Genomic DNA, 64,867 nt, shown 5'->3' with positions numbered 1-64,867 from the left:
AGCCGACGTTGAATCATTTAAAGACCCAAATAGCGGTACAAAAGTTTGTTGCTGAGTCCGCAGCGGCGAATGGGCGTCCAGGTCCACGCACGGTCACTCGGCTTGTATTCCGTGGGGCGTTGCCGTGTGGCTACGGGTGTCGCTGTACGGTTGGCCCCTAATGCACAGACAAGCGAGCCTGTGTACTTCTTCCGCGGGCTGCAGGTAGGCAGCGACGTCGAGGTGGTCTTCATCGCTGACGTTCGGTAGCATGGTAATAAGCGTGGTCGTTATGATGACTGCATAATGATGACTGCGGAGGCCACGTGTCGCAGGAGGATACATTCCACGAATAATTGCGTGACTCCTGCTGCTGCTCCGTTCGGCAGGGCTTTTCTTTTGGAATAGTGGGTGAGGCAGTCTGTTGCCAAGATGGCCACATATTAGAGGTTCACGCGGAGAAACTGCCAAGATGGTCAATGCGGATCTCGTAGAAAGGCACTGACGGTGGTTCAGTAGGGTTCGTTCTGCACTCAGGAGCAGGACAATCCGTTCGTGAACTAGGCTGGGGGTGAAAAATCCTTGCCCTACAAGTACTCGATGAGGCGTTGAAGGTTGGGGTGTGATCGTCGTTGTTCCGTGAAAGTGCTGGCGTTGACCAGTCGAGTGATGGCGTCGTTATCATTGTTGTAGGGTGCAGGCGCATCGGTAGGAGCTTGTGAAAGGAAATCGCTGCCACAGTGCTTGCATTCGAACTTGTAAACGACGCTGACGTCGAACACTTGGAGACGCAGGCTTCAACGAGCGAGCATAATGCGTAGCACCTGATAATGATGAATGTTCGTGCTTAGAGCTACGGGTCGATTTTATAGGTCACCCAGACGATAGGGAGGCATTCTTCTTCGGTCGCTGAATAGTTAGATTTTGACAAAGAACGGCTAGCCTACACGGGGCAGAACACTTGTCTAGAACACCCCGGTTGCATCCTCTGAGCCCCTCTGCATTGCGGGCGCGACATCTAGCGATATCGCTTGGTTCAAGACAGGTCGAGTATGAGCATAGGCGGCCAAACTTATAGCGTTGCCCGTCTTTCCGCAGCTTACTGGCTATCGCGGGTTTAATACCTGCTTCCGTCGTCAGAAGCGCTCTGTGCGTAGCTCGGAGTCCCCATGCTGCCTCGTACGATGACGTTCGTATTTCGGTACTCACAAAAGAAAGCAAAGCGCTGCAGGTAAGCTTGAGGCACGTGCTCGCGGTGAGTATGGAACGATGATATGATGGAATAATGTGGGCTGGAGCTTCCCCACACGAGAAAGACAACAAGAAGAGCCAACTATCATGTGCATAGTCACTTACCTTTCATTTCGCAGCCGGTAGCACAGAAAGCCCTGACTGCGAAAGAAGGTGCTGAAGCCAGGGCTGCCAGCAAGCTGCGAAAAGACGGGCAATCCTATCAGTTTGGCCGCACATGCTCACTCACGGGTGGTCTCGAGTCAGGTGTTGTCGCTACATGTTGCGCGCGTAGTCCAGAGCGGCCCGGAACAGCAGTGCGTGCGTTCTAGACAATCGTTTTGCCCTCTGTGCCCGATTACTTTGTCAAGTGTGAGTGTCACACTTCCGAACGAGGACGACGCCTAGGCCCATGCTGCTTGCGCCTGTATGAATTTCTGTACCTGCGTCTTCGTTAAATTGCGGAAGAGCCGCAGGGACCGTAAACGACGCTGAAGTTCCTTGACGGCTTCAGCTCGCAGCGCTTACCATTCGAATGGCAAGTGTGCCTTTGTCATCCGGATGAGAGGTTCGAAGATAAGTGAAAATTTTTGACAAACCGTCTGTAATCCGCACGCCGTCCCACAAATAGCATCCTTCTTTCTTATCATCAGGCTGCGGGCGTTGGGCAATAGCGGCTGTCTTCAGCGTGCAGGGCGTTCACCAACTTACTGATGATGTGGCCGAGAAACAGCTCCTGGTTGGCGAAGCAGCCCTTGTCAGGCTTCAGAGTAAGCCCGGATGATCTGATCGCGTTATTTACTGCTTTCAGCCTCGGCAGCTATTCATCGAAGAAAGTCTCGAAGCCTACAACGTTGTCCAGCCACACGAGGCAGGTTTGCCACTCGAGGCCTGCCAATGCCGTATCTACTATTCGTTGAAAAGTTGCAAGTGCCGAACACAGCCCGAACTGCATGAGCTTGAACACGTATGTGACGGCAGTGTGATGAAGGCTTTCTTTTCTTGGCTTCTTTCATGGACTTCAATCTTTCAGTACCCGTTGTTCATATTCAGCGACGAGCAGTAATTGACCTGACAAAACCGGTACAGCGTATCGCCGATTACGGTCAAGTGGTATATGGCGTCCTACGCCGTGTTATTCAGTCAGCAGTAATCGACGCAGAACCCAACTTGTAATAAAAACAGCGCAAGGACACAGGACGAGAACGGAGAGTAGACACACACGGCGCTGAACTTGCAACTAAGTTTATTGGAAAAACACGCTGCTTTTCAAGGCAGGGCATCAAGAAAGCGCGCGCATGCGCTTTGTCAAAGATACACTTATCGGGTATTAAAATGTCTCCTAAAGGCACGTGTGATTATCGGTGCTAACCACTGTTTAGCAACTTCATTTCCTTAGAGGACAATGCTACTGAAGGCTGGCTGACACATCTGTTTCCTTTCCTCAAGATATGAAATGCCTCTGCTACTTCCCTCAACAAGAAGAGCCAACTATCATGTCGTGTGCGGAAAAGATCCTGAAGAAATTGAAAACCTCCGAACGTGACTCTGAGCAGCGCGCCAGTGTGGACGATAGAACAAAGAATATAGCTGTAACGCCGTACGTACATTCCCTTTCGCACAGATTCAAGAAAGTGGGGGCCAAGTATGGTGTCAACGTTGTGTTCTCGGCACCTAATAAGGTAGGCAAAGTAGGGGCAGCTGTTCAAAGGAAGAGGGATGGAATGGGAAAGAAAACAGGGTGTAAAATTAATCATGCAAACAGGTTCGTCTCGTGTAAGGTTGCTGTGGTCTACCAGATTCCTCTGTCCTGTGGCCGTACTTATATTGGCCAGACAGGTCGCTGCATTAATGTACGGCTTTTGGAGCACCAAAATTCTTTGGGTAAGAGTTCAACAAACTTGGCCAAGCATTGTCTCGAGTGTAAGTGCACCCCGTTTTTTGTTGACACCGAAATCTTGTTCATACATAACGATCGTAGCACGAGGGAAGTAGCAGAGGCATTTCATATCTTGAGGAAAGGAAACAGATGTGTCAGCCAGCCTTCAGTAGCATTGTCCTCTAAGGAAATGAAGTTGCTAAACAGTGGTTAGCACCGATAATCACACGTGCCTTTAGGAGACATTTTATTACCCGATAAGTGTATCTTTGACAAAGCGCATGCGCGCGCTTTCTTGACGCCCTGCCTTGAAAAGCAGCGTGTTATTCCAATAAACTTAGTTGCAAGTTCAGCGCCGTGTGTGTCTACTCTCCGTTCTCGTCCTGTGTCCTTGCGCTGTTTTTATTACAAGATGCTTAACCAACTCGCCCAAACTGCCATTTTACTGCAGAACCCAAATGTGTCATCTTTTTGTTTCTCACCAGAACAGCCGGTGCCTCCCGATGGCTCTTAGACGGCTCTTAGATCGGAAGCATTTCTTCTCATTGGTCCAGGATGGTTTCATGATCTCGCGGCGACACAGGGTAGGCGCTTTCACCGAGAGGCCAGGCGTATTCGTCAGTTGTGATGCAAGGCTTTGCTATCGACGTTGGTCGGACTCTTGGCGACGAAGAAAACCATTGTCTGTAGCTTTGAAGATTGCAGATCGGGTTTTGTCCATTCTTTGCAGTGCTGGGCTCATGTCGAAGTTGGGCGGGTTGTCTTGCTCAGGGCAGTCTGCAGCAGATCGGTCGGAGAGAGCAGACTCATCTTGAATGTCGGTGAGTTCGTTAAGAAGGCACTCGTCATGCCTGTACTGACGTGTCTATATTCGGCATTGAAATTTGTCGCCAGCACCTGGCCAGTTGCCCATTACGGAAGCAGGCTACACGTCTGGCGATACAGGTGTCTGTAAGAGAAACTTGATGCTTCCATTAATGACGCGTTGGACGCTCTCAGTATTCCCGGCACCAACTGGGAAAATGATGCTTGACCGGGGTGCGACGCTCATTTCGACGAAGACTCTCAGGACAAGGTGACGTACCCTGGTTGGCTTCGTCCATGGAATGATGAGCTTGGATCTACGGTCGACTATTGCCCGATGCTTGGTGAGCAAATCCAAACCAAGCATAACATCGCGGGAACACTGCTTCAGGACTATGACGGTCGCAGGATAGGTACAGGGTCGGTAAAAAGTTCCAAGGCCGCAGGCTCTGCTTCTGAGCCTCGGATCCTGCTACATATGATGGCACTAAAGCTATCAATCTTTTTACACGGGAGAATGATACTTCTATTATCATCTATAGACATTTTAGGCTTCGAGGTGTCTTAACTGCCCGACTATAAGGCCTGAAGGGAGACCCTGTGGCCTAGAAACTTTTTACCGACCCTGCACGTCCGTTAAGCTTTACTCGTGCGGCGGACCGTCCCGATGGCAGGTGGCTTTCAGCGGTTCGGATTTGCGAGCCGTTCAAAATGACGGTCACTTTCTATTACTGAGCCGCAAACTACTCTACTCTATCCCCTGGTGGCAGAGTAGCTAGCTGCTATGTCCACTAAAACAGTTACCGCATGCTCTTGGATAGCCGTTCAACTGGTTCGTGCGCTAGCATTGCACATTGGCCTTTGAGTTTGGTATCGGCCTTTTCTGGTGTTGCGATCGTCGCTTGGGCTCATGTCCTCGTTCTTCTGGGCGGTGCCGTCATTTTGAATGGGGTCGGTATGTGAAAGTGTTTTTCCCGCGCGGCGTCAACGCAGTGGATGCGGCAGGGGCATGCGTCCTTGTCGATCCAGGATCTCCGCCAGTTCGTTGGCAAGCAGCCCCACCTACGAAAGTTGCTTTCTTTGGTTTCATTCCGGGGGGCTAATGTACCTTCTCCGTACTGCCAATGCGTAGCTGCGGCATGGCGATGCGAAGGGTGGGGATGACGACGGCAGTGACTTCGATAAACGGCTGGACGAGTACTTGGCATGGCGCAAATAGTCTTTTATTTCTTTGGGTCGATGTCTGGGACGCTGTGGCGTGCGTCGAAAGAGAAGCCAGGATGGCCCATGCAGTGGTATGGGCAGTGCCACAGAATGTGGTCGGCTTCCCTGCAATTTCCCTGCAGAGAATGGGAGGTTGTCAGAGGTTCTGCAGGCGTCGTATTTCCAATAGCTGGCAGGCATACCTCGGCAATATCACGAGTGCTCACTCAGAAAATTTTGGTCAAACTATAAGCTCACTCAAACTCAGATAGGCCCGAGCTCGCTCCAACTCATTTAGGCTCACAGCTTCAGTTCAGTTTATTACCTTAAAATTCCCCGTAGTGGGTATTACGTAAGGGGCAGGCTTTATAGAAAGAAAAACATCTCGTGACACGTAATAATTTAAGAAAGTGGTCCTTTAAAAGTTGTAAAAACGAAGATGGGCAATTGGACTTAAGGGCGGGTTCACAATGACGAGTCGCGGAGGTCGGGCGACAGGTATAAATATATTTGTTACGCTCTCTCCCAGCTTTCCTAGTGCTTTGGAAACCGTAACTAATTCACCGAAATAGGTAGCGCGACGATTGCCACTCTCCAGTGTGAATCGCCTTTACTTCGACTCACTGCTAACTGGGGTCAGGCAGTCGTTACGATTGTCTTCAACTCACGACTCATCTAGACTCTCTCTCATTTCGACTCAATACACACATGGCCGCACTGAAGCATTCAAGTGGCACGCTGCCGAGCCGACAGAGGCGACGACAAAGGACCCCCGCCCCTCGCGCCGTGACATCCTGAAACTCGGACAAAACTTCCGACACATCCCCACACGGATCATAGCTAGCAAAGGTCCTTCCCGATCTAGTAGTAATTAGGAAAGGGGAAAGAACAAAACGCTGCCTTCGCCGCTTCCGCGGAGTCTCTTCTTCGGTCGCCCGCAGACGGCACCAAGCTACCTCGCCCTCACGCGTCTTGGCCACGGCAGTAAATCATTCATCCGCTCCACTGACAGGAAACAAGGAGGAAAAGAAACACTAAACGCACACCGCCGTCGCGCAAATACAGGCCATGATCTGATCTTGAGCCCGCCCTCAGTCACGACTCAGATTATGATCGTAATTTGAGCCAGAACTGACTCATTATTGAGGCCATGATCTGAATGTGAGTCCCCACACAGTCACTACTTAGATCAAGATCTGGATGTGAGAATGAGTGAGCCCGAGTGAGTCCGCCTGCGTATGCTTGCAGGTGGTCTGTAAACGGGTCGGGAGGTGTAAACTGACGGCGTTGTGGCCCCACAGGCTCACACTAGGCTAGGACCCCAGTTACGTAAGGTGGCTGCGTAGCTCCTGGCCTGTGGTTCTTGTGGTTCACTGGAAAAAGACGATGTGGTGGTTTTATCGGGTCAGAAAAGCGATGCGTGGCTGACGTGTCCTTGCGGGCTGCTGCTGGGCTGTGCTTCTCCTGGTGGTTCGGATTGTGCTCCATTGGTGAGGCCGTTCTACGTTGGGGGGTTCTGGCCAAGGCTTAGGTTAAGACGCAGTTCACATGAACCTGAGGGGGCGTTTCGCTGAGAGATGTCTTTGACCTCCCCAGGTGGAGGGTTGGCAGCTTGGTTTGACAGCTTGCCAGCCCACAGCCTGCCGCTTGAGTGCGTCCAAAAAATGGCATTGAGGCAATTCCTGTGGCTCTCGTCTCAATAGGTGAGGGTGCAATAAAAATGAAAACACCCAAAGTTATTCAACAGGAGCTAAGATCATTGACAGCCAACTATCTGCAGATCTCTGAAGTGAGCCCACTGGGCCGTAGAGGCATTGTCTGCAAATCCTCAGATATCGCTTGTGTAGCAGACTTGCTGCAGTGCAAAATTTTCAGTTCACTACCGATAAAAACATTCATTCCCGAGAAACTTGCATGCGTTAAAGGTATTGTACGCGGTGTGGACCCAGCATCTTCCCCGCAAGAAATTCTAGAAGAATTTCAGGATGCAGGAGTTGGAGTCCTTTCGGTGTATCGGTGCAGTAGAGAAGAAAACGGCTCGCGTGTTGCTACTGAGTCGGTAATAAAAACTTTTGCTGGCTCTTCCTGCCCTAATGAACTAAAAATCTGGCCAATTGTATACCGTGTGGACACTCTTAAACCGCGCCCACTTCAATGCACCAACTGTTGGCGGTTCGGGCATAGCGGCCAAGCATGCAAGTCAGAGACCCGCTGCCGTTTGTGTGGCGAAGGTCATGCGGCTGATAACTGGACCTCAGAGCAGCCTCATTGCTGCCTCTGCAGCAATAACCACCCAGCAGATGGTGCCGACTGCGCAAAACGCAGTGAGGAGTGTAGCTTGTTACACATTATCAAAGAGAAGCGATGCTCAAGACCCGATGCTTACGCTGTTCTTAATAGAAAAAAGGATTCATACGCTAGTCGTGTACGCGCTTCTGTTGGGGATATTGAGTCCAACTTGACTGCCTCCATTGTCACCACTGTAGAAAAAGCCCTTAACAATGTTGTTGAGCGAATGCTAAACACATTTTCTCAAGCGTTGGCTCAGTTTATTGCAGTTGAATCTGTGTCACCATCTCCATCCGTTCTGGCAGCGAAGCCTGCGTCTGTTTCAGCTTGTGCAGCTACTGCTAGCAGCTCAGCACCACCTCCTGATGCTTCCCAGGTGCAACCTAACATCTTCCTTCCTAGCAATGCATGTTGCACCGATATCTGCACAACAGATGTCGAAATGTCGTGTCCTACGCAGAAGCGTCGTGCTTCCTCGTCACCATCTAAATCTAGTTCTCATCAGATGAAAGCTAGAAAAGGATCACCAAAACTTCTTCCCAATGTTGATATCCTCAAAGAGGATATCAACATTGCCTTTTCAATCGGTCAGTAATCATGGCAGGTATCAAAGGGCGCCTCTAGGGAGCAAAGGGGGCTTCCCAGCGGGCGTAAGCTTCGCTCCGTTAAAACGCTAGCCGGCCCAGCGACGTGCGCATGGGCAGTGGCGTCTGCGCATGTCCGCTTCTCTCCGCTGGCCGTAAAAACGCTCAGGTAAAACTGTCTTATAGCGCGCAGGCGTGTATGGCTTTTGTTTCGGCTGGATTTGGCTTGCACTGGCGAACATATTCTGTTTAACAGATTGCTCTTTTGTACATCTAAAACGCAACACTTAACAAATAATTAACTAAAAACACAGAATCTACCTTTACTAAACAGTTTACGCGCATTAATAGCAGGCTTAGTTGATACTCTTTTCAGTATCACTCAATTGTGACCGATAGGTGTACCAGCAGAGCAAGCGACTACTCCGCTCGAGAAGACGGGCGATCCGCCGGGCTAAAACTCTTTTCTCTTACGCCTCTCCGCTGGTGTATCCGCTCGCCCGCTCCGCGCCGCTGGCCGTAAAAACGCTCAGCTAAAACTGTCCTATGTCTACTCTCTCCCACTATTCTGTGGCCACTACTATGTTGGTAAAACTAGTCGTTGTCTTAACGACAGGCTGTGGAAACACAGCAATAATGTAAAAAAATGCTGCTCGCAACATCGGGATTAATTGCCGTGATAGTGCTTGTGGTAACAAAGATACGGTCACAAGAGGCTTCAGAGATTGAGGCTTCAGAGATTGCAAAGCTAGGGTCGGCATCCGTTAGCACTCCATCGATAGCCATATCACAAAACGAACACGAGTTTCTTGTACCATCGTAGATTTTATTGTCTTGTTTTCTCGTGTTTTATCAGATGTGGCTGCTTTTACTTAAACAGAGGCGCTGTGAATACAACTATCAGTTCTCAGTCAGCGCTGCGCCCCGTCCCTTCTTCCCTCGTGTTTGGGCTAGTGCGCTGCTTTGTTCTAGAGTTGCTAGCTGCATGACATCGGATTACATCATGCCGCAGCGCGCATTAACCTGCGTGGCAGGTTACATCCCGTAGTATTAACTAACTGTCTCTGCTTTTTTTAATCTTTAATCTTATGTTATGAGGTATCTGTAATGGCTTAGGAAATTAAAGCACTAATGTGGTACGACCCGGGACAATTGCGGGTAGCGTAAGAACGGCTGCCACAATCATTTCATTGAAAGTTTGAGAATTTAAACGGCATTGAGCAAATGAAAAAAAAACTCAGACTTGACACTCTGAAAAGGGAGTTCTCAATAATGATCGGCCATACATTATAAAAAGTGCTTCACACGAACATGCGTAATAAAAGGAGAGTAACTATAGAACGTGGCTCCTGTCTTTCACCTAGGTATTCCTTAGAAGCCTTCACCCGGGCTCTGATTTTCCAGCATGCGCCGACAAGCCCCTGTAATAGCATAGCAAACTAAAGAACCATTAGCACCATTGAAAAGTACGAAGCGTGCATGAAACGGCACCAAGCAAAGGCTCATTCTGCGCAGGTACGACGTGTAGAACTGGAAATTTAGGAAGAAAATAGGAAAGTGGACATATTGGTTACAAGTTTCCTTTGATTGATTGCCGCAAATTGTTTCCTCAGTGCCCGTACGCAGAAATGATGTTACCACTGTCATGTTTAACAATTCACAAAGAGCTAAAGTTGTGGCAACCACTAGTATAATAGTTTCCATGCTTCAAAACCCAACATGATTGCAATGAGCAACCTGTTCCTTAGCGTGGCCCAGAGAGAGTCGTTCAAAAGAGACTGCTTTTTGAGGGAAATGAGATTCTTGGTTAATATCCTCCACAGATGTGTGCGAGATCATATATGTGAGAGGGTGCACACTTACACTGGCCCCGTCAATTCTCTTCGTACACGCACTTGGCTGTTTAGGCAACTTCGCTCTGACACCGAGCCCACACTCTTTTGAGGTCCTGGAAGGCTTCCTTTTCAGGCGCCGGTTCACAACATAGGTGTAGCCACCGTCGTCCGAGTCGGAGAAGCAAGATGACGCCGGGAGCTTCGAGAGTACATCCACGCTGGTGCCTCAATGTCTTTATGGGTCCACTCTGCTACCCACGGTACGCAGCAGCGACGACGGGCCATCCCCCATCGCATGGGATGACGAGGTCATCAGAAATGCGACAGAAACACAAATGTTACACAGAAATGCAGCGGCCAAAAAAGCGTTGCTTTTGATGTCCTCAACGTATAATGGCGCATACCCAAAACAGGGATTGGCTATGACCAGGGGTTGACTACTATTTTTTTTTATTGGATGTAGCAGAAATGAGATGAGGTCAGAAAAAAAGGATTACCTCAGGTTTAGTGACTGAGGTCGTTGGCGATGGTAAAGCAGCTTATTCTTAAATTTGTTGCAGGTAATGAAAAAAAGAAAAACAACAGATATTGAAATATCAAAAAAAGAAAAGGTCGAATTAAATAAAAGGGGAAGAAGAGATAAATTATGATAGAAGACTTTTTGATTGAGAAGAAAATTTTGAATGGCGCAGCAAACACTTCCGTTTCTGCTTCGACGCACAGGAGCACAGAGGGATAGAATAATCTCAGAAGACAGGCACGAACTGAGTTTCTGTAATGGAACTTCTAGCAGTCGCCTCCTTAACGAAATGAAGCCGCGGCAAGAGCGAAGAAAGTGATCTGTTATTTCTGGCCCAGAACAATATGGGCGCAAAGCGGAGATCGGGAGACCAGGCCTATAGAGGTAAACATTTAAGTGCGGTACACGGCAACGTAGTCGCGTGAAATAAACTTCATCTTTGCGAGAGATCGCCACACTTTACTTCTCCAAGGAGGCAGAAGGTGCTGAGAATCATCGAAGGAAGTGAGCGCTGGTGCGACAAATTTTCCCATTAAATTTTACGTACAATTCATGGCTGCTGTCATGTACGTAGAGATTGGTAAAAAAGCAAAAATTAGACCACTTAGAGATGCCTTCGCTAAGCATTAGCAACTTCATTGAAATAGAGGCCCTTTGGCAAAGTTTCTTGAAGTGCTATAACGCCGGGTAAAATTCGATTACAACGGAAGATTCAGTCACAGAAAGAGGGCTGACTTGAACGGCAATTCCACTGTAGCACTCTGGGAGACCCTATTCTGCCCAGAGAGCTGCAGCAGCAACTGCTTTTTCCAGATTGGTGCTCTTAACGTTTGTACCTTATTCTTTTTTTTGTTTTAGGCTGAGGGATAGAAGATCCAGCAACATCAAGAGGAGACCAGCTACGTTTTGCGCCCGTGCATCGATCTCCACCATGTGGACACACTTACAAAGTGCAACTATTGTGACTTCTGAGGCACAAGTTGGTGATGGATGCTCTTTTTGTGTTTCCACTAAAGAAATAGCCGACCTGACCACACTCTGAGCCGGAGCTGGATCAGGATCCACAGATGACGCAGGAGAGGCGCTGGATTTGCCATTAAAGAAGACATCTGGGACACCATTACCTGACAGATGCACGAAGTGACAGATTTCAGCAAACGACCGACGACATTCGCCGTATCCTTTCTACCGCTGCTGCTGTAGCTTAAATGTGCACCAAAGAGGAATCAGAACCCGTCTTTTTACCGCGCAAACTCGATCTACCCTTATCGAACATTCTTAGAAACATCTAATTATGGTCCTGTGTGGCCGATTTCCATAATCTAAATCAGATTGAACGTCCCGACTCCCGCCTTTTTGTGAACTCACCGCATACGGTAGGACTACTCAACTAACGCGTGGAGTGCAATTCAGGCAGTCGCATGGCGGTTTCGCTTTCGCTTTTATTTTGTTTTCTAGGTTTCCGTGCATAAACAGATATAGTCAGAGGCTACACAGCCACAAACTAGGTCCACAGAAATAAAAAATTCGCGTGGACTACTTTCTCCGATCGCTACGCATCACTCTGCCGATAGCAAAGCGGCACGCCGCCACGGGACTGGCGAAACGTTGGTTGACTACCCCCACCGTCGGTGGTGAGTTTAAAAAAAGGCGGGAGACGGGCCGGTAAATCTCATTTGAATTGTGTAAAGCGGCTGCGCAGGACAATAATTCGAAGTTCCTAAGAACGCCCGGAACGTGTAGACCGAGTTCGCGCGGTAAAAAGACGAGTTGAGATTCCTCTTTAGTGCACCTTTAAGACAGGCTAGAATCCACCACAGTAGTCGGCCGCGCTGCCACACTAGAATAACCATATGCTTTTTCCTTAAAAATTGGAACTGCCTCGCGCCTAGAGCAAAGACGCTTGCTAAGAATGTCAGACAGATTGCATTTCCTGAGCCCTCGCAGTACAGTTGAAATAAGCAGTAGAGTGGCCACCATTGCACAAACAACATGTATAATCTTTTTCAGAGCACTCTTCGCACACCTTCAACTACGATGGATATGTGCTTCCGGCAAAAGTGACAATAACCGTCGGTAACTTCACTCCGACAGCTACCCGAGTGTAGCGATGGACGGAGATTGCCCCTGTAAGGGAAAGTTTTTCAAGCACGCCTCCGAAGGACTAAGTCGGGAATCGACACCCCTCACTACACCCTTAGAGCGTGCCAAGTGCGGGGAAATATGAGCGCTCACCGAGTGATTTCCAAAGGAGGAACACCTCAGCAAATCCATAATACAGGCTTGGTCAGACGATCTGCACACAAAGCCTCCTCAGCCGAACTGTCGGACGTCAGAAATCATTTTGAAGACAGGTGAGTGGCCTGCAACGCAGTCTGGGCAGCATCCGGGTTGTTCAACCTGGTGACGACCCTATCCGAAGGGACGAACCGCAGCCGTGGCCTCGTGGCAGAGCACCCGCCTCGGCTTCGGGAGGTGGTGGGTTCGACTCCCGCCGCCGGCCGGGTACCCACCGGTTTTCTCAAAATGGGTACAAGCTATGCCCCGGCCTGGTGCTCGGCTTCTCAGGGCTGCATTGCTTGGGAAAGAAGCCTGCGCCTTCAAATCCCGTCACTGTGGGCAGAGAGTCACGTGGACAACGCGAAAGAGATGGAGGAAGCTTGTTTGGAAAAAAGGAAAAGCACAAAGTGGCACCACACTCCCCCCCCCCCCCACCCCAATTCATGTTGGTTTTGTTGAGTACGCAGGGTGACCAGGTGACCAGATCTTTGGGAGTCGCGGATTGTGTGGATTTGGCACGAAGCCAACGGAACGACACATACTGTAAAGCTGCCATTTTTATGCGAAGCATACTACTTTAGCTACCACTTCAGCCCTTCACCGTGGTTATGCGCCTCCAAATCACGTGATACATGACGTCACACCGCGTGACACGATGACGTCACGACAGTAGAGAAACGGTGGCCCACCTCGCGCCGTCGCTGTGGTTGTGCGCCTCCAAATCACGTGATACATGACGTTACACCACGTGACACGATGACGTCACGACAGTGGAGAAACGGGGGCCCACCTCGCGCCGTCGCTGTGGTTGTGCGCCTCCAAATCACGTGATACATGACGTCACACCACGTGGCACGATAACATCACGACAGTGGAGAAACGGGGGCCCACCTCGCGCCGTCGCTGTGGTTGTGCGCCTCCAAATCACGTGATACATGACGTCACACCACGTGGCACGATGACGTCACGACAGTGGAGAAACGGGGGCCCACCTCGCGCCGTCGCTGTGGTTGTGCGCCTCCAAATTACGCGACACGATGATGCTTCGCATTCTCCAGGCTTAACCAAGTTAAGCCTCAGCCATTTTTTATTGACTGACACACACACACACACACACACACACACACACACACACACACGCGCGCGCGCGCGCGCGCGCGCGCGCACGCACACGTGTGTGTGTGTTGGTTGGTTGTCCCAATGCTACTAAGGCTATGAGAGACGCCGTAGTGGAGGGCTCCGGAAATTTCGACCACCTGGGGTTCTTTAACGTGCACTGACATCGCACAGTACACGGGCCTCTAGAATTTATCGTCCAAAGAAATTCAACCGCCGCGGTCGGGATCGAAAGATGCGGGTTCGATCCCGGCCGCGGCCAGTTCCGTGGAGGCTTGCCGCTCCGTCATCGGCGGAGTAAAACGTAGTAATAACCGGAGTGACTTTTCAAAATGCGCACGTTGTTGGCCGAACTACGTTCAGCCATTTGTGTTTTTGTATGCCGATGGAATGGAAATCGATAATCTGACAGAGCTGGAAACAGAGATCCTGCGGCGGACCGTAGATTTAGGCGCGATCTCGTATGAGAGCACGCCTTTGCGCGATACGGCCGAAGGTAGCTGCAGTGGCCATCCGTCCGGCCGTACCACGGACGAAGACTCCGCCGCCGATGGCTCCGAGGACGGCTGGCAACGAGTGGGAAACGTGGACTGGTGAGTGATATGAACCCTATTATGCTGGTGGCACGCATCGCTGACATCCGTTTTCTGCGAAGGTGCCAGTCCGACGGCTGCATTGCCATGCCGACAGCCATCGAGAACGTCTACTGCCTGGAATACCCGGCCGCCGTTAAAAAGCAGCCGGGTCAGAACTGCATCACAGTGCACCCCGAGTTCGGGTATTTTTGCCTGAACGAGGGTGTGCTGCAGCTTGCGTATCTAAACATGCGGCATTACCGGCAGCCAGGCATGGGCGACACCGCCAACGAGTAAGTACAACTGCAAGCTTCAAAGATTGCGTAATAACGCTACCGGTGCTAGCTCTTGCAACTACGTTTATTGTCCACAGTGCGATCTAAAGCGCATAAGCATGCGGTGCTGTTCTATTTAAAAAAAAACGACAGAGAATGCCTAAAACTTCATATACAGTGCGAAAACATGGTGTGCTATGGCCATAACCACCTGATTTGTGCCACGTAGAAGAGCGAGCAGTGCCGCCGGACAGAGCGCTCGCGCTTGGCCAGACTAGGCGCCAGGCTCGAGCTCCTGACCGGACAAGAAGGCGACGATTTTGCTAGGCTCTGAGCTGAAATGGCGGATTAGTGCCTTTGTACCAAAAGACGGGTTAGCAGATAATCACTTGTGAGAGCGCAGCTCTTAGGCGCCCGTTCCTGCGTTGCGCGTCGTTGTCGTCGGCCTCGTCGCCGTAAACGGTTGTCGAAAAAGATCCCGGAAGGTGTCAGGCAGCTAACACGCCACCTGCCAGCGGTGGCAGGAGCTGGGCTCAAATTTCGCATTGCCGACTATCGTAATCGTCTGTATATTTTTCCTTGATTCCTGCGCTGCGCGTTTCTTAGCGACTATTCGTCGCCATGAAACAAGGTAAAATGACGAAAAACAGAAAACGTGAGTGCCGCTGGCCCGGAACTAGTCCGCAAAAGGCGAAGAAAAAGATAAAGAGTGGCATCACGAATAGTCACACTGACTAAGCTCAACCACAAGGTAGTCTCTCATATTTTCAGTTTCTAAAGCTCTGAACCCCATGCGATGTTACTGCTTTTAACTGTTTCGAGACTTGTTTCTGCTAGTCGGCAACAACTACTTTGTGGTTGCCCAGCGTTGGCTTTTTTACTGTTGTGAGGCTACAATAATTCATCATTGTAATCCCTGTAGGCAATAACTGATACATCAATTTGCTTCAGTTACTTGGAATGTGGGTCACCCCTGCTACCTTGTTGCTAGAAACACTCACGTCGTTTACTCCATTGCTTATTGCATGTATGTTCTCTGGACAAAGAAACTGCCTGTGGAGAGGAGGGGCCAGAGCTGTCAGCTAAACTGATAAGCTTTGTCATTCGCTCTGCATTTGTATTATATGATGCGCCACGTGACTGAAGCAAGACTGAAGTGGTTGTTGAGATCATTGTGCAGCTGGGGTATCCATTCAGCTGGGTAATCTAGCACGAGTAATGCGTATTTCCCACCACAGTCAAGTCTAAATGGCAAACCAAGTCACGAAATAGAGCAGGTATACTATAGAACTGAAAAGTAATCCATACAGCATGTCGTTTAACGATGTGGGGAACAAACAACAGATGCAACACCAGGACTGGGCATCAGTTGTTGACAAGACATTCGGTTCATTACTGAGCCATTGCTCAGTAGCCTAAGCATGCACACCTTCTCTAAAAGACTGCAGCTGTCCACTGCGCAGACAAATGGGATCAGGATAGTTTGCACTGACAAAGCCCATTACTGTGCAGGAGACAGACTCATTCTCCTTTCAGGAATTAGGTTACAAGCTATATTGTTACGGTGCATAGTTGCTAGAAGAAGACGACGTTGTTTTGGGACGTTCGGCAGTGAACGACGACGAGGACGTGGCATTTTGTGCTGGAGTGATTTAGCTCGGTGTGCCTTCTGACTGTGACCTGTACCGTCTGCCGCTGGGCTAACCCCCCCGTAATAATACAGCATAAGAAGCAAGGAACCTTTCCTCACCTTACATGCTGTCATTTTCAGAAAAAGGAACCTTCTTTATAGTTTCAGGAATTTCAGGGACGGCTGAAAATAAGGCAGACCCTATTGACTGCTAGTCTAATACATGTCCGGGTTCAGGTACGTCGGGATTCTGGCTGGTTTAAATTAATATTTATTGCAGTTGGCAGCAACTGCTGAGCCAATTCGAGATTTCAAAGGAGATTGTCCTATCAGAAGTGGGCTTCTGGCACCTATTTATATAAATTTCTTCAGTTGCAGTGATAACATAAATACTAGTAAGTGTGACGAAAAGTTTGCTTTTGGAGCATTTAACAGAGTTGTAAAACTTGGTTCCCATATATGGAATTGTACATAGTGTATATTGCCGCCCAACACCTATCCTTTCTTACTATCGCTTCCCCCTTTCGTTCCCTCTCCCTGTCCTTTTATTCTCGCTAGCCGCAGCTCAGCTTTAGATGGCAGATGCCGCGGCTAGCAACATCTTTAGCTTCAGTAGAACAGAAAACTGGGCGAGTTGGTGAAGGTTCAACATTATGTACAGCAACTGCTTAGTTTTTCGCGCTGTACATAATCTTTAGCTTCCATTGTTATTTTTTTTATTATCAATAAAGAGCCACTAGCAACAACAAGAGAGGTCAGCTTGAGACATCTAGAAAAGAGTGAACATTGGGCCGCAACCTTGGTGTGCATTGTGACGTTCCGTGCGTGAAATACCAGGGCCCATATCTTCGTCGGAATCTTCTTTGTGCTCAACCGTCCTACTCCCTTGTCTCCCCTTAAAACGGTCCGCGTTCGGCGGCGCCGCCTAGACGGAGCCCCCAGCGGCGGCAAGCCACTGAAGGGGTACAATGGTACAAAGGCGCCGGCGGGAGGGAAAGCCAGCCCAATTAGGCATGCCTGGCCGTACAAGGACAAGAGAAGAAAGCTGCCGGCGGGAGACAAACGACATTCCAACGAGGGATGTCGGGGATGCCGCAGGGCGCCGCCGTGGAAAGGAGGAAGAAAGAAACATTCCAGTCGGGAAGACAGGAGATCGGGCGTGGCCGGCGGAGCAGATATAGCTGGCGAGTGCGGACGAAAGGACGGACAGGACGAGATCGTTCACGGAAAAGGGTCCTTCAGCGCCGAAGCCGGACGGCGCGCAGCTTCTGCCAGCCACCGACGGATCGCAACTCGGGAGACCATCCATCGCCCCCATGACGGCGTCGCCACGTAAGCTCGGACACCCCAGCCTCTGATGTACCATGTATAATTATTGATTACATCATTTTGTTTAAACTGAGCCATTCGGTGTCTTCTTGCCTCTCCGTCCCGTGTGGACCTGCGCATTATGTGGGGTCGTCACACTGGTGTCAGAAGTGGGGTCTCAAAAGCAAATGTCCTCTGAATGCTGCGACATTCATGACTTCAAAATTGTAATGAAAGGGGAATCACGGGACTGATTGTGGGACTTTGACCCCCATTTGAGAGGCTTGAGGCACCGGAGGGCTGGAGCGGAAAAAATGTCTGTAACTGACGGAGCTCCCAATCCACAGCCGTCGCTCGGGGCAAGCATGCTGGCATTAGGCAGCGTCATTCCGACGTTTGCGGGGGATAAGACAGGGGTTCCAATCTACGATTTCTTTTCCATGCTAGAAGAGATTGGGAAAATGGGGGGATGGTCCGATGCTCAAATGCTGGGAATGGCGAGGTGTAAGATGGCAGGAGCTGCTCACGATTTTGCTTGGCGAGACGAAAAAGTAAAATCCACAAAATCATTTGCGGAATTTAAGAAGCTCGCGTTCGAGCATTTCGACACTGAACCACGTCATGTGCGGGTACAGAGGTTCCGTGACGCCGGACAGATGGTAGGGGAGGACGTGAGAACGTTTGCGTCGCGGCTTCAGCGCCTAGCGCGCGATACGGTGAGTAGGGAGGAGGAAGGAGACCAGCTAAAGAAGAAATACGCGGAGGAACTACTTAAAGAGGAAATGACCGCTTTGTTTGTGGCTGGTCTGCAAGACCCCGTGCGCCGGTTCGTGCTCTCGCGCAAGCCGAGCAATTTCGACCAAGCCGTGGCGGCCGCATTGGATGAGGAACGAAATGAGGCGCTAACGGCGGCCGCAGCGAGAGTACGCGTCATAGAGAGAGCGGTGTCCAACCCTGAGGTTGCTCTCCTGACAGAGCGGTTAGATCGCTTAGAGCAGCTGCTATCTCAGCAGGTGGAACGCCAGGTTGAAGCGGGCGCTCAACGGCGCCCATTCGCTAGAAACCGGAGACCGCCACAAAGCTACAGGCGCGGTATGCGAGATTTCGAAGAAATCGCGTGCTTCGCGTGCCAGGGTCGCGGACACATCGCAAGGTTCTGCCCAAACGTGCGCCGTGGGGAGCCACAAAGAGAAGCAGGCGAGACACGCGTTAAGCAAGCCTACAGCGAGGCTCCAGATACAGGGACAAAAAACTAGGTTGTCCTCCCCATCCTGATGAGTGTGGGGAGGGAGCAGTGGGTAATGAGGTGGTGGTGGTTTGTGTGGCCGACGAGGCATGCCCTGTTGTGCGTTGCAAGTTAAACGGTTGTTGCATGGAATTGTTGATAGACACGGGGTCAAAGGTGACCTTGCTTAAGGAAAGCAGCTTTAACACGCTTCGAAGGAAAGGGGATCGCGAGGTGTTGGAAGCGTCTGGTGGTATGGCAACCAAATTTGTAGGCATAACGGGGGATCCTCTTGGCATAAGTGGGCTCTACCGGTTACACTTCACTCTCGGCGAAATTGCATTGGAGCACCCCTGCTACGTATGCCCGGACACGGTGTCTCTGCCAAACGGAGTGTCAGGTATATTAGGGCATAATTTTTTGAGAAAAGGGAAGGTAGTAGTCTCATTCTCTGAGGAAGAAGTTAATGCGGGGGGCTCAAAAGTTCCGTTTTTGAACAGGAGCAGGGCTGAGATTCGCAGTACCGATATTGACACCCGTCAAACATTGGGATCATTAGAGAAGGTATATTCGCGGGTTGCCGTAAAGCTGGTCGATGAGGCGGTCGTCCTTCCGTGGTCGGAGCACATTTTGTACGCTTATGTGCCTGCAGATGTAGAGAGCGGCGCCGTGGGAGTGCTTGAACCGGTCGACTCTCTTAGTAATGGCCTGAAGGCGGCCGCGTGCCTCGTGACTGTTAATGACGCCCACAGAGTGCCCCTACGGGTGGTTAACTGTAGCCAGCAGCCACTGAGCCTTCCCAGGAACAAAACATTGGCTTTCTTCACCTCTGCGATAGAGAACCATGAGCCTACCGATACGGTACTCGCAACTGTAGAGCATGCTAGTCCTTCGACTCCTCCAAATGCGTTGTTCGATCTTTCCCACGTAAAATCCAGGGAGAAGGAGGCTCTGGCAGGTTCGCTGAACGACTACTCAGAGGTATTCGCCGCGTCCAACCTGGATTTTGGCTGCTGTGGCGTTATAAAGCACAGGATAGAAACCGGCACTTCATCGCCCGTTTACCAACGTGCGTACAGGATTCCTTACTCCCAACGTGAGGAGATGGAGCGGCAGGTGCAGGACCTTATTGATCGCGGCATTGTCGAACACTGAAAGTCACCATGGGGAGCACCGGCACTATTGGTGGAAAAGCCAGATGGCTCGTATCGATTGGTGGTGGACTACCGCAAACTAAATGCCGTAACAAGCATCGATCCATACCCCATTCCCAATATACAGGAGACGCTTTCTCAGCTGGGCTCTGCCAGGTACTTCACGGTAGTGGACGTGGCGGTGGGATTCTGGCAGATAGCAATGGATCCGGCAGATGCTGAGAAAACGGCATTCAACACGCCCTCAAGGCACTATGAATGGAAAAGAATGCCGATGGGTCTGGTCAACAGCCCTGCTGTCTGGCAGATAACCGCTGATGTTATCCTGGCGGGTCTTCTGGGGAAGCTGTGCTTCGTGTATATGGATGACATAATCATATACAGTGACAGTTTTGAGAAACACTTGCGCGATATTGAGCAGGTTTTGGTGCGACTAAGAGGAGCTGGTCTCAAGCTGAAGCCTTCTAAGTGCCAATTCCTCAAAAACGAGGTGAAATACCTCGGGCACGTTGTTTCAGCTGACGGCGTGCGACCGGACCCTGAGAAACTAAGGTGTGTCTCGGATTTTCCATCCCCGACTAGTGTCCGCCAGGTCCGGCAGTTTCTCGGCCTGATCGGTTACTACCGAAGGCACATAGAGGAGTTCGCCAAGCTCGCTAAGCCGCTCACTGCCTTAACAGCCAAAAATGTCGCCTTTCGCTGGTGCAAAAACGAGGAGGATGCTTTTGGGGCCCTGAAGAGGAAGCTAATGAGTGCTTGAAGGAATCATATTCTTAGCGGTAAGAAACAGACACAACACCAAGATACACACACACAGGACACCCGCTAGACTTCAACTATCTTTACTGGACACTTGTACGACATAAATATGTATCACTGAGCACACGCAGGTGCCTCGTCATCCGCATCAGGTCTAACTACGCCCTCCCCTCTCCTGCAAGGCATACGGTTGCGCAGATAAACAATCTCTTTTTCTGCCAACGCCAGGGAGGGAGTGCTTACACACATGTCGCCCGCCTCTTGAATACGAAAGGCTTCGATAATTTCCCTTTCTTTTTTGTCGGCTCCCACATGCATTACAGACGTAGCGTCATATATAGGGATACAGCCTTTACAACTTCTGCAATGCTTCACCAATTCAGCTCCACCGGCCTGCGATGAAACATCCCTTCTGTGCTCTCTAATCCTGTCGTTGACACACCTTCCGGTCTGGCCAATATATACCTTGCCACAGGCAAGTGGAATGGTGTACACCACTCCCGTTCGGCAGGTTACAAACTTCATTTGGTGCTTTTTGCTGCAACACGGCTTCTTCGTTTCAGTGACTGCAGAACATAATCGTACCAGCTTTTCAGGGGCTGTCAACAGAACACCAACACCACACTTCTGGGCAAATTTTTGAGGCGGTGGGATAGACTGTGGACGTACGGTATTGCGGTATCACAGTCTATCCCACCGCCTCAAAAAAGTTGCCCAGAAGTGTGGTGTTGGTGTTCTGTTGACAGCCCCTGAAAAGCTGGTACGATTATGTTCTGCATTCACTGAAACGAAGAAGCCGTGTTGCAGCAAAAAGCACCAAATGAAGTTTGTAACCTGCCGAACGGGAGTGGTGTACACCATTCCACTTGCCTGTGGCAAGGTATATATTGGCCAGACCGGAAGGTGTGTCAACGACAGGATTAGAGAGCACAGAAGGGATGTTTCATCGCAGGCCGGTGGAGCTGAATTGGTGAAGCATTGCAGAAGTTGTAAAGGCTGTATCCCTATATATGACGCTACGTCTGTGATGCATGTGGGAGCCGACAAAAAAGAAAGGGAAATTATCGAAGCCTTTCGTATTCAAGAGGCGGGCGACATGTGTGTAAGCACTCCCTCCCTGGCGTTGGCAGAAAAAGAGATTGTTTATCTGCGCAACCGTATGCCTTGCAGGAGAGGGGAGGGCGTAGTTAGACCTGATGCGGATGACGAGGCACCTGCGTGTGCTCAGTGATACATATTTATGTCGTACAAGTGTCCAGTAAAGATAGTTGAAGTCTAGCGGGTGTCCTGTGTGTGTGTATCTTGGTGTTGTGTCTGTTTCTTACCGCTAAGAATATGATTCCTTCAAGCCGTTACCAACTAGCCCAACTTAATGTTTTAACTAATGAGTGCACCGCTGTTGCGCCACCCGGATTTTAATTTGCCCTTCGTTTTGGCCACAGATGCGTCAAAGTTCGCAGTTGGTGCTGTGTTATCTCAGGTTATCGAGGGCAAAGAACATCCCGTGGCTTTTGCTAGCCGACAGCTGAGCCCCACAGAGCAGAAGTACGGAGCTACAGAAAGGGAGTGCCTCGCCGTTGTCTGGGCAGTAAAGCACTTCAGATGCTACCTTTACGGCCGCCAATTCAAGCTAGTCACAGACTGCCATCCTCTGAAATGGGTGATGAGTGTCAGGAACCCTAGCTCGCGACTCGCTAGATGGAATCTACAGCTGCAGGAATACTGCTTTGAGGTAGAGCACAAGTCAGGAAAGACACATCTGAATGCTGATGCGCTCAGCCGTACAGCTGCCGTGTCAGCTATAGATGAGTTTTTCCCCGTAGTCGACCCCGCCGAATTACGCACAGAGCAGTGCAAAGATCCTGACCTGAAGCGAATAATCGAAAGCTTAGAGGGCGCACCATCTCACCCCGAACAGCTAGGTTATTTCATTGGCAGAGACGGCACCCTGTGTCGGCGCACGAGGCCAACCAGGAAAGGGAGACCAGAGAAAACCGCTTGGGAGAGAGTCGTCATACCTCGGTCGTGGACAGAAAGGGTTCTTCGCGCGTTCCACGATGCGCCGTGCGCCGGTCATTTTGGCGTAGCGAAGACACGCAGGCGCGTCGAGCGTTTGTACTTTTGGAGTGGCATGCGACAGGATGTTAGAGACTACTGTGCGAAGTGTCATTCCTGTCTCGAAAGAAAAACACCCAAGGGACGCAGGCCAGCACCAATTCAGCCGTTCCCTGAGGTTTCGGCTCCTTTCGAGCGGACAGGTATGGATATAATGGGCCCATTGCCCACGACCACTTCTGGAAACAGGTACATTTTAGTACTTGTCGATCACCTTTCAAAATACGCGGAAGCGGTAGCACTCCCAGATCAGAAAGCAGACACGGTTGCAAGAGCATTTGTCGAACAGATCGTGCTTCGACATGGATCTCCGAGGCAACTCTTGACAGATCGGGGAACAAACTTCGTGTCGCAGCTAATGAGGAGAGTTTGCGAGCTGCATAAGATCACTAAGAAGCAGACAACACCGTACCATCCGGCTTGCAACGGCGCGGTGGAGCGACTGAACCAAACCGTGGCCGGGTTCCTGTCGCATTTTGTTTCGCGCGACCAGCGGGACTGGGACTTGTGGCTCCCGTATGCAATGTTTGCCTACAATTCCGCAGCACACGAGAGCACGGGCGAATCGCCATTCTTTCTTCTCTACGGCCGAGACCCGGACCAGCCTAGTGAAGTGCCAGAGGGCCCCCGTCGTGTCCCATACGCTTCACTGGACGACTATAAGGTTGAGCTAGAATCGCGCTTGCAAGTGGCGAGGGACATCGCAATCCTTTGCGATGTCCCTTAAAGAAAGCGGCGAAGCGCAGGAAGGAGGTGCACGATCGCGGTGCTAGAGACGCGCCGTTTGATGTGGGGGACAGCGTGTACATCGAAAACTGCCAAAGACAGATTGGGTTGGCTCGTAAGTTCCAGACGAGGTGGAGAGGACCGTGCGAGGTTGTCGAGAAGCTTTCTCCGGTAAACTTCAGGGTCCGAGACGTGAACCGCCGCTTGATAAGGATACACGCAAATCGCCTCAAGTCGGCACCGGTTCAGTATTCACGAAATGAGGAGGGGGAAAGCGCAGATTTTGATGGGGACCGAAGTGAAGCGGAGCGCGCAGATTGTTCGCAAGAAACGCCCTCTCCTGCATTTGTTCGGCAAGCGCCAGAGGTTACGGCAGGAATGCCACCGGATTTACTTCATGCATTGCTGGATGAAGGAGCGCGCGAGGTTGCCGCGCAGATAACGCCAAGAGAGGCTCCTGCCACGAGCCCCCGCGAGTCTCAAAGCAGACAAGGGGTCACAGAATTACTTGGTACGACTCATGAACGCCGATATCCGCTTCGAAATCGGAAAGCTAAGTCGGACTAATGGCGTAAACAGAGCGGAGTTGGGGACTGGTTAAGACTGTGTAATGCTGCAGCTCATAACATTGCTATGTGCTTATGTGTTAAAATATCGGATTTGCTAGTTAAGCCTTTCTGTCATTAAGTAACACTTTTACACAGGATGCAGAACATGCCCGACTTCCTTTCGTTATCTTTTTTTTTTGTCTGTGCCGTGATTGTGCTGGAAGTGGGAGCTCCTTTGTAACTGTGGTAAATTTATTTCGTCCAGTTTGGACTAGCGAGGAGAGGCTTGGGTGCTGAGTTTCATGTTTGTCTGTGAAAGAAGATCAGTGCTGCCCCTGGAGACGCCAGTTATGACAGCTGCGGCATATGGTGCAGTGCAGTGGTGTTGTGTGCAGCGAAAAGTGTTTTGTCGGACGGAATGTGCGAGGCGATTCAGAAAAAGAAGGGGAGCTGCCTGGACTCAGATGTTCGGAGAACATTCTTCTGGAGGGTGAGCGAGTGTGACGTTCCGTGCGTGAAATACCAGGGCCCATATCTTCGTTGGAATCTTCTTTGTGCTCAACCGTCCTACTCCCTTGTCTCCCCTTAAAACGGTCCGCGTTCGGCGGCGCCGCCTAGACGGAGCCCCCAGCGGCGGCAAGCCACTGAAGGGGTACAATGGTACAAAGGCGCCGGCGGGAGGGAAAGCCAGCCCAATTAGGCATGCCTGGCCGTACAAGGACAAGAGAAGAAAGCTGCCGGCGGGAGACAAACGACATTCCAACGAGGGATGTCGGGGATGCCGCAGGGCGCCGCCGTGGAAAGGAGGAAGAAAGAAACATTCCAGTCGGGAAGACAGGAGATCGGGCGTGGCCGGCGGAGCAGATATAGCTGGCGAGTGCGGACGAAAGGACGGACAGGACGAGATCGTTCACGGAAAAGGGTCCTTCAGCGCCGAAGCCGGACGGCGCGCAGCTTCTGCCAGCCACCGACGGATCGCAACTCGGGAGACCATCCATCGCCCCCATGACGGCGTCGCCACGTCGGACACCCCAGCCTCTGATGTATCATGTATAATTATTGATTACATCATTTTGTTTAAACTGAGCCATTCGGTGTCTTCTTGCCTCTCCGTCCCGTGTGGACCTGCGCATTATGTGGGGTCGTCACACTCAAGTCACCATTGTTTAGTGTAGTCACAGGAATGATTGTTTTTGGTTCCACTGAGTAAATATGCAGAACAGGCACTCTTCTGGCTGAATTAAAAAAAAAATTAGGAGGCGGCTAGGGGTCAGAACATTCTGTCCCCTCCCGACTTGGATGCGCATTTGATCAACTTCAACCTGTGTACTGCTTGCTACATCTAGTCATTGTCATTGTTTCAGACGCTACCGGTTTGCTGCCTACAGGCAGTGTGTGCTCTGGCTTTGGGGGCGGCTTGGGCGCCACAACAGAAGGCCACTGCCTGCCTGCATGGTGAAGGCGATAAGAGCGAAATATACTGCTGAAAACCATGTAGGCTTTCAGCTTGCAACTTCTTAAAAATAAAGTACTGAACCATTTCGCACCTCATTTTTGCTTCCAATGCATCACAGCATTTACAGATGCAGACCATTTTTGGGAATGTGCGTAGCTTATTCAGTGTCTGTGCAGTAGTATAGACAAAGTCTCTGCCTGACGGGCAAGGACAAGCTCTTCCTTGTCATACCTCAGCACCATGAGAGGTTGCTCAACCACACTCACACTCACGGCCACTTGCACTCACTCACACCCATGTCCACTCGCATTCACAAGCACTCAGTCACGTCCTCTCACACACTCGCACTCATGTCCACTCACATTCGCAACCCGTCACCCAAACTCATGACCACTCACTCAACCGCACAAGCTTAGCTTGTGTGGTTGAAGAGCTAGGACAAGTATGGATCTGGCCCAATAAAAAAATTATGGCCCGAGCAGAGCTGTACAGTGCACACGGCCGGCCATAGAAAAAAAAACGAAGCGTCCACGGCAGTACTCTAGATCCCACCTTATGCTAGTTATCGCCGAGAAGTTGGCAGTCGTGGTTTCAGCAGCAAGCATTGGAACTCTTGTGTATATGAGCTCGAGCCGTGTAGGAGGCATGTCAACAGACATCTGCCTTTCTAGCTGTCGTATTGCGAAATTCGATCAAAAGATCGGACACAACTCGTATCGGTTCACTGCACCCGCGAACCTGCGCCTATGCCAACGGTGAACTAGTGAGGTGAACAACAACGAAATATTTCCATTCTCGCGCCAGTGTAATCCTCTGCGTCATTTGTAAATAGACACCGGTATGATGCCTTATGCTACCTCGAGCGCCTTCGGCATTGAATATGTACTTCCCTCAGCTATCAACAAAAAAAAATAAGCACATGCAACAAACTCCACTGTCACGCGGCATTTGCCTCCACTCATGACCACCCACGCTCACAGACGCGAGTGAGGTGATACGAGTGCACTCATGAGTGAGTGTGCCGACCCACGGTCCTTGTGAATCGTCCAAAGGTAGGCATCCTACGCACCCGAACATGGGATTTCAGCTTGCCACTGGGAGGATAAAGAACTGGATCACCTCATACCACATTTTTGCTTGCAGTGCATCACAGCTTTTGCACATTGTAATTCATCCAGACCATTTTTTTTTGGAATATACTCTGCTTATTCAGTCTCTGTGTAGCAAAGACTTATTTGTAATTTAACTGCTCTATAAGAGTTGTTTAAAAGGCTTACAGAACTGTGGTGGTGGACCAAAACTTTCAGAATTCAACTAACCTGCTGATACATGAACCAACAAGGTGTGAACCTTCCACATCTTCACAAAATTTTGTTCTGCAGCTCATCAAACAGCCATACACAACTGAATCGCAGGAAATGTATTTGCTTAGCAGCGTTTCAAAATCAGTAAGTTAGGTGGCTCCATTGCTCTTTTGCAGCATAACGTATAGCTCTGTATTTCAGCCATGCGGTAAAGTACGAAAAGATGCACAAATCCACTCAGAATAGCAGTTGTAAAATAGTTTATTGACTTGCTTAGAGGTATCTGTAGAATTCTTCCGGCGCTTGGTAGGCGGTCGGGATCCTGCTCAAATCTGAATGCCTGTTAGTCCGCGGGTGCAAGCACAACTCTTATCACACTTGCCTCAATTGCTCCTCTGCCAGTCAAGGGGAATGTAACTGCAGGCGCATTGAATCAAAGTTTATTCCTGCTGACAGTGTCTTGCAAGTGACTGCACAAATTGCAGAGGAGCAGGGCCAGACTGTGATAAGAGCATCCCTATCCGCCAGCTGGGATACGCGCTCTCTAGCACGCAGGTTCTGCCGAGAGAAAAATCTGTGTGATCTGGCCAAGCCAGTCTCTGTTCTGCAAAGATGTTGGTTGCCAAGGTGACCATTCAACAAAGGATACGTGTATTGGCATGTCCATACAATCTGCGGCCGGGTTGACAGGAAGCTGGGAATCTGTAGCCGGTTGGACCTGCAAGAAACTTGTAAAAGTATGTGCTGACAAGACGTTCATGTCGACCTCCGTTACAGTAGAAGGGGAAACACACATCTTGCTGCTCGTCAGACAGTTCAGACTTTCAAACACACTGGATGTTGTCACCCTCACCTTGGCGAAAGCCGATCGTTGGTGCCGGGAAAGCACTTAGGCTGGCTTCTGATGCATCTTAGAAGGATCGCTGACTCTTGTCGCTGCTCATAACTTCATTCACAAACTTTCAGGTGTGCTCTGGAAAGGAAATCTGCGCATGATATTGTTAGAAAATACGCCCCGAATGTCATTTATGCGAAAGTTACACATATTACTCACTGAAAGTTGGAAGTGTTTGCATGGGACACAGTGTGAGTGATGTCATTGCCAGCCATTGGTCCGGATTATAGTTGCAAAGTAGGATTCCGAGCCTTGCCACGAAGATGCTTAGTCGGCCTCTGGTGCAGCAGAAGGGGAAACACACATCTTGCTGCTCGTCAGACAGTTCAGACTTTCAAACACGCTGGATGTTGTCGCCCTCACCTGTTTGGTCTAGCCTCACTGGGGACCCTGGCTGAAGCGGGACCTCCTTGCTTCCACAAGCTCCTGAAGAGAAGGCCTTGTGAAGGCCGAGGTCATTGGTGCTGGGAAAGTACTTGTGTTGGCCTCTGATGCATCAGAGAGAGATTGCCAGAGCTCGCTGCTGCTGATAACTTCTTTTACAAGCTTTCCGACATACTCTGGAAATGAAATCTTCATATTACTTCATTCCAAAAGGCTCCCCTCAAGTCATTCCTTTGGGATGAAGCATAATACTTACTGTAAGTGGTAGCTGTTTTGATGGGACACACTGTGTGATGGCCCTTTCGCGCCTTGGTAGTCTTCATTATCCAGCGTGAATTGCCTTCCTTTGTCTTCGCCTGGGACCGGTCTGCATTTTCGTTGAAGTGGAGGATGGCAAGTTGCGTCCTGTAAGTTGAGGATATCGCATAGGATGGCAATGCTGCCTAATGATCTGGAGTACGTGGATGTGGTTACGTGCTGGCTCTTGGAATAAACCAACTGCCTCTAGATACAGGACAGAACTACAATATAATATTACCTTGCAAGCATCCCTGCTGCAGAAAATGCCATAGACTTTGGCGCGAAGTCAATCAAGACGCTGTGGAATGCCTCCAGAGCAAACGTTTGGCCATGGGGGGGACATCTGCGTGATATCCTTGAGGAGACGCTTGTCCTCAGTGATCTGCTTGAATTGCTCGTATGCCTGGGACTCTTGAGGAAAAGGTATGCTTTAAAACAAGTTCTTTAGACAAGGGCAAAAACAACTCACTGGGGTCCATCCAAACTCTTGTCTCCTCTGGCATGTCGCTGTGGAGACACCTTGGGTACAGTCCGCCATGTCCAGAGTGCTGGTTGATGACGTGATTTTGCATACTCCGCCAGATGTCGACGACCAGCTCTGCATTACCCCCTCCAGCGTGGGCTGCCCAGTACATGTGGTTGGTAGTTGACTGAATCCAGATGTCCAGCTCCTGGCATCCAGCCCGCTTGCTTGCCACAGCTAGCTTTTTCTTGACACCTCAATTTTAAAAAGGTATACCAGGGAAGCCTGCAGCACATTCTGTGCAAGCAGGCATCTTTTCACTCAGGCTCTCAACTTTCTTACCTTTTGAGATGTGCCAAATGTCAAAGTAGTGCTTGATCTTGGGTTCACGGGTCTGCATGTGCTTTCGTATGGCAGGGTGACGGTCAGTTGTGAGAGACCGGATTTTGATACCTGTGTTATGCATTGTCGGGGGGATAACGATAAATTATATACCATATAAACCTTTGTGGCACGCCATACATTTCTCCTTGAAGAATTCCAGCTGCTTGATTAGGCCTTCCTTCTCCATGTTCACGCTGGCCATTGCCTGCTCCGACTGCATGAAGACGGGTTTCAAACATTACATTCCTGTATTTTCACTCAGCTTACCAACGACTTACATAAATATAAATCACTGAATTACTGCAACAGCTTTCCACAGACGTGTCTACTGACCTCCCCCAGCTCGACCTTGACGGAGTGAAGAATTCTGTTGATCTGCTGAACATGCGTGGCGTATGTCAGGAACCTGGCAGAAAACCCAGGGGAGTCAAATCGTCCATCACCGGTGACATCAACCTCTTGCTTGTTCAACTGGTCCATGAGTTCAGCTTCTTCTTGTAGCCAGATCTGTTGAAATGTTATTCAATTTCTTGACTAGCCCTGTGTAAAATAACAACTTAGTTTGATTGTGCACTACTGCAGCGGTAGTTACTACAAAACAACAAAAAAGTGATGTCAGTAGAAGTGTGTTCGTTTAATCTGAACTTCATTTCTGCCTTCTGGATAGCGAGAATTGAACTTTTTTGAAAAAATCTGGTCAAGCTGGGGTAAATATATAAGTATGGTTTGTTGGTCACCTTTTCTATCGCAGGAAACAGGAGGGCATCCTGATAGTTGTAGAAGGTCCGGCCACTTGGGACCTGCACATTCATGTGGCGCAGCATCCTCAGTGTGGAAGCTACATTTGCTCCTGAAAAGAGAAGCTGGCTGGAGAGCAGAAGGTTTCCTGCTGCCCTTCCATTGATGACAGGCTGGCTGTTACACGTGCGGACATGCTCCAGAGAACAGATGCTGATGACATTGATGAAGCTGCCTTTGGTGGTAATGGTGGTTTCACAAGGCCTAGAGTACTCTGGGCATGTCTGGAACAGCTCCCTCAGACAGCTCTCAAAGACTAAGAACTGCCGTTCTTCTTCTGAGGGGGGATGGTGTACTCTCTGCGGATGACTCACTGGAATCAGAATAGTGCCAACTGTTAGGCCCAAAACCCATGCAGCTGTGAAGAGCCCACCTTTCGGTATCGTCATGGTAGGTTGGAGAGTAGCTGGAGTCAGAGTCTGGCCTGTCACCCTGTGGAGATGTGCAGTCAAGTGGTTCACTGCTGCATGTGGCCGGGACGAAGGGTGGAAGCAGCAAGGGCTCCTCTGTGACACGGCCAGGAGAAGTCGCAGCTGGTGCCACTGTAGAGAAACAAATAGTTATCCACACACAATGGGCGAAATACAATAAGGACTCACAGACAGCTTCAGATCTAGTGCTGTGTTCGACAGAACCATTGCCCTGGTACGGACAACTGCTGGCTGTAGCTGTTGAAAGCCTTGCCTCAGAAGGTTCTGGCTGAAGATCCTTGCTCTGAAAGATGGTTGTACAAAGGCAGATCAGCCACTTCGGTTTACAAAGCTGGAGGTGGTGCAACATAGCATTTCAGGATTGCTCTACATTCCATGCCTTCACTATAAATACACCGATTTGGAAACTTTATTAGTTTCTATCGGCTGCATGGCATCGTGAATCACTTTGCGAAATCCGTGCGCGCCTAGCCCGGCGCGGCTCCGCTCCTTGTGCACAGTGAGCGTCCGGCCACTGCGTAATTGCGCGCAAGCTGGCTAACTCATGACCGCTGCACACCAGCTGCTTCCCATTGATCTGCCTCTCGCACTGGAGGACGTGTGAGCAGTTATCTACGAGTACCTCCGACACAAGCACTCCGACCCGTGAATCGCACGAGGTGAGCGCATCAACAGCGTCAGTGGCCGCTCCCTAACACAGCTGTTGTGCGCGATGATCATCCGTGCGGCTGCAAGATGCATGTGGCTCGGGGACATACGGGTGCACCACAGAATAGCTACAAGCGACGTTTGTGGCGAGTGTGGCGCAGCTGAAACACTAGATCAGGCAGGGCAGCCCGCACACTCCTCAGCAGTCTCTGGTGAGCCTCTGTGAATACTACGAACTTGTGAATACTTGACGTCCCGTCTGTTCCGCACCAGGTAGTTGCGCGCAGTGACAGAACGCTCCGCTTGTGGTAACTTTGTTGTGTACAGAGCCGCACGCGTTTTGTTTTCCTTCCGTGACAGAACACGGCACGCGCACGGAATGTAAACATTTAGCTGGACCGCGCGGTGCGCGAAGGCGAAGTGTACGTCTGTGCCCCCGCGCGCAAGGTAATAAATCGGGGCCGGCGACAAAAACATCGCGTGGGCCACCTCCCCTCGCTACCCTCTGCCTTTCCTTTTGTTCCTACTAGCCGCAGCTCAGGTTTAGATGGCATATGTCGCGGCTAGCAACAACTTTTACTTCCTTTATTATTTGGCTAGAAACAAAAAAAAAACATCTCCACGGAAGAGTTCTTACAGACTAAATGGGATGGCGCCATCGCTGGAGGAGCGGCCTGCTTTGCTTCGCCGTCACGGCACACGATGCGAATACCTCTCACCTTGCGATCGATTCTGACAAGCACCCCAAACAAACAGCATTGCCAACCAGATGCCATGTCTGCGCGAAATTTGAGCGCGAACAATGCACCGTTTTAGCCGGCGGAAGCATTGTACGGCGCGCGTAAAATTGCTGAACCAGCTGTATATCAAATTTTCTAAGGTTATCTAGCCGACCCCACACTTACGAACACGAAGCACGGAACATTGTTACTTCTTTCGCTTCTGCAAATGATGACCATTCGCGTCATGATACAGCCACGTAACTTTTAGAACAAACTATATCTTCAGCCTGACGCATGTTCGAGTCAGCGATCCTACAGAACGGCACTATTGAGCCATGCTAAGAAAATTAATTCATAGAAATATTTACCAGGACTCTGGCGCTTCGGGGCTTGTTACTTGGTTCCATCGACGACGGGAAGGCGAAGCGTGGGCATAGCGTTCCAACGCAGACGAGAGTGACTCACGTCGGGCCGTTGGAAAGAGCTTATCTCGAAGTGTTCAGCGCAGAAGCGGCGAAACTTTGGTAGCTTCTCGGTGTTATCGAGCCCCGCGCAACGTAGCCATGCACTACGTCGCGGTTCGTCCCTCGGCAAGGCGAACAAACGTAGGCCCTTTGGCAAGTTTTTTGAAACCCGATGAGGGCACAACCTCACCGCACAAACGTCCGGCATCGCGAAAATATCACTCGCGAACCGAACAGCACTCGCAACAAAACGCGATGGCGTCCCACAGATCACACGAAAAAGTGTAGATCCAAGGAAGTCGCAGGATAGCAAAAGTAGGAAGTGGGGCAGACACGGGACCTTCGGTGAAGAAGAACCGCGTGCACCAACAACCGACAAGTAAAAGAAGCGAGGCGAGCGCTTCCTCGGAGCAGGCCGAAGCCACCGCGGTGGGGCGCATCACTCCTATGGCAGCAGACGAGGAGAAAACATAGTCCGGCTGCTTCGGGCTTGTTTTTTTTTGATGATACGCTCTATGAACCACAAGTATGTCGCGGATTTATCAAATTATTATATCCTGCGTGTCCAGAAAGAGTAATATAAATTAGTTCGATTATTTTCGCGGTTTTCATTTCACTTCCGTCAAGTCATTGGCGAAAGCAAATAGTCCGCGCGTAATTTTATATCTGTTGGCTCATTTTGCGGCTATATTATCTGCGAATGAAACTACTTATTCACGGAAACCTAAAAAACAAAATAAAGCGAAAGCAAAGCCTCCACAGAGCTGACTGAAAAGCACTGCACGCGTTGGTAGACTCCGCCCATCGTACGAGTCAGAATTCAAAAAAAAAGGCGGGAGCCGGACGTTAATCCGATTTAATTAAGGAAATCGGCCACACAGGGCAATAAGTCGAAGCTCCTAAGAATGCTGGGAACGTGCAGATTGAGTTCCCGCGGCAAAAAGACGAGTTCAGATTCCTCTTCAGTGCACCTTTAATGGACAGTCATTGCGTCCACACTTTTAATGCCCAAACATTCACAGTGCTCGAGAGTCGTTCTTCCATTTAAGGCCTTAATGAAGAGGTCAGCACAGGTGTTCGTAGAACATTAAGTTGGGCGAGTTGGTATGGGTTCATGGTTCATGGGACCTTGAAAAGAACTTGACAGGACTGCATCACACCACCGTTAAGTATGTGGACGATTATCTGGTTTTCACTGAACGCGGTCGATTCGATGCGAGTGTGGTTGACATCGTCAAAGTGTTTAAAGAGTGCGGGTCTGGATTGCTGTTCACTTTCGAGTTGCCCGTAAGCGATGAACTACAGTATTTAGATTTGCAACTGCGGTTCGCCCGTGAACATGTCTGCTGGAAATACAACCCAAGGTCTGTAAAGCCGTTGCTGAGTTCTCAATAGGGGCACTCAAAATTGGTGCAGAATTGCATTGTATGTTCTTGCCTGAGGTATGCATTGATAAAATCCTGCCACCACGGTGTTGCTGACAGTTTCCGATCACAACTCGTGAGGATAAAGAATGCCGGCTACCAAGATGCAATGGTGAACGAGGCTTGCTCAAGATTACTTAAGTGCTTCAAGCGACAGATGGCCCTGAAAGCACCACTCAACAGTCCGGAAAAAGAAAAGAAAAGCACCTCAGTTGTGCCATATTTGCACCAGGTCTCCCACGGACTGAAAAATGTAGGAAAAAGGTTCAACGTTGATGTATTGCTTTCTGCTCCTGTCAAGCTTAAACAAGTGTGTGCTGCGATAGAAAGGAAGAAAGTGTCGAAAAAGAAAAAAGGTTGCGGTGTCGCGCACATGAATCTGTTCGTCAACTGCCGCACGTGTGTCGTCTACAGCTTTCCCCTTTCCTGCGGAGCCCGCTACATCGGACAGGCCGGCCGTTGTTTGAACAAGCGTTTGCAAGAACACAATAACAATTTAGATAAAGGCAATGGCCAATCTTATCTTGTTACTCATTGTAAGGGGTGCGCAGTGATGAAAAACAACAAGAAAAAGAACACTGCTTTGTTAAGTCAAGCAAAGGTGTTGTATACTCACAGAGACCAAACCACGCGGGAAGTAGCAGAAGCCTACTTCGTCGCAACGGAGCAATGGGGCTGCGTTAGCAAACCTTCAGTTGCTTTGAGTGATAACCAGATCACACGTTTCTTTGCAGATTTTGGGCTTCGGGCGCACGCTAGTTTTATCATTGCCCTAGTTTTGTTTGTTTAATTTTATTTTCATATATTATGCCTTCCTTATATACCCAGGTTTTCGCAATAAAGCGTTAGTTGTGAGTTCAGCGCTTGTCCTGTCGTTGTCTTTACTCTTGTCTCTAGTCTTTTGTGCGCAGTTTTTCAACCATGAACAGTTCTTCGACCACTCGACGTACTGGAGTTGTAACTTTCCCTCTTCGACCTTTTCTCTCAGGAAATAATACTTGAGGTCGATATGTTTGGTTCTATCTGAAGTAACTTGGTTTTTTTTCGCAAGCGCAATTGTACCCTGGTTGTCAGCCATTAAAATCTGTGGTTCGTGCATGAATTCGTGCGCATTAAGTTCCTTCATGAGATTTTGGAACCGCATTACTTCTTTCGTGGCGTGGCACATCACTACATATTCTGCTTCGACTGTTGACTATGCAGTGCTTCGCTCCTTCTTGCTAGTCCAGGAAATCGCAGCACCAGCTAGCGTGAACACATACCCGCTGAATGACTTCCTGTCAGCCTTGCCACTAGCCCAGTCTGCTCGCAAAAGGCTTGTATGCACTTTCCAGTTCTCTGGTAGACTAGTGCATTATTCTTTGTATGTTTCACATAGCGAAGATTATGCTTTATCCCATTCCAATGTTGTTCTGTGGGATGTTCTTTGAACTGGCTCATGTAAGTAGTCGCAAAAACCAAGTCCGGCCTTGTGCCTCCGGCAAGGTAAAGCAATGCACCAATTGCTTGTCTGTACTTGCGAGGTAGGTCCTCACTTGATGAGTTATTGTTGTCTCCTCTTTGGTACTTGCTTCGAGGATCCAAAGGGGACGATGCTGCCTTTGCGTCTGACATGCCAAACGTCTCCAGTATGTCGTTAGCGTAGGCCGTCTGGTCCCGCGTTAGTTTTCCATCATTTTCACTCTTTAGTCGTATGGAAAGAATGTAGCTAGACTCACCTAATTCTTTTGCATCGAATACTTGACCCAAGCGGCTCTTGAAGTCGGCAATCTCTTTGTCATCTTCTGCGATGATCGCCAAGTCATCAACGTAGACTCCTACGATGAGGTTCTTCTTCTTGGTGATCTAAACACAGGGTTCTGCTTTTGACCTTGTCATCCCTTCTGACTTGAGCATTTTGTCCAAACAAAGCTTCCACTCCCTTCCAGACTGTCGTAGCCCGTAAAGGCTCTTATTCAGAAGGCAGACTTCATCCTTCTTACAGTCATTCAAAGGCTGCGGTAGTTCCATGTAGACGGTCTCCTTCAGAACACCATTTAAGTATTTGAAGTCTAGAGTTTGACGGAAACCCGTCTGGTCGGGATGGTACATGACGGAATTAGAAGGCGCCGACCAAAAGAAAGGATGAGATGACGTTTCGGCTCCCCCACGGGAGCCTTGTTCACAATGAGGCAGAACGTAGCTGCGTTGTCCATTTTAGACACGGTGCAAGAGCGAACCCAGGCACCTGGCGTAGATTGGGGGCAAGTTCCCGTAATTCCGATTAAGCCTGTCTGTGTACATTGGCGAGTCGGGTGACTTTGAGCGGAGACTGCGTGATCACAAGAATGACGTCAAAAACCGGCGCGCAGATCAAAATGCGCTTGTCGAGCACTCAGTGTCCGCCAAACACAACATAGACTGGGCAGAGGCACCTGTGATCGAAAAAGAAGAGGACGAGATATCACGCCTCTATCTTGAATCGCTCATTATCCAGACGACAGCGCATACGCTTAATCGGAATGACGGGAACTTGCCCCCAATCTGCGCCAGGTGCCTGGGTTCGCTCTTGCGCCGTGTATAAAATGGACAACGCAGCTACGTTCTGCCTCATTGTGAACAAGGCTCCCGTGGGGGAGCCGAAACGTCATCTCGTCCTTTCTTTTGGTCGGCGCCTTCTAATTTCGTCAACCATTTAAGTATGCCCCCATGATGTCCATCTGGTGGATCTTCCAATTTCTCTCAACTGCTTCTAGCAGTGTCCTGATGGACTTCAGCCTCACTACAGCCGAGAAAGTTTCCCTGTAATCGGTACCTTTCACTTGTGGATATCCGCATGCAATCAACCGTGCTATGTACCACTCTAGGTCACCATTTTCATTGTACTTCTTGTGGAATACCCACTTGCATTTTACGACTTGTCTGTTTTTCGGGCGTGGCACTAGCTCCTATGTATTGGAAGCTTCGAGGCTGTCCAGTTCGCTCTGTAAAGCTGCTTTCCATTCCTACTTGTCAGGTGCAGGTAAGGCTTCATGTAGAGTTTCTGGATCTCTTTGGCTTTTTTGTCTGGCTATGCAGCAGCCGTGACATTCCTTTTGACGTGGTTTCTTGTTTGCTAGTCTCTCCGACCGTCTTAGTGTCTGTGTACCACAATCTGCCACGCTGGACAGTCGCTGCGTAGCTCCTTCGTCCTGTGTAGTTGCGTCGTCTTCATCAGCTGACGAGCCAACTTCTTTAGCATAGTTGTTGTCAGTATCATTGCGATCTGAACTACCAACATCATGTGGCTCGCTCAAGCTGTCTTCAACTTGTAAAATGACTGTGCAATCAGTGTCGCTATATGCTTCAGTCTTGCTACTTGCAACTTGGGTAAGCTTGCATGGGAAGGACTCTTCTTCAAAGGCTGACACCACCATTGGAAGCCACAATGGCGGGCATTCCAGCGCCAGCCAAGTGGATGGGGCTTGCACTGGCATGGACAGCGAGAGGCCAGTAGGTCAGACATGTTCAGGCAGGAACAGCTACGCACAGGTGGCAGCTGGGAATTCGAGAGGCAATACTGAGAAGGGGCACGAGCTATTTCCAGGAAATGAGGTCACAGTCGTTGATAAGAGGCAGCAAGATCCGGAAGTTAGGAGGGAGTGGCAGAGTACCCTAGTGCTTACCGCTTGTGACTCAAACATGGGGCCTGCAAAAGAGCTATTCTGGACCGGACGAAGGGTGATAGGCGGGTAGCAGTCGGGGTGTTTCCAGGAAAGACAATGGACGATGTTCTGAGAGCGACTAAAAGTGAACTTTCCGAGAAGGCTGCAAGGCGTAACTTGGTAGTGGTAGCGGCGGGGCTAAATGATGTCCTGAATGGTAACGCCGCACAAGTAGGGAAAACATTAGCTGAGGGAGTTGGCGGTATAAGGGCGATAGCACAGCAAGCGCAGATCGTGGTGTGTACAGTGCCGGAGGTACAAGGAAGGAATGTAGAGGTTGCTAAAGACGTTGTGAATCTTAATCGCGAGATAAGGCAGTCAGGCCTCGAGAAAGGCTTTGAGGTGGTAGACATAAACAAGGAAGTGCACAGAACAGGTTCGGGCAGAGACTTTGGACGAGATGGCATCCATTTCAGTGGAAGGGTAGGAGAAGAGATAGGCAGGCGCCTGGGAGGCCGAGCGGTAGCTTTTTTAGGGGGTCCACGGTGGCTCAGGGCGTAGGGGTAGGTAGAAGCGATGTAAATGTAACAATGGCGGCTGATCCCAACAAAGTGGCCACTAGGAGGCCCAGAAAGAAAACTACGAAAAAGAAATTTAACGCCAGGATCAGTTACATAAACATGCAAGGGGGTAGAAAGAGAGAGAAATGGCTAGAAATAGAACACCAGTTAAAGGACGAAGCAGTAGGTGTGTACGCTCTATGCGAGACACATCTGAGGGATCTAGAAGATCCACCTTTCATCGATGGCTATGTCTGGGAAGGGTGCAACAGAACAACAACGGAGAAGAAGGGATGAGGAGTAGGTATGCTGATACATCAAGGAACAAATTGGCAAAGAATAAAATCAACTTGCAAAGAACATGTCTGGGTATCAGGTACAATTGCTGGCAAAAGGACATGGCTAAGGGTATGGTAGAGAGAGGGTGCGGTAGATGGTCCTTGGCGATCACAAAATGAACAAGGGAGGGGAAAACCTCAGGTAGCTAGAGCCACGTTTCGACAAGGGGACTTGTCTTCGTCTGGGCAAAGCGTTCATCATCGGCAGGGATTAAATAGGGCCTTCGCTCCGAGGAGGAAGGCCCCGGGGGTGGGGAAGGAAAGTGGTGTGGGAGGGGATGCGTGTCAGGAAGGGGAGGGAGGTGAATCATGATTCGTTAGGCTGCAATAGTGGAACAACTTATATCCGGGGGGTGTATAATGAACAAAAGGCTTTGAAGGGGCTGCGACGGGGTAAGGGGATGAGGCGCTGGGTGAACCTGCAAAACTCAGATAAAAGGATTAGTCAGCGTGGTACAGGAAAATGAGAACAAGGAAAAAAAAAGGCTGGCACTGGAAGGAGAAAGGAAGGGGGGCATTTCCAAGGAAGGACAAGGCAGGGGGGGGGGGAAATGGCTCGTGTTCAGAGAAAGCCAAAAAGTGGGGGCGGAGGGGGTAACAGGAGTGTCATGGTTTCCGAGAACTGGTAGCAGGGGATTAGGAGAAAAAAAAAAGGTGAACAAAGGGAGAGGGTGACAAGGCCGGAAATGGGGTGGAAGATATGACGTGGGAAGGGTGCAAGGAGCGACAGTATACTTATGTGAAGTTCTAGGAAATAGTCTGACCACGTGCAAGACATTTGTTAATTTAAAATTATGCTGACCCTGGAATGTACCTGAGAGATTCCAGGTTTCCTCTGGACATGTTGATCCCTGTTGGTTGCAGTGTTTTAAATTTGTGGATTAGGAATGCTTCTCTGTATTTTCTGTCCCTAGTCGATTTGAAGCCTGACTGAAGAATGAACAATTTGAGTTCGTCGAATTTGTGATGGCGTTGATTAAAATGGGTCGACACTGCTTTCTGTTCATTCCGTGTTGTGTCAGCCCGGTGCCCGTTTAATCTGGCACTCATTGTTTGTCCGGTTTCTCCGATATATTGTTTCTGGCAGTAGGAGCACTGGAGCATGTAGATAATATTGGACGATGTGCAGTCAAAACTGGTCTTTATATCGAAACTGAAATCGCTTGCCGTACTTTTAACCGTAGTGTCCCTTTGTAAATGTTTGCATGTCTTGCATCTAGGTCGAGAGCATGAAGTTACTGTCGGTGGTGGTTTCTTACCGAGCCTAGCATGCACCAGGATGTCCCTTAGGTTTGTGTTGCGTCTGTATGTTACCCTTGGTGCGTCGGGAAATATTTTCTTGAGACGGTCGTTACCAGTTAAAATGGGGTGGTATTTCCGCAGGATATTGTTTATGTTTGGAAGCGCGTTTGAGTATTTCGTTATAAGTGCAGGAGGTCGTTGACTGTTAGCTTTTGTTCGTTTTTTAAGAACTACATCTCGTTTCAAAGTGGTTGCTCGTTGGAACGCATTATTAAGGGTTGTCTGTGGATGGTTTCTGGTGATTAGTGTGTTTTTTAGCGAGTGGAGGTGTTACAGGTAGTCATCGTCGTCGCTACATATTCTTCTTAGACTCGTTGCCTGTCCTACGAATATACCTTGTTTGCAGTGTCTTGGATGATGGCTAGTGAAATCTAAGTATTGTTGTCGGTCAGTAGGCTTCCTGTAAAGTGTGGTTTTGAGCTTGCTATTTTCTAAATGGACAGTGGTGTCAAGGAAATTGACTTGCGTTTTCGAGGAGTTGAAGGTGAATTTAATGCTGGAGTGGAATGAATTGAAATGTGTGACGAATGCCTTCAGGGTCTCAGCCCCATGCTCCCATATCATGAAAATATCGTCTATGTACCGCAGGTATATGAGTGGTTTTTTTAGAAATGAATTTAGAAGTTTAGATTCTAGTAGCCCCATAAAAATGTTCGCGTAGGTGGATGCGAAGGGAGTGCCCATGCTTGTTCCAAATACTTGAAGGTAGTAAGAAGAATTGAATTCAAAGTAGTTGAGTGTTAGTACCAATTCAAGTAGCGTGAGGTACACTTCAGTTTCGTGCGGGTGAGGACTTTGAGTTAGAATTTTTAAGAGTGCGTCGATACCTTCATTAATGGGAATATTTGTGTACAAAGCGGCGACGTCAAGTGTGACAAGTATGCTATCTGCTGGGATAATGGAAGCGTCATTCAGAGACTCTATTATGCGGAGAAAGTGCGGTGTATCCTCGACAAAGGAAGGGAGGTGGGTGGGAATATCTGCAAGATAGTTGTTCAGGAAAATTGATAAGTTCTCTGTGGGCGTGTTATTGTTTGAAACGATAGGTCTGCCGGGGATATCTGCGGTAAACAAGTCTTCTGCGGAAACCTTATGAATTTCGGGAAGTAGGTAAAAGCGTCCTGCCTGTTTGTTTAGCGGATTTAAGAAGTGGTAATCGGACCGCGTGATTAGTTCTCTTGATAGTAAGTTTGCCAGTTTGTTCAGAATCAATTTGCAGAACTCTGAAGTGGGATCTGAATCTAATTTCTTATAATGACAAGGGTTGTTAAGTTGCCTAAAAGCTTCTTTTTTGTATTTTTCGGCTGGCAGGATAACTATGCTACCTCCTTTGTCTGCAGGTTTAATGACTATATCGGTTCTAGAAGCTAAGTGGTTCAGAGTAGCCTGTTCCGTTGGGGTAACGTTTCTGCGTTTTCGAGCTTGCTTTGTTTGGTCTATAATTTCTTTCGAGACAGATTTAATGTACAAGTCTAATTCTGGACTCTGCTGCGCTTCCGGCGTCCACGTGCTTTCGGCTTTGAGAGGGATAGGATTAAGGCTGGTTAATGCAGTACGGTGAGCACGTGTTGACCACGTGTTACAGGAAAGAGCTAGGTTAGTAATTGGGGTGTTTGCTTTTTCGGCAAAGAATTCCTTAATTCGCAATCTTCGCGCAAATTCTGTGAGGTCTCTGTGAAGTTCATACTCGTTAAAATTATTGTTAGTTGGACAAAATGTAAGGCCATGCTTCAGAATCCGTTTGTCGCTATCACTTAGGGATTTGGAAATATCGACAATGTTGCTGTCAGTGTCCTGCGGCGGAAAATGCGTATCTTTTGTCTGTATCGAAATTGGAGGGCGGTTGTTAAACTGTCCAGATGTATTCGTATCTAGCGGAAATTTATCTCTAATTTGTTTATGCTGTTGTTTATCGTGCAGCTTGCGTTCCTTTCTGGCTACAAAATCTGCTAGTGCCTGGCTTTCGCCCGAATTTAGTTCTATCTTACTAAGTTGATCATCGAGGGAATTTAACTGCTCTTGACAATGTTCTTTTAAAATAGCTATGAATGAAAGGGATGCGTCATTTGAAACCTTTTCCCATCGAGCGAGGAGTTCAGGCCTGAGCGCACCGAGGGAGCACCTAACATTAACTCGAAGTCCTTTGGGTATTGTCCTGTGCTGCGAGTAGGATTTGTAAGTGTGTAGGTGGAATCGGTAGTTAGTTTGTTTAGTGGCTAGTTTTCTGGCGACCAGGAAAATTCGTCTTTTGGGTTCGGGACGATTGGTGCTGCCAGATGTGAGTCATCTGCGCTTGTGCCGAGTGGACCTCTTGACGGGTGTTGTGTGTTTAGGGGACTTCTGTTTGGGGGTGGTATCGGTGTCGAGGTCCGCGTCGGTGACAATCTGGGTGCTAGTGTGCGTCACTAATCGCTTAGGTGTCTGTGTGAAGTGGTCGCTTTGTTGTTTAGTGGCTACTTTCGGTGTGATTCCTACGTGCTGTTCCGCTGGTGTGGGATCCACGGTTACCGTCTGTGTGCCAGCGTCGCGAGTCTCTGGAGTGAACTGTGTGGAGGTGTCCTGGGTCCTAGCGGGGGCAGGCTGTGTTCGTTCAGGGGTGTTGTCGCTTTTGTGGGTGGTCTGTTGTTGAGTGTTGGCCAGAGTGGGAGAGGGAGCATGAGTGGGCTGTAGCGTCCGCCTAAATGTGTTTCTCAGCCGGTACTTTATGTTGTCTGCCATTACTTGGACGCCAAAAAAATTAGGGTGAAGTCCATCTCTGGCCAGGAGTGCCTCGGGGTCATGATGGATCTGAGCGTGGTGGATGATTTCAACGTCTTCTTGGTAATGTTCCATGTCCAGCAAAAAATTGTTGAGCTTAAACGAGTCCTGTGCGTGAGCTGCGAGTTGGCGGAATTGTGGCATGTGTCTGTGGTGCAAGTTGACTACCCTAGGAAGCACGGTTGTCAAGTGCAGTTTCGTGTTTGGTCTGTTGGCATGGACCTCGTGTACCAGTGTATTCATGGCCTCAATGGTCTGTTCCGCACTGCTGTGTTTCAGGTCATTAGTCCCGCAGTGAATGACGAAGTGCGTGATGTTCTGTGGTGCAGCGGCTATCAGTTTCCTTATGTCATTGGTTTTGGCGCCGCTCTGAAAACTAATGTATGGTGCATGTTCTCCGGGAGGAAAGTGATTGTGGATGTGCTTGTATTGACTATCACCTATCAACGCTACATGTGCCAATGAAAGAAGGGGGAGAGGCTTACCTTGTTCCGTCATCTTCCGTTGACTGAAGTCCATGGTAGAGAGAGGGTGCGGTAGATGGTCCTTGGCGATCACAAAATGAACAAGGGAGGGGAAAACCTCAGGTTGCTAGAGCCAACGTTTCGACAAGGGGACTTGTCTTCGTCTGGGCAAAGCGTTCATCATCGGCAGGGATTAAATAGGGCCTTCGCTCCGAGGAGGAAGGCCCCGGGGGTGGGGAAGGAAAGTGGTGTGGGAGGGGATGCGTGTCAGGAAGGGGACGGAGGTGAATCATGATTCGTTAGGCTGCAATAGTGGAACAACTTATATCCGGGGGGGGGGGGGGGGGTGTATAATGAACAAAAGGCTTTGAAGGGGCTGCGACGGGGTAAGGGGATGAGGCGCTGGGTGAACCTGCAAAACTCAGATAAAAGGATTAGTCAGCGTGGTACAGGAAAATGAGAACAAGGAAAAAAAAAAGGCTGGCACTGGAAGGAGAAAGGAAGGGGGGCATTTCCAAGGAAGGACAAGGCAGGGGGGGGGGGAAATGGCTCGTGTTCAGAGAAAGCCAAAAAGTGGGGGCGGAGGGGGTAACAGGAGTGTCATGGTTTCCGAGAACTGGTAGCAGGGGATTAGGAGAAAAAAAAAGGTGAACAAAGGGAGAGGGTGACAAGGCCGGAAATGGGGTGGAAGATATGACGTGGGAAGGGCGCAAGGAGCGACAGTATACTTATGTGAGGTTCTAGGAAATAGTCTGACCACGTGCAAGACATTTGTTAATTTAAAATTATGCTGACCCTGGAATGTACCTGAGAGATTCCAGGTTTCCTCTGGACATGTTGATCCCTGTTGGTTGCAGTGTTTTAAATTTGTGGATTAGGAATGCTTCTCTGTATTTTCTGTCCCTAGTCGATTTGAAGCCTGACTGAAGAATGAACAATTTGAGTTCGTCGAATTTGTGATGGCGTTGATTAAAATGGGTCGACACTGCTTTCTGTTCATTCCGTGTTGTGTCAGCCCGGTGGCCGTTTAATCTGGCACTCATTGTTTGTCCGGTTTCTCCGATATATTGTTTCTGGCAGTAGGAGCACTGGAGCATGTAGATAATATTGGACGATGTGCAGTCAAAACTGGTCTTTATATCGAAACTGAAATCGCTTGCCGTACTTTTAACCGTAGTGTCCCTTTGTAAATGTTTGCATGTCTTGCATCTAGGTCGAGAGCATGAAGTTACTGTCGGTGGTGGTTTCTTACCGAGCCTAGCATGCACCAGGATGTCCCTCAGGTTTGTGTTGCGTCTGTATGTTACCCTTGGTGCGTCGGGAAATATTTTCTTGAGACGGTCGTTACCAGTTAAAATGGGGTGGTATTTCCGCAGGATATTGTTTATGTTTGGAAGCGCGTTTGAGTATTTCGTTATAAGTGCAGGAGGTCGTTGACTGTTAGCTTTTGTTCGTTTTTTAAGAACTACATCTCGTTTCAAAGTGGTTGCTCGTTGGAACGCATTATTAAGGGTTGTCTGTGGATGGTTTCTGGTGATTAGTGTGTTTTTTAGCGAGTGGAGGTGTTTCAGGTAGTCATCGTCGTCGCTACATATTCTTCTTAGTCTCGTTGCCTGTCCTACGAATATACCTTGTTTGCAGTGTCTTGGATGATGGCTAGTGAAATCTAAGTATTGTTGTCGGTCAGTAGGCTTCCTGTAAAGTGTGGTTTTGAGCTTGCTATTTTCTAAATGGACAGTGGTGTCAAGGAAATTGACTTGCGTTTTCGAGGAGTTGAAGGTGAATTTAATGCTGGAGTGGAATGAATTGAAATGTGTGACGAATGCCTTCAGGGTCTCAGCCCCATGCTCCCATATCATGAAAATATCGTCTATGTACCGCAGGTATATGAGTGGTTTTTTTAGAAATGAATTTAGAAGTTTAGATTCTAGTAGCCCCATAAAAATGTTCGCGTAGGTGGGTGCGAAGGGAGTGCCCATGCTTGTTCCAAATACTTGAAGGTAGTAAGAAGAATTGAATTCAAAGTAGTTGAGTGTTAGCACCAATTCAAGTAGCTTGAGGTACACTACAGTTTCGTGCGGGTGAGGACTTTGAGTTAGAATTTTTAAGAGTGCGTCGATACCTTCATTAATGGGAATATCTGAGTACAAAGCGGCGACGTCAAGTGTGACAAGTATGCTATCTGCTGGGATAATGGAAGCGTCATTCAGAGACTCTATTATGCGGAGAAAGTGCGGTGTATCCTCGACAAAGGAAGGGAGGTGGGTGGGAATATCTGCAAGATAGTTGTTCAGGAAAATTGATAAGTTCCCTGTGGGCGTGTTATTGTTTGAAACGATAGGTCTGCCGGGGATATCTGCGGTAAACAAGTCTTCTGCGGAAACCTTATGAATTTTGGGAAGTAGGTAAAAGCGTCCTGCCTGTTTGTTTAGCGGATTTAAGAAGTGGTAATCGGACTGCGTGATTAGTTCTCTTGATAGTAAGTTTGCCAGTTTGTTCAGAATCAATTTGCAGAACTCTGAAGTGGGATCTGAATCTAATTTCTTATAATGACAAGGGTTGTTAAGTTGCCTAAAAGCTTCTTATTTGTATTTTTCGGCTGGCAGGATAACTATGCTACCTCCTTTGTCTGCAGGTTTAATGACTATATCGGTTCTAGAAGCTAAGTGGTTCAGAGTAGCCTGTTCCGTTGGGGTAACGTTTCTGCGTTTTCGAGCTTGCTTTGTTTGGTCTATAATTTCTTTCGAGACAGATTTAATGTACAAGTCTAATTCTGGACTCTGCTGCGCTTCCGGCGTCCACGTGCTTTCGGCTTTGAGAGGGATGGGATTAAGGCTGGTTACTGCAGTAGGGTGAGCACGTGTTGACCACGTGTTACAGGAAAGAGCTAGGTTAGTAATTGGGGTGTTTGCTTTTTCGGCAAAGAATTCCTTAATTCGCAATCTTCGCGCAAATTCTGTGAGGTCTCTGTGAAGTTCATACTCGTTAAAATTATTGTTAGTTGGAAGAAAACTAGCCACTAAACAAACTAACTACCGATTCCACCTACACACTTACAAATCCTACTCGCAGCACAGGACAATACCCAAAGGACTTCGAGTTAATGTTAGGTGCTCCCTCGGTGCGCTCAGGCCTGAACTCCTCGCTCGATGGGAAAAGGTTTCAAATGACGCATCCCTTTCATTCATAGCTATTTTAAAAGAACATTGTCAAGAGCAGTTAAATTCCCTCGATGATCAACTTAGTAAGATAGAACTAAATTCGGGCGAAAGCCAGGCACTAGCAGATTTTGTAGCCAGAAAGGAACGCAAGCTGCACGATAAACAACAGCATAAACAAATTAGAGATAAATTTCCGCTAGATACGAATACATCTAGACAGTTTAACAACCTCCCTCCAATTTCGATACAGACAAAAGATACGCATTTTCCGCCGCAGGACACTGACAGCAACATTGTCGATATTTCCAAATCCCTAAGTGATAGCGACAAACGGATTCTGAAGCATGGCCTTACATTTTGTCCAACTAACAATAATTTTAACGAGTATGAACTTCACAGAGACCTCACAGAATTTGCGCGAAGATTGCGAATTAGGGAATTCTTTGCCGAAAAAGCAAACACCCCAATTACTAACCTAGCTCTTTCCTGTAACACGTGGTCAACACGTGCTCACCCTACTGCAGTAACCAGCCTTAATCCCATCCCTCTCAAAGCCGAAAGCACGTGGACGCCGGAAGCGCAGCAGAGTCCAGAATTGGACTTGTACATTAAATCTGTCTCGAAAGAAATTATAGACCAAACAAAGCAAGCTCGAAAACGCAGAAACGTTACCCCAACGGAACAGGCTACTCTGAACCACTTAGCTTCTAGAATCGATATAGTCATTAAACCTGCAGACAAAGGAGGTAGCATAGTTATCCTGCCAGCCGAAAAATACAAAAAAGAAGCTTTTAGGCAACTTAACAACCCTTGTCATTATAAGAAATTAGATTCAGATCCCACTTCAGAGTTCTGCAAATTGATTCTGAACAAACTGGCAAACTTACTATCAAGAGAACTAATCACGCAGTCCGATTACCACTTCTTAAATCCGCTAAACAAACAGGCAGGACGCTTTTACCTACTTCCCAAAATTCATAAGGTTTCCGCAGAAGACTTGTTTACCGCAGATATCCCCGGCAGACCTATCGTTTCAAACAATAACACGCCCACAGAGAACTTATCAATTTTCCTGAACAACTATCTTGCAGATATTCCCTCCCACCTCCCTTCCTTTGTCGAGGATACACCGCACTTTCTCCGCATAATAGAGTCTCTGAATGACGCTTCCATTATCCCAGCAGATAGCATACTTGTCCCACTTGACGTCGCCGCTCTGTACTCAAATATTCCCATTAATGAAGGTATCGACGCACTCTTAAAAATTCTAACTCAAAGTCCTCACCCGCACGAAACTGAAGTGTACCTCACGCTACTTGAATTGATACTAACACTCAACTACTTTGAATTCAATTCTTCTTACTACCTTCAAGTATTTGGAACAAGCATGGGCACTCCCTTCGCACCCACCTACGCGAACATTTTTATGGGGCTACTAGAATCTAAACTTCTAAATTCATTTCTAAAAAAACCACTCATATACCTGCGGTACATAGACGATATTTTCATGATATGGGAGCATGGGGCTGAGACCCTGAAGGCATTCGTCACACATTTCAATTCATTCCACTCCAGCATTAAATTCACCTTCAACTCCTCGAAAACGCAAGTCAATTTCCTTGACACCACTGTCCATTTAGAAAATAGCAAGCTCAAAACCACACTTTACAGGAAGCCTACTGACCGACAACAATACTTAGATTTCACTAGCCATCATCCAAGACACTGCAAACAAGGTATATTCGTAGGACAGGCAACGAGACTAAGAAGAATATGTAGCGACGACGATGACTACCTGAAACACCTCCACTCGCTAAAAAACACACTAATCACCAGAAACCCTCCACAACCCTTAATAATGCGTTCCAACGAGCAACCACTTTGAAACGAGATGTAGTTCTTAAAAAACGAACAAAAGCTAACAGTCAACGACCTCCTGCACTTATAACGAAATACTCAAACGCGCTTCCAAACATAAACAATATCCTGCGGAAATACCACCCCATTTTAACTCGTAACGACCGTCTCAAGAAAATATTTCCCGACGCACCAAGGGTAACATACAGACGCAACACAAACCTGAGGGACATCCTGGTGCATGCTAGGCTCGGTAAGAAACCACCACCGACAGTAACTTCATGCTCTCGACCTAGATGCAAGACATGCAAACATTTACAAAGGGACACTACGGTTAAAAGTACGGCAAGCGATTTCAGTTTCGATATAAAGACCAGTTTTGACTGCACATCGTCCAATATTATCTACATGCTCCAGTGCTCCTACTGCCAGAAACAATATATCGGAGAAACCGGACAAACAATGAGTGCCAGATTAAACGGCCACCGGGCTGACACAACACGGAATGAACAGAAAGCAGTGTCGACCCATTTTAATCAACGCCATCACAAATTCGACTTACTCAAATTGTTCATTCTTCAGTCAGGCTTCAAATCGACTAGGGACAGAAAATACAGAGAAGCATTCCTAATCTACAAGTTTAAAACACTGCAACCAACAGGGATCAACATGTCCAGAGGAAACCTGGAATCTCTCAGGTACATTCCAGGGTCAGCATAATTTTAAATTAACAAATGTCTTGCACGTGGTCAGACTATTTCCTAGAACCTCACATAAGTATACTGTCGCTCCTTGCGCCCTTCCCACGTCATATCTTCCACCCCATTTCCGGCCTTGTCACCCTCTCCCTTTGTTCACCTTTTTTTTTTCTCCTAATCCCCTGCTACCAGTTCTCGGAAACCATGACACTCCTGTTACCCCCTCCGCCCCCACTTTTTGGCTTTCTCTGAACACGAGCCATTTCCCCCCCCCCCCTGCCTTGTCCTTCCTTGGAAATGCCCCCCTTCCTTTCTCCTTCCAGTGCCAGCCTTTTTTTTTTCCTTGTTCTCATTTTCCTGTACCACGCTGACTAATCCTTTTATCTGAGTTTTGCAGGTTCACCCAGCGCCTCATCCCCTTACCCCGTCGCAGCCCCTTCAAAGCCTTTTGTTCATTATACACCCCCCGGATATAAGTTGTTCCACTATTGCAGCCTAACGAATCATGATTCACCTCCCTCCCCTTCCTGACACGCATCCCCTCCCACACCACTTTCCTTCCCCACCCCCGGGGCCTTCCTCCTCGGAGCGAAGGCCCTATTTAATCCCTGCCGATGATGAACGCTTTGCCCAGACGAAGACAAGTCCCCTTGTCGAAACGTTGGCTCTAGCAACCTGAGGTTTTCCCCTCCCTTGTTCATTTTGTGATGGCTAAGGGTAGTTTATTTAGGGACCGGGGACAAATGCAGGCAAGAAAACAAGGATCTAGTTAAATGCCTCAATGGCGATATAAAGCAGATTGGAGACGGTGTCGATATTATTTTGCTTGGAGACATGAACGGCCACATCGAGGATCTGGATGGATACACAGATTGTAAAGGGAAGTTAATGCTAGATTTGTGTGAGTGGCACAACCTAGTTATTGTCAATAGAGAAACTAAATGTGAGGGACAAATCACGTGGGAATCCCGTAACAGGCAAACAACCATTGACTACTGTCTAATGTCGCAGGGCATCTATAGCAAGCTCGCAATAATGGCAATAGACGAAGAGGGGAAGGACAGCCTAGGAAGTGATCATAAACGTATTAGTCTACAGTTGGGAGCCCTAGTCAAAAGAGAAATGCAACGAAGTCCAAAAGACAACGCAAAATTAAATGATGAACAAATAGCGCTAATATCAGCCGATATAGAAGAAGTAATTGAGAAACGCCACATGGAAAATTGTGATTATAATCAGTTGGAACTGCTCATCGCTACAAAAATTAAACAAGTGAAAGGAGTTAACCGCTGGAGAGGAAAGAGGAAGCCACGAAGCTGGTGGAATATGGAAATTAAGGAGGCCATCGAACAACGACGGGTGGCTTCAAGGGAACACAGAGAAGCAAAGAGGGCGCAGTTATCTGTAGAGGAAATAGGCAAAAAATGGGAATCTTATCGACAAAAGAAACAGCAAGTTCAAGTCCTAGTCCAGGCTAAAATAAAGCAGTCCTCTGATAAATGGCTGGCTGAAGTTCGCGAGGCAAATAAAGGGGGGCCAAGAAAATTCTGGAACCATATAAGCTGGTTGGGAAAAACAAATCAAAGAAAGCAGGAACAGATTATAGATGCTGAGGGAAAATGTTTAGAGGGAGACGATGCTGTGGACTACATTACGTCATTTATAGCTGTGTCTTTTAGCAACGACAATGGGGTAATCTCCCCAAGTGAGGCGGCAACACAGGACAGCACAAAAGAGAACAGCTTAGAACTGACTAGTCTTAACTGGGAAAAGGCGGAAGCGAATATTCCTAAAACCACATCCGCAGGGATAGACGAAATTCCAATTAAGCTGATTAACGAACTTGGCCCAAGAAGCTAGGAAGCGCTGATAAAAGCATTGGAGGCAGTCATAACAAATCAGCAAATTCCGCACAGCTGGAGACAGAGTAAAATGAATTTGATTTATAAAGGGAAAGGAGATAAGATGAACATGAACTCCTTCCGTCCGATTACGATTACGAATTTTGCTAAACCTGTTCTTTTTTTCATATATTATGTATTCGCCCCTCCTGCTTGGGCCTACTGTAGGCCTGCAGTATGTTCTAAATAAATAAATAACATCTGTTATGTACAGGCTTGCAATGCAGGCGGTGAAATTAAAAATGCAGTCATGGGTAGAAGGGAATAGGATACTCGGAGAACTTCAGAATGGGTTCAGAAGGGGTAGGCGGTTAGATGATAGCCTGTTCGTGCTTACCCAATGCATAGAAATAGCTAAGGCGGAAAATAGACCTCGGTTTTTAGCCTTTCTGGACATAAGCGGTGCATACGATAACGTGAACAGGGAACTCCTGTGGAGCATATTGAAAGATTTAGGTATCGGTCATGAGGTAACTGATTTTCTACAGGAAATCTACCGAGATAATGAAGTTGAAATTACATGGGAAGGGAAAAAAAGTACCACAACTGTGGGGGTGCACAAAGGATTAAGGCAAGGTTGTCCTCTATCCCCGCTGCTGTTCATGCTTTACGTGATAAATATGGAAAGAAGGCTAGAAGAAAGTAATCTGGGTTATAATCTGTCGTACAGATTAGGCGGAAATGTAGTTGAGCAGCGACTCCCGGGTTTAATGTATGCGGACGATATTGTACTGTTAGCAGATAGCCAGGAAGATTTACAAACTTTGGTTAATTGCTGTGGAGACGAAGGAGACGCACTAGGATTCAGTTTTAGCGCAACTAAATCAGGTGTGATGATTTTTAACGATACAACTGATCAGGAGCTTACAATACAAGGACACGAAATACTCAAAGTGGCCGAATACAAATACCTCGGGATATGGCTAAACGAAGGGCAGATATACACGGAAAAGCACGAACAGGCTCTTAGGACAAAAGGACGAAGAGACGCCGGGATAATGAAACATAGGGCATTATGGGGGTACAACAAATATGAAGTACTAAGAGGTATTTGGAAAGGAATAATGGTGCGGGGACTTACTTTCGGCAATGCGGTTCTGTGCTTAAGGGCAGAAGTTCAGTCGAGATTAGAAGTAAATCAGAAAGCTGTTAGAAGATTAGCACTAGGTGCCCACGGCAAAACCACAAACGAGGCAGTACAAGGGGATATGGGCTGGGCATCGTTCGAAGCACGGGAAGCTAAGAGTAAAATACTATATGAAGAACGCCTGAGGAAATTGGACGATAACAGATGGGCAGCTAAGGTATTTAAATATTTATACAGAAAGAACGTTGACTCACAGTGGCGGAAAAGAACTAGAAAACTAACCAGTAAGTATGCCGGTCATGAGGACGGAGAAAGAAAGAGCATTAAACGACCGGTTAAAAACGCGGAAGTTAAAAATTGGATGAATTGAATGGAAAAGAAACATAGTGTAGAACTATATCGATTCTGGAAAAGGCAGATCAGGAAAGAATTTTTCTATGATAACTCAAGAGGCAGTGCCCTACTTTTTGAAGCTAGATCAGGGTGTCTTAGAACGCGCAGCTACAAAAAGAAATTTAACAAAGAAGATGACACATGTGCAGTGTGTGGTAGATCTGTGGAAACAATTGAACACCTCATAATCAAATGTGATGGTATCCATCCGGATGTCGATGCAGGCACAGTCACTCTTTCTGAGGCCCTAGGGTTTAAAGATAACAATGGTCATGTAAATAATTATGCAGTGGAAGTCAGTAAAAAGCGATTGGAGGATTGGTGGCTGAAAAGCAGAGATGTGGCATAAGGTTAGAATTGTAGGAAACCGCAGGCAAAGGTGATGGAGAATCTTAATGAGAATTGCCAACACAGTAAACAAAAAATAATAAAGAAAGAAAAGCTGAGCATGGTGGCAATTGCCACCACCCCATTTCAAAGGGGGCGCTCCTATCCATCCATCCATCACACCAAGCGGAGAGAAAACTGGAGACCAGCTCGGATCGTCGCCGCAGTCCCAGGGTAACCACGCCGCTGCTGCTCTCTCGCTCTCTCTCCTTCCCTTCCTCTCTGTGAGAGAAGATTAGGTGTGGATGTGTACATATAAAGTGTTTCGACCAAGCCCTCGTTTGCTTTCGCAACCTACCGGGCTTAACCAAGCTAAGCCTATGTGAATTTATTCATTTTGGTTTGTGAATACGCAGACTGCAAAACAGGAGGATAGTAAGCAAGAGAAGCCTTACAATACCTTATAGAGGCCTGCCCATCCCATGTAAATAAAAATAAAATAGCAGTTGGCAATCATATACATTTCCAAAATTAACACAATGTAGCGTAAATAATACGAAATGCAAGGATCAATCAAACATCACAGTTTAAGAGGCATAAAGCAAATAGGAGAAAGGAAGTTTTTATGAGGCCAAGAAGCCCTGTTATCTATTATAAAAATAATCGTGGACAGTTTTTGTGCATCTGTCACCAGATATGTTTTGTAGTGACAGTTCAGTTAGGTTAGGGTAGGTGGGTAATACATTGGGTATTATGTGCGTTAGTTTTTTTAACATAGCTTGTGCAAAATTTCGATGCATTGTATGAGGAGTTTGGGCAGTTAATTACATGATCTCGAAAATCTTCTTGTATTCTTTCATAAGATTCTTGATATAAATAGGAAGTTTCCTATTGCCAGCGGCCGTTATGGCAACCAATCTTAATGCAAAAGGAAGGCCTGGCGGTGTCACTAAAAGGCAGATTATCAATCGCTTGTGAAGCTTTTTTTACCGTATTAGGTTTCGCAAGATTGGTTGAAGTACTCGCTCTTCAGATTGGCAAAAAATACTGTGCATGCGAAAACACCAGAGGGAAATGACATAGTAATGTACTATTTCGGGGTAGAATTGGGCGAAATTAGGTTGAGACATAATCTGAGCGAGCCATTTTTGTGCAGACGTAACATGTGTTCTGTCCATAGTAAATGCTCTTGAAAAGAACTCCAACAAACATTGTGGAGCTGACACAAGTTAGCTGATTTTGTTCGAACATACCCAAAAATTGTGTACAAAAGCATTTTTGAGCAGGAAACCGTGTATAGGTGCAGTTTTTTTGAATAATGAAAGATTTCACTGTTACAATCAATATACCCGCAGATCACCCAACGGCAGTCAAGTATTTATTTTTCTGTGCACGTTTTTGCTGTCAACCAAAGCGTTCCCCATTGATTTTCTACGGCAGTCTTAACAGTTCGATGCGATCGATGGAAACACTTCAAAAGAAAGATTTTGCTACCTGTCTGAACAATGAACCATTACTTGTACCCCGCCGCGGTGGCTCATTGGTTATTGCGCTCGGCTGCTGGCCCGAAAGACGCGGGTTCGATCCCACCCACGGCGGCTGAATTTTGATGGAGGCGAAATTCTAGAGGCCCGTGTATTGTGCGATGTCAGTGCACGTTGGAGAACCCACGGTAGTCGAAATTTCCGGAGCCCTTCACTACGGCGTCCCTCATAGCCTGAGTCGCTTTGGGAGGTTAAACCCTCTTAAACCTAAACTATTATCTGTAGTCAAGGATCTGACGGAATCCCGTCTGGTCGGGATGGTACATATTAGTGAGTCACACGGCGAAAAGTAATGACAGAACGCCGTTTCGGCTGGAGCCTTGTTCACAGCGAGGCAAAAAGTTGTGGCGGTGCCTCTTACATGCGGCCTAAGTACGACCCCAGGCATCTGGAGTAGATAGATGGCAAATTCCCGACGTTGCGAGAGATAGTAAGCGCTTTGGTTTGAATAATCAAGGACTCAAGATAGAGATTTGATTTCTTGCCTTTCTCTTTGGCGACCACACGTGCCTCTGCACAGTTGATATTATGGCTGGCAGATAACGAATGCTCGGCAAGCGTATTTTGTTCTGCGCTCGGTTCTTCACATCATTCATATATTCTCTTAATCTTCGTGCCTAGTCTCCTGTTTATTATTTATATAAATACTGCGGTCTCTGAGGAGAGACATAGCAGGAGTGGGTAAATGCAGTAGTAAAGACAAATAACATCGGTAGGATTGAAATAGATAATACAGAAGTATTAAAAACAGAACAACAGGTCAGATTGACAGGCAACTGAAAATAAACTCTTCAATTGACAATAAACGAAGTGAGTTGTCCAATCCATTCCAAATTTAAACAGTTAGAGAGAAAAAAGAAAATTTAAAACAATCTATATGTGGTTAGAAGGGAACAATGTTTAATGGGTAGTTCCGTCGGGTTGCACGTGCGCTTGAGGATACAAATGTGAAGGGTGCCTGAATGCCAGATGACGCGTGAACGATCTTGTGCAGCATAACGATGCGTTCACGTGTGCGCCTATGTTCTAAAGTTTGTAAAGATAAACTGTGCATATGGGAAGAAGGTGAAAACTTGCGATCGTACCGGCCGAAGAGGAATCGTATTGCTTTTTTTTTAACTGATTCTAAACGGTCAATGTCGCGCGCGTAAAGACGGGACCAGACAATTGAGGTGTACTCTAGGATCGGTCGAACTAGTGATTTGTAAGCAGTTAATTTACATTCCTTCGTGGCATTTTTTAAGGTTCGTTTGCGATAGCCAACTTTGCGGAGTGCTTTCCCAGATATGTTATTTATGTGAGGATTCCATTTTAAGTTATGCGAAAATATAACGCCCAGGTATCTGAACTCGCTGACATGGGTCAAGCAGTTACCGTTATTACTGTAAGAGAAATGCAGCGGATTCTTTTTGTTACCAAAGGTCATTGCAACTGTTTCAGTGAAATTAATTTTCATTTGCCATGCATTACTCCATTCACAGAGCAATGAAAACACTTTGTTTAGTTCCTCTTGATCATCGGCGTTAGCAACGTTGCGGTAAAGCACACAGTAACCGGCATATAGGCGTACCTTCACTGCGGTGTCATTAGTAACACTAGCTACATCATTAATAAAAATTATAAAGATTAGAGGCCCAAGCACCGATCCTTGGGGCACACCTGAAGTTACAGTGACTGACGATGACTGTGCATGGTTGGAAGTGACGAACTGGGATCTTAAGTATAAGTAATCGGTTATCCAGTCGAGTAACTTATTGCAGTTAAACATGGTGCGTAGTTTACGAAGAATCTTATTATGGCAGACCATGTCGAATGCTTTGGAGTAATCTATAAATATTGCATCGATTTGATCACGGTTATTTAAAGCGGAAGCGATGTCATGAGTAAATTGAATGAGCTGAGTGACAGTGGAAAAACCAGATCGAAAACCGTGCTGATAGTGTGACAGTAGATTATGACAAGTTAAGAACTGAACAAGGTGCTTGTGAATAATGTGCTCAAGAAGCTTGCAGCAAGTGGAAATTAGAGAGATTGGTCGGTAATTACAAATTTGTTGTTTATCGCCAGATTTTAACACCGGGATGACAATGGCAATTTTCCAAGCCTGGGGAACGGAGGAAGTGTCTAGTGATTTGTTGAAAATCACTGTAAGGTAACGGGCACTCCATTCCGAGTACCTATTTAAAAACTTGTTAGGTATGGCGTCTGGTCCCGCACTTTTAGTTGTGTCAATTTTTACTAACAGATTGTGAACCCCAGCGTAACTTACTTCGAGGTTGGGCAACTGGTGCTCAGGGCTATGTATACTGATGGGCCGTCGATGTATACTGATGGGCAATCGGCACATGGAACCCTGTGCACAACGCCTGGGAATTTTTCTTTCTTCAGCCCTTTCATGACATTCACAAGTTGACTCCTCAGTGTTTGAGATGGTACATGGGTAGTGTGCACACAATAGGAGCGTAATATACGTGCAATGTATCACTGACGCCAGGGACGTATGGGAGTGCCGTTCGCTTTTCGGTGTTTCCGGTGGGCTGCATCCCAGGGGTCAAGGTTTCGCTGCATGGAGTCAATGATGTGCACCTGGCAATCGCAGGTCGTCAAATCTAGTCGTACGTGCTCCGATTACGATGCTTGGCCTTCCCGCCTAGAGCATACTGTCATTCGTCGGAGGAGCGATGAGACAACTGAACGCTTTTGACAATCTGGGTGAACTGACCTGCAACTGAGGTAACGCCCGGTATGTGTGGGTTTCCGGTAAGCCATGAATGAACCATTAATTTTTATATGTACATAAGAATGTCTTACAATTTTTAAATTTTCGAAACTTTTGTCCCAGAATGTTGCACATGCGAAGTAATTTCCTTATTTTCGGCTGCGAATGTTATACACTTTATTTTTCGTATATTTAATTCCGATCTATTTGTTTTAGTACAGTGCAGTGCACACAGTACTAACGGGCGACTTCATGAGAAGGTAGGCAAGAAGCAGCCTGGAGATCAGGCGGTAGGCGACTACAGCATAGGCTTCAGGAATAGCACAGGGAGCTATCGGTTGAGGTCGCAAGTGAGAAATAATTTACGGATCTTGAATACTTTCTTCCGGTAACAAAATAAGAGCAAGTGGTTGTAGTATAGCCCTAATGGTGAGGCAAAAATGAAATATACTTCACACTATGCGTTCACCCCGGCATCGTAGAAGGTAGGTTGTAGCGACCACAGAATGGTAAGGTGTCGGTTTAGCTTCGATTTCAAGAGGAAATGGAAGAAATTAATTAAGCGGAAGCTCACTATCGAGTGAGCGGTGAAAGAGAAAGTAACAGAATTCAGGATATTGCTGCAGAACACATATCCGGCTTTAAATGAGGTGACGATCTTAATGTTCTCACAATGAACAATAATCTCACAGCTATGATTACGCAGTGCCGAGTAGAAGTACAGCGTTAGGATGGTTCGACAGGATGTCGGCAAGCTCTCTCAGCAGAAGAAACATCTAATGACCGATCGCCTAAACATGAAAGCGTCTAACCCTACGGCCAGAACATTTCTGGCAGAGCTATCAATGCTAATAAATAAGCGCAAGTTAGCGACAGAAGGAAGTTGAATACGGAGCATGCTTTGAAGAACGAAGGTAGCCAAAAAGAAATGAAGAGGAAACTAGGCATAGGTAAAAACCAGATGTAAGAGCTAAAAGACAAAGAGGGCAATGTCATTAGCAATATGGAGCAGATAGTTAATGTAGCCGCGCCTTCTTCACAAGTTACACTTCAAGAAACAAGGCGCTACAAGGACGACGATGGCGTCTGTATAGTCGTCCTGTTTCGTCTCGTGTTTTTCATGGCACCTTATTTCATAAAGTGTAACATGCCTACCCAGCTAGCCCACCAACAAACACTACTCAAGTATACTTGTACACAATTCTATACAGTAGCCAATGTAGTCAGATCGTTAATGAGAGAGGTAGTAGCGCACACCAGTGGGACACCTCACAAGTAACGAAAGATGAAGTATAGAAAGCCTTCAGAGCAATGCAAAGGGGGAAAGCAGATGTTGAGGATCAGGTAACAGCAGATATTTTGAAGGATGGAAGGGAGATTGTGCTAGAAAAACTAGCCACCCTGTATAAGCAATACGGTATGAGCTCGAGCGTACCAGAAGCTTAGAAGAACGCTAACTTTACCTTCATTCAAAAGAAAGGAGATGTCAAGGACATGAAAAATTACAGACTCATAGCTCATGGTCCGTTGCCTATAAGGTATTTATTCACGTAAACGCTAATGGAATAAGGATAATCTTAGATTTCAATCAATCAAATGATCAGGCAAGCTTTCATAAAGGATACTCGAGAAGGCACCATATTCGCAATATCCATCAGGTTATAGGGAAATGCGCAGAATATAGCCAACCCCTATATATAGCATTCATTGATGACAAGAAAGCATCTGACTCAGCGGAAGTCTCAGCAGTCATTCAGGCATTGCGGAGGAGAGTGCTGAAGAGTCATATGTAAAAATACTGGAAGATATTTATAACGATTGCACAGCTACTATAGTTCTCCATAAATCCAGCAATAAAATTCCAATAAGAAAGGTTGTCAGGCAGGGAGACAAGATATCGCCAATGCTAATCACCGCGTCTTTACGAGAGGTGTTCCGAGGTCTGGATTGGGAAAAGGAGGAGATAAAGGTATATGTAAGAACGCCTCAGTAATCTGCAATTCTAAGTAATCTGCGATTCGCTGATGACATTTCTTCTCTCAGTCACTCAAGAGATGAACTGCAAAGCATGATGAATGAGTTAGACAAGCAGAGCAGAATGGTGGGCCTAAAAATTTTCTAGCAGAAAACGACAGTAACGCTTAACAGTCTAGCAAGGGAACAGCAGTTCACAGTTGGTAGCGAGATGCTGGAAGTGGTAAGGGGATAGCTCTACTTAGGGAGGCAGTAGCTGCTGATCGGATCACGAGAGTGCAAGAACTAGAAGAATAAGAATGGGGTGGAGTGAATAAGGCATGTTCTGTCAGACCACGAAGGGCAGTTTACCATTATCTCTTATGAGTAAAGTATACAACAATTGTATCTTACCGGTACTCACCTATGGGGCAGAAACATAGAGGCTGACGAAAAGGGTTCAGCTTAAGTTAAGGACAACTCAGCGAGCTATGGAAAGAAAAATAATAAGAGATCGGAAGTTGGCGGAGTGGGTGAGGGAACAAACGCGAGTTAATGACATTCTAGTCGAAATCAAGAGGAAGAAATGGGCTTGGTCAGAGCATGTAATGCGAAGGCAGGATAACGGCTGTTCCTTAAGCGTGAAAGGCAAGCGTAGCAGGGGACAGCAGAAAGTTAGGTGGGCGGATGAGATTAAGAAGTCTGCGGGGATACGGAGGCCGCAGCTGGCAAAGGACAGGGTTAATTGAAGAGACATCAAAGAGGCTTTTGCGGTGCTGTGGGCGTAGTCAGGCTGATGACCACGTTGATTTCTTTTTAACAAGAATGATAAGTGCGTAACTAATTATTAGAAGCTTCTTCTAAAATATTCATGTCTGATCTTGCAGAAAATGCTTTCGTATTGCATGCTTAGATTTTATTACTACTGGTAGACAAAGGTTAACTATATCATTAATGTACTTTAAAAGCAACGTAGGTACCAGAACGAAGTCCTGTGGTACACCAGATGCTATCTGTTCGATCCTCGATGAAAAACCGTTGATGATCGTTTTTAAGTCGTTTGTGACTTTTACTTGTCAATAATGATAACGAATACCACGTATTCCACAATGCTCCACCTTATTCAGCAATATTGTATGGTTGACGGAATCGAAAGCTATGCGCGTGTCTACAAGCAAACCATTATCAATTTATTTTCTGTTTTCGGTTAACGTTTCTTTAATTTCATGCAAAAGCAGCATCACTTTTTTTTTTTAAATATGCAATGTTGCTTAGAAATAATAATATTTGGCTTGATACTGTGTCAGACGTGTATTAATAACATGCCACGCAATCTTAGCGAAAACTGAAAGAATGGCGATAGGCCGTTAATGATTTAATTCATTGATGTCACACCAGTTGTGAATACCAGTGACATTAGCCATTTTGAACTCCTGCGGAAATTTGCCGGTCCTCAGCAAAAGATTATGTGCGCTAGAGGCGTCATAGGAATATCGGCTACCTTTTTCGAGGGCATTGAAGGAATGCCATCTATAACTGGGGCACTATTACTACGTAAAACTGTATGACGCTAATTATTTGAATTACTTGAATTATTTTGTTTACTCTTAATATACACTGAGCCGTTTTCATGAAAACTATCGCTAGATTATCGGTGAAAGACAGATAAGAATTGTTTATTAAATTCATTAGCTAAATCAGCTTCGTCATAGTTTGCACCGCGTACGTGGAGTGAAACGTGTGCGTTGGTTTTCTTTTTGCCAAGAAGATCGTTAAGGGTGTTCCATGTTTCCTTTGAACCGTTAGATTTGGATATCTTTCGCACATAATAATAAGTTCTTGCTTTTTTAATGCCAGTGCCTAACTTAGTGCGTTTTTTTAATTGACAGAGAATGCCATTTTCATTCGCTTTAATGACACGAGAAAAAAGTCGATTGTTTTCCTGTATGTGGTGACATAGTTCTTTCGAAATCCGGTTTCTTGATTTTCTACAGGTTTTGTATGTAGATTGTGAAAATATTTCATTATGGTGTTCTAGAATTCTTGATATAAAAATTGTGTAAGATTTAGATGCATCCTCTTCTCTTAAAACATTGCTCCTTCGGGTGCCGGCACAAACGCTTCGAGACTGCGATGAACTATTTTCTTCCATTCTCCTGAATGCTGTACTTTCAGAATACTCGTGTGTTTAGGTTGACTGACTTGGAACTATAAAAAAATATAGCATATGGTCACTAACGCTCGATGTTAAAACACCAGAGGTAACTTTGCTATTGCAAATGATAGTAAAACACACATAAGTGTTTCAGAGTTGTCGTAACCCTTGATGGTGAGGAAATCAAGTTCACAAATCCGTAGCTGTTAGAAATCTTGATCATTTTTGCAGTGGACATTGTACTCAAAAGATAAAGATTTATATCACCAAGGAATGAAAGTTCATAATTATTCAGCAAGGCATATTCCGAATTTTTTTCAACACAATTGTAAAATACAGACACGGAACCAGAAGCAGGTCTATAGATACCAATAACAACAATTTCCCCGCAGCATGGAGACCGAGCTTGTAAATCTTCATTCATTTTATGGAACTCAGGAATCCAGTGATCAGCGATTTGATTTCATAAAACGATAGACAAACCTCTCTATTTTCTGAGGTAACTCCAGAGATGCGCATTTATAACTATCATTGTTAGGAGCATCGGTATCACTGCTAAACGAAGTTTCTGAAGACGAAATACACCAAATTGGAGACAAAGGTTAAATAACAACACAACCAGTTCCTCTATTTTATTTTACCGGCAATGTACATGAAGGTGAAATGCACTGAAGGAATTGTGAAAAGACGTCCTAAAATCCAGCATGCACTTATTGAAGGAATGAGTATCAAGATAGGGCGCGATGGATTATATATTTTCAAAAGAAATCAGCGATCTGAAGACAGAAACCTAGCGAGTGTTTTCCAGGTCATCTTTACAAATCTAGAGGAGTGCGGTGAGGGACTAGTTGGTAAGAGAGTTTGAGAACAAAGAATAACTGCGCAAAAAGGATGGGACAAGAGAGAAAAAGAACCACACGGGACAAACGTGGTTCTTCTTTCTTGCCCGTCCTTTTCGCGCAGTTATTCTTTGTTCTCATAACATCTCCAGAAACAACGGTTATTGCACTCTCCCAAGTTTTTTTCTCTAAAACATTTTGGCGTTTCTCATCCATTTATACTAGTAAACATACAAGTGAAGGTAAAAGAAGTACTCGTTATGGCATACATGACGGAAGCAAACAGCCACCGAAACAAAGTAGCATAGGCGAGGTCGTGGGTTCGGATCCCACCGGCGGCATGTGGATTTTTTCTTCTGCTTTCTCATAAGTTATTATTAGTGAGCGTATATTTACACCAATATTCTCCGATTAATTCACACAACAAATCGGACAAAGAAACGTCCCCTATGCTTCTCGGTTTCGATGGCAGTTCGCTTCCGTAACGCATGTCATAATTAGCACCTCTTTTACCTTCAGCTGCCTGCTGATTAGTTTAACGAGGGGCTCGAACCCGACAGCCTTGATGCCATATGCAGCATAAGATGGTTCGCGCACACCTTCCGCCCTCTCCGTTCGACCACGTTCCTACGTGGCACTCGCGGGAATAGGGGCCGCACTACGTCCGCCGCTACGGGCGAGGGTGCACGGCGCCGGTGAACACGCTGTGCTCGCTTAGACTGCACAAAGTACCCCTGGAAGCATAAGATTGGACGGCTGTCGCCGTAGCTCAGTTGTTAGAGCACTGGACGCCAAATTCGGAGGTCGTGGGTTCAGATCTCATCCGCAGCATATGGTTGTTTTTCTTGCGTTTTTAGTTTATTCTCTGTAATAAACTCACTGTAATCTCATGGCAGCAGCAGCGAGACGAATAACTCTGAGCCTCCTTAACACGGAAAAGGAACAATTCCCACCAACCTGTAAAAGTAGGTAAACTTGAGCACGGAATATCCGCACGCCACTGCTGCCGCTGCCCAAGTGACTGAAGTACACGGGAATGCCGCCCCTCTGAAGCCAATAAGCCGGGAAAAGGCTTCAGCAGGTGAAAACATGTGGTAGCAGAGAGAAATCCAGGCAGAAGTTCAATAACTGGGTTGGTCTAGATGCTTGGCACTGCGAAGAAGTCGATGATGATTTCCAAAGCGCTCGCAGCACTCCTGTAAAAGTGAGTGAACATGATCACCAACTGTCTGCACGCCGCCGCTGCCAGTCAAAGTTAGCGCACTCTTAGAAAAAAGGGTGTGAGAAAGGGGTAAAAAGGGCATAGCATGGACTTTTACACCCTTTAGAGGGCCCTAGGAATAAGTTTACACCCGTTAAAAACACGCTCCCGGTCACTTACCCCCTTTTAGAAAACTTGCACCCTACTTACACTCTCTACCAGTGTTGATAACTATGCGTCCGTTCATGCCCCTAAAACAGCGGGAAGGCTATAGTTTGCTCGTGTGCCACGACGGGGCGCTCGTGCAGCATTTTGTGCGGAGTGCGTCTTCATAGAGTTGTCGTTTGTGTTCCTCGTTCTCCTGTCTTGTCCCTTTCGTGCTTTTCTGGAATGAACCAACTAGGCCACAAGAACGTTCTACTTCATAGAGGAACGGCGAAGAACGTATATAATGGTCGATTTTTATTGTGTGGCAAATACATCAAGTAAAAAGATTAAGCTGAGGAGTCTGCGCTGAAAACGGAATGCAAATCCTTAGACCTCTTTTTCTTATAGGCTATTTCTAGTACGACAAAAAATATTCGATGTTTTAATATGACATGATGCGACGATAAACTTCTACGTTCACGTTATATGCGCATTTAATCTGTGTCCATTATCAAGAAAATGCAGTATTTACACCTCGCGCTAAGCTGCACGTAACAACAAGATCGGCGGGTCTTGATTTAGTGTGATAATTACACTTACATCATAAGCTCACGTTTGTCTGTAGGACATTCGTGGTTTACGTATTGCATCAGTCGATGTTGCGAGTGCTTAAATAACCTAAACGCAGTTTGCACTTGACAACTTTGCTGTTAGGAGGACGGGGGTGAGCCTACGGTATTATTTTACATAGGAACCGAAGAAAAACTAATGATTTTTGGGAAGCAAGTTGAGTCCTCGGCCACTTTATCTTCCTCCCTAGCAGTGCAAGTTTTTTGTTTATTTCTCCACTAAATCTGAAAAGTTCTTTCGAATACTATGCGCCAGGAGAAAAACAGAGAGCAGAAATACTGCTTGTCATTAATTATTGTGTGATTAATGAATGAATGCTCAAACTTTGTTACATGTCATATTTCTCATGGCACAGTCGCAAACAAATTTCTGTAGAAAGGGCTGTGTACGAAAGAGGGTAAGGAAGGCGCCTTCGGCCACGTATGACTGCAGCAAGTAGTCCGAATAGTTTTTTGTCGCGAGTCCACTACTCGGCATTTATAAACGACCAAAGGGGGCAAGAGCGCTTCGCTCGAAAACCGATGAAGCTCGCGGAAGGGCGCGCATTCGTCACTTAACCTGGTTTCCGTGTCTGCTGAATATATCATGATAAGAGCCTTCGGCATGGGCGTGGCTCGCTGTCCAGTGCAATAATTCCCTCGAAGTCAATGTTGTGGTCACAAGCCTCACTCACAGTGTCCGCCACTGCGCTTCGTTCCCTGTTCATTTGTTTGACATCCTTTTGTTCAGCGAAGTTTTTGGTCTCGCCATGACTGTAATCTCGCCGATGTACGATGCCGATCGCGCCGCCGCAGAAGGCTCTTACATGAGTCATCAGCCACACGCGGCGTAATGTAAACCACTCCCAAGAAACTCTCCCCCCCCCCCCCCCCTGTTACATCCACGGTTTACGTTCAGTGACCCGGCGGATGACTAGCAGAATGCTTAAAAATGCAAGCTACAACTCGCCCACAGTCGCACGTGGTGAAAAAACCGAGTAGGTTCCGAAACGTGTTTTTTTTTTATTTTTTGGTTGGCGTTCTCTCCAACTTAATTACGAACAAAGGGTCTAGACCACAAGCTCTTTTAAGATCACTTCGTCCATCTCCCATTGCCTAAACCACTATCGAAGAGGCTGTTTGCTTCTTTGGTCTCGTTTTTTTTTTTACTCATGGAGTGTCCTGGAGGCTTGAAATGCTGCATCCTGTCCACCCTCGCCCCCTACTCTTCCTCCCCTCTCCAAGCCCTCTAGATATTCCCGTGAGGGTTCTCTTGCGTGTCCCGACGCGGAAGCACTTGCACAAAAGATCAGTCAGGCGCGGCCAGGTGTCGACCAGCGCTGCCGGCACCATGGCGTCCGCCACGCTTCCAAAGAAATGTGTCGGGAATAGAAAAAAAAGCACGAAATGAAGCGGGAGGCGAAAAGAAAAAAAAAGACCCCAGCAACGAAGGATATCTACCCTGAGCCGACGGCGTAGCTTTCTGCTGCCCCGGCCGAAAACTGCGACATCTTAATGACCTCAAC

General features: G+C 47.4%; 1 protein-coding gene across 1 annotated transcript; it reads right to left on the bottom strand.

The window, feature by feature from the left end:
• Positions 1-27,088: 27,088 nt before the first annotated feature.
• LOC149325982 (uncharacterized) lies at positions 27,089-30,554 on the bottom strand. The gene is made up of 11 exons (XM_089562545.1): positions 30,392-30,554; positions 29,958-30,331; positions 29,554-29,727; positions 29,359-29,434; positions 29,179-29,289; positions 28,843-29,091; positions 28,612-28,801; positions 28,330-28,478; positions 28,053-28,249; positions 27,849-27,967; positions 27,089-27,780 (listed from the first exon to the last, which is right to left on the bottom strand). Exons 1-9 carry the CDS (start codon positions 30,405-30,407, stop codon positions 28,068-28,070), a joined length of 1,521 nt encoding a protein of 506 aa, XP_089418671.1. The 5' UTR covers positions 30,408-30,554; the 3' UTR covers positions 27,089-27,780; positions 27,849-27,967; positions 28,053-28,067.
• Between the last annotated feature and the right edge of the window lie 34,313 nt (positions 30,555-64,867).

This window comes from Amblyomma mixtum, chromosome 10, assembly GCF_055824585.1.
Source record: "Amblyomma mixtum isolate Tamu chromosome 10, ASM5582458v1, whole genome shotgun sequence".
Lineage (NCBI taxonomy): Eukaryota > Metazoa > Arthropoda > Arachnida > Ixodida > Ixodidae > Amblyomma > Amblyomma mixtum.
The sequence above is the reverse complement of the archived record's forward strand: the minus strand, read 5'-3'. Positions and strand labels throughout refer to the sequence as shown.

Excerpts from the sequence above, each read along its gene's own strand:
- LOC149325982 (XM_089562545.1), bottom strand. Across the intron at positions 28,802-28,842 it reads AAGAGTTTGGATGGACCCCA|CATACCTTTTCCTCAAGAGT; the intron begins GTGAGTTGTTTT and ends CTTGTTTTAAAG. Across the intron at positions 28,250-28,329 it reads CAAAACAGCTACCACTTACA|AGTATGTCGGAAAGCTTGTA; the intron begins GTAAGTATTATG and ends TTTCATTTCCAG.